Consider the following 72,089-nt stretch of genomic DNA (forward strand, 5'->3'; position numbering starts at 1 on the left):
AAGCGTTAAAGTAATTTTTTCAAAAAACCTTCAATAGTCCTAAAAATTTTCTTCTGCATAAGTGTTGAAATAATAGGGTGGATGGTAATTTTAAAGCCTTAGTAATGAGTTAACATTTTCTTTCTTGTATGATTAATTCATGAAGTGGATGGTAATTATAAAGTTTCTTGTATGCTTAATTCATGAAGTGGATGGTAATTATAAAGTTTTAATAATGAGACCCCATTTTCTTTCTTGTATACTTATTGAGTGTCCTAAGTCCATCAAATAGGGAGAAAAAATTTGTTTTGCAATGAAAAAGGGGGAGATGAGCCTGGTGCCTGGTGGAACAATTCTTGCAAATAATATCTCCGTGTGGTGAAATTAGACATTTTGAAAGACTAAAGATTCTAGTATCACCGTTACTAACTAGGGATTTGGTAATCTAATGTAGAATTAAGGGAAAATTGTGATAATGATATCCTGGTTTTAGCCCAAATACATGGGGCAGTTTGGAATCAATTAACCCTAATTGCAAGTTTAAACTGGTTTTAAACAAAAATGGCTCACTATATAACCACAATCATGATTTATAGCTTTTCAGGCTAAGAACTTTCATTCATGTTGGTTCATGGCTTCATTCAATAAGGCATCATTTGGATTGAATGAAAGGAAGGGAAATGAAAGAAAAGGACATTGAAAAAAAAAAAGGTAAAGTAGAGAACAGCAAGACAATTTCCATCCATCTTGTTGGATTAGATATACAAGGAGCAAAAAAGAAAAAACTGAAGTTTTATTTGAATTGAAGAAGGAAAAGAGCAAGTGTTAGTTAACTGAAAAAATTTATAAAAAATAATCTTTTAAAAAAAACTTAATTATAGCATTAAATTTAGTTCATTTTTCCTCCATTTCTACCCACTTTTAGAAAGAAACATAACTAAACAAACCTATTAGATCCTATCCCTTCCGTTCCCTCCCTATCCTTTCCTATGATCCCAAAAAAAAAAAAAAGAACAAAAATCCCTCCAACTCCTCTCCTTTTCTCCCTCTTGCAGCACCGCAATCCAAACGGTGAAAATCTTTACGTCATGTTTTTTAATGGTTTAGGCCCACAGACAGCGTCCGGCCCGTGCGTTTAAAGCGATGTGTTTGGCGTTCTTGTAGTCACCAATTTATGGGCTCCGACGCTGGATTCGAACGAGACAAACCGTAGATGGGTCTTTTCCTAGTACCAATTAGTAGCCCATCTTGATTTATTTCTGATTTTTTAAATTTACACTGCAGAAATATAAACTTCTATATAACTACTGAAAACCTGATTTACTGTCGATGTATCGTTTTTCTCAAAACAAGCGTTCATACTTTTCAATTTCAAAAGATCGTATGAAAGTTTGACTAATTAATCATGTGACACAGTTGCCGTACTTAGATATTTTTCCTGACTAACTTAGTCAAAATATTAGTATTCAGTTTAATATGTATAAATATTTAGGCAATCAATCATTTCATTTTCATGCCAGTCCAGTTGATGAAACTTCTTAAATTATATGTCTTTAGTACATTGCCATTGACATCATCGACGTTGTAAGTCAAACATAAAATAGTTTGTAATGATTTTTCTGTACTTGACAAAGTAGGAAAAAACATTATTAAAATATTTCTATGACAATAATATACTATTATGTAATGATTTTAGGATTTTGAGTCTGACATGACAGTTGAGGATGAAAAGAGTGAGAGGGTAAAAAAAATATATAATGATTTTAGGATTCATGAAAACGAAAATGTTCGCCTGATATAGTGAAAATGTTCAATCAAGATGTGAAGTTATGACTTGATATTAGGTTTATGAGTTGGCTTTGGGGAAGAAAGAATGTGTAATATCTAGATAAGGAGTGTTAACTTAAGTTTTCGGGCCATGAGTTGGATTCTGGTTTATTTGGAAAAAATGAAACATAAAAATAGAATTTAAAGCCCTTATAGTTTCTTTTAATGATAAATTTAGAATTTTTTCCAAACAAAGGAAGGATGGAACTTTCTTTTCTTTTTTTTTTTGTCAGTGAGAAGTCTTAAATTCAGTAACTTCTATTTACAATCCCTTCCACCTTACCATTCAATCCAACCCTCGTCATGATGGAACCTTAATGATATAACATTCGAAAAGTATACTTTAACTAATTGTAAAAACCACACAATTATCGGAGTAAAAAATGGGGGATTGACCTTGAAAATTAAGATGTTCAATGTGTCCTCCTGCAAATGCACTGGCAATGTATTCCAAAAGTACATAAATAATGGAATGTAGGTTTATGATTTTGTCCCAAGCAGAAGATGAAGGCCCACTCCAGTTGTAGTATATGTAACTCTTGACTCTACTGGATATATAGCTATCAAATTTAACAGAAATACAATGATTATGTTTTCTGCATGGGGGAATGGCGTGATATTTCCACTCATCATGTGATTGCATGTGTGTGTCTCTCCCTCTGTGTATGCCACTCCATTCACTTCCCGCTCATTTTTCCTGCTTGCTGCCCTTCACACAATCACATAGTTCACAGCCTGCAATTTTGTATGTGCACCTTTTAGCAATATCTGACCAAATTCAGCAGCACATTAATTAGGATATTTCGAAGTATACAATAGTTTCAAAATCTGTTGTACAAAAATTATGCAACAAACGGCCTTAAGGGTCTATTCTAAGCATCGTCTTTTGAGTTCACCGTTTGGATTGAAGGAAAGGGAGGGAAAGGAAGTGAAAGGACTTCCGAAGAAAATAAAGAAAATGAGAGTGCACAAAAACAAATTTCATCCGTTTTATTGGATTAGAAATGAAAGGAGAAGGGGAAAAAAAGACTTAGTTTATCATTTGGCTTGGAAAAGGAAAAGAAAGGAACGGAAAAGTTCATGTTAGTGAGTTTAAGTGGAGAGGGGAGATAAAGGATGTTCTTCCATGCCAAATCTCAATACTTTATTTTTTGTTTTTGTTTTCTTCTTCCACATTAAAAGATGCACTTTGCCAAAGTGTAAATTGTAAGATAGTAGTGTGACTTGAATTATATGTACATTATGTAAACTAATATGCACAATTGTCTAGAATGGCTTTAAACCTTCCTATCTTCCCAAATGAAATGACTTTGGAAAGTTGTAAAGTTGTTTTAGTACATAAATTTTACCCTCTAAAATTGTTGCCTATGTGGAGAGTTTTGGAGCGAGGTCTCCTAGGAATGGATGTGGATTACCTCCAAGTACATTAAGAAAAGCTAAATTTACATTCCTCTATTTTAAATTTACTTACACCTTTCTTGCATTATTATCTTGTTTTTGAAATATTAAAACTTTCTAATAACCTTTACATCTAAATAACAAATAACCAAGATTGACCTTATTCTAAAATGGGGTAGGGATTTTTTTTTTGTATTTTATAAATAAAAGGGTTCAAATTCGAGATTTCTCATTTACATTTCTTTTTCCAAATCATCCGTCCCATTGCTCTCCCAAGACGAGATAGGTTAAATGACGAGATGATTTCTCTCTTTGAATAGGCTTTCTCTAGTACCAATGCATGGAGTGAGAATCTACTTGCAATGTTAGGGAAAAGAAAGTAAGACACTACCACCAAGTAAAGATTCTAAAGAAAGTAAGAGTAGTAAAAGATGGAAACCAATTAAAGCTTCCAGAAATGAATAGATAAAGGCAAAACGTACGAGATGGGCAATCTCAGAACAAATGTAAAAAGAAACGCAAGGGAACGTTCTTCAAAGGCATTTCGAAGTTATGAAACACTTTTAAAAGCTGTTTGCCTTCTTCTCATTTCCCCATTCTTTTTTGTGTCTCTCGTCATGTCTCCAACCATATTTTACTCTTATTGGAGTAAAACTTGATTTCTACTGTTTAATTATTTATTTGTTTTTGCTAGTACAATTTGTGCCCAGAAAGTGATCTTATACTTAGTAATTATATACACTTAGAATCCCATAACATTATTGGAATCCGAAGAAAGACATTGACCTTAACTTGTCTGACCGCAGAATGTGAATTGCGTCAGATAATCATACAGAAATAATCGAAATAGTCATTTTCAATATGGTTGTTCCACTATAATGGTGGTTTATTCTGTCTGACACATTTTGCATCACTATTTAAGTCTTACTTTTCCAGCTGAGACTACAACTATCTATGTTACCTTTGTCTTTCCTAGCGACGGTCACCTAATAGCCTCAAATTCAATGGGAAAGGAAAATAATACTTGTATAGGTATAGAGTAAGTTTTATTTTTTTTATACATTATCAGTGTATAATATTTTACAATTTTATAAAAAAAAAAATGATATGCATCAGAATGAATTGTCACAATTTTGTGGGAAACAAATCATAATAACTCAACGTCTTATTGTTAATTGTAAGATCGCCTTTTCTTTGTTTGACAAATGATTTTCAAGGTATTAGGTGCATTCTTTGTGTTTAAGCGGTAAATATGAAATTATGCAATGGATTAGGTATGATTTATGCAATGTAATTCATTTGGTGTATATAATATACATGATATAATTCATTTGACTAGGTCAAGAACAAAAAGTCAATATTTGACTATGCAATCTTCGGTTGTCAAATAGGAGACTGTGCCTGTTCTAACAAGTAATCTATCTTTTCTTATTTTTTTTTCTTAATGGTGCTCTATAATTAAAGTAAGAAGTGATTTTTATGTTCCATATGTTCTCTTTTCGCCTTGTGAGAGCTTTTTGGAATGGCCATGCTCTTATTTTTCTCACTTCTTTGTAAAGAAAAGGTTTGAATGGATTCAATTCCGATCATCACTGAGGATTAGAACATATTTTTAAAATTGTAAGTTACTTGCAGAAAATCTTATAGGTCACTTACAAATATAATTCTCACATTGACAGCGACACTCAAACATTCGACATTTTTTTTTTTCGGTTAAAGAAGTGATCCAACCTGACCTTACCGACAAAACCAAATTATATTAGCGTAGCCATGTTCTTATGGATCTCATACAAAAGAACTCTAGGTCAAAGAGTTCCATGGATTGGTGAACTATTTCAAAAGGTAGGTTCGGAATTTTTGCCTTGTGGGGGCCTGAAAGCTGAAAAGAACTTAAATAATTAATGGCCAAGCATGAGACCCTTCTATTCACTAGAAGACTTGTTGCAGCAATGGTACTGTTCCAATTAGCTTTATACCTTCACTGATTGAGGGACCATGGTTAGGTTTCTTGTCCAAGCGTAGGCATTATGTACTAACCAAAAGCTTTTATGAGGATTCTATAAAAGGGTCTCTAATAAGTCCGTCCCTCAAAATTATAGCAGTACTTGAATCGCCTACCTATCTCAGTTCGAGGGACATCAACCATTGTTGCTTCACATCATCACATGGAATTCCAGCATGAATCATTTCATTTATACCTTTAGTTCTTGGAAGATAGGAAAATACCAAATTATTACTCGTATTTATTGGTTGCAACTCGTAATATTTACGAGCCTATCTTAAATACAAGTTCGACACATAATATAAGTTCTACAGTGCTTATAATGATTGCTTTTTGGTCCGTAACCATCCCTGAGTAATCATCAAGCTAGACTACTTTTGGTGAATATTTATATGTTATGGCATAATCAATAACAGTATGAATGAACTTTAATTTTGAGGCTAGAGTTAAAATTTTTCAATGTAAATAATGGATAAAACATGACAAATTTTATACATAATATATTAAGCTAAAAAGAAATCTAGCCGTAACAATTTAGGCAAGTATATAGCTTTGTCATGTGAAAATTAATTTATTTGACCATTTTAACATTAGGGTTTACATTAGATAAAAGATTAATGTCTACATATAGCATAGAAATCTAAATTCTGTTTTATTTTTATGGCAATATGTTCATTTGCATGTAGGATTAATTCTCCAAAGGACTTGGGTCAAACGAGGTCAATGAAGTAATAGAAACGAACTTGTTTATATTCCCTAGTTACTTCCATTCTTTCCCCAGTTTTCGATCCAAGTCTCTACTAGAGAAGAGGATTTTTACGTAAAGGGTCACAAGCAATAATTGTTTCTGAAGACAGATTCAGCATATCCTGTCAACTCTGAGACAATACGAAAGGGAAAGAAAACCTGCCCTTGAATGGTCCCAAATTTACGAAATAAATCAAAAATTGAAATTTCACCTATTAATAGGAATACTAGGCAATTTCTATCATGTACTGGTTAAATAGTTTTCGGTTGTTCTGGTCTTGTCCCAAAGTTTTACCATTGCAAATTCATAGCCAAACATTCGCTTGTTTGGATATCTCAATTATCCCAAATAATATTTCGCTTGCATCATAGACACATTTTTCAACCCACATTTTTATATTTCCAACCACCTTTTTATCTCACATACATCACATCACAAAAAGTGTTACAGTAATTATTCCAAATAATATTTCAAATAATACACTATCCAAACACTCAATTATATACTTACTGATCACATGGATTTGAGATATGCATTTAGGAGATTTTTTTTCATTTTTTTTTTATTCAAAGGGTGACTTTCAAGCCTTAATTACAAGAAGAAAGAAGGAAACGAAAGATTTGAGAGTTGAATTAGAGATCTCACGGTCACCTGATGAATATCTCTACTAACTGAATTGGGTCTTGAGGACACGTTTAGGAGATTTGATGACTAATAAAAGTACAAATTTCTTTAAGCACAAGATCCATATTTCATACAGAATTCGTATAACATGACAGTATGTGTTTTGCACGATTTGTGACTGCATATAAATAGCTTGAAAATAGAAAGAAAAAGAATGTCCCATTAAATATTTCCACCACTTGAAACTCCTAACATAAATATATGATGTTTTGAATTTACTTACAAAAAGCAATTCTAAAAACACAATATGACTTGTCGAAAAATAAAAACACAATATGACTAAACGATAAATGCAAATATAAGAACTTCCAAATATCAAGAGATGAGTCATCTTTTAACTTATACTTATGTATGCTGTATAATCAGTATGTGGTTCAGTGTATGATTTTCCTTATGTTTTTAGCTCTTGTAGTCTTGTTCCAGTAATCCATTGTCTGAAAGTCTGCCTTTATGGGAAAACCAATACTAGTACTAGTGAAGACAAATTTGGTTTATTTAAACCTAGAGCTTTGACTTATATCAAAAGCAAAGGGATCTTCCACATTGACTTTAGTTTCCTCTAAAACCCATAAAAAGAGTTTTAGTTAGCTGCACTTCAAACTAGAGTGACATAGCCGTATTGCTTGCATTGAAGTTCCAATTATGTTTGTCTTATTGATAATCTTCTTGTACTGAGTCAGAAAAGGCCATACATTTGAGGACACAAAGCCTAAGCTGTCAATCTGCCACGGAGTTGAAAACACACTATTGGTTTGTACTGAGATTTGGAGGTTAATATTTGTATGAATTTAGGGAGTGGATTTTCAACACTTCTTCCACTTGGAGTAGTTATTTGGTTTGATGCAAAGAGGCAAGATTTCAAAACTGTCTTAATTTGTCGTTCTCCATGTCTAGTGATGCATCAACCCGTGGGAGGAACGTAGGTATAGACCCACTTATTTTTGTCAATTTTTCCAGGACATAAGAAATCAATGCACCAATCATTCATTCATTTGTGCAAACTATTCTTTGTCATGGATGCAGTTATTTTGTTAGTATAAATTCTGCCCATAATATTCACAAGTTTATATGAATTTGGACTTGTTCTAGAGAGGGATGGCAACGGGCGGGATTGCCATGCTGCCCACTAATTCCCCCTGCCCCTGCCCCTGCCCCGTCCCCCGCCTCGCCTCGCTCCCACCTGCAGGACTAAAAAAAAATTGTCAGATAATTTTTTTTATAGTCAAATTTTAGCAAATAATCAAGTATTAAAATATCAACACATCACCAAGTTATTATCGATTGTAATTTCACAACTTATAAAAACAATCAAACAAAAGTTATTTGAATACAATCTAACATGATGAAAAAATATAACTAAAGTAATTAAGTTTTCACTTTTGACACAAATATAATTATTAAGTCATTATTGTTTTTTTAAGAAAAAAGTGTTATTGTGTTAAATGTAATTAGGAATTTAGTATAAATGTATTAGTTAATTTATTATAACTAATTAATAATTTCTATTAGTGGACATGTATAATTGATAATATCAATTATATTACATATATTAATATCCATTATATAATACATATAATTAATAATATCATTATTATAAATTTGTAACTAATTAAATTAAATATTATATATATAATTATATACATACATATATATATTATTTTTTTAAATGGGTTCCCCGGGCCCATTTCTAAATGGGGGGAAAAATTCCCCCCACCCCATTAGCCCCCCCCCTCCCCCGCGCAGGGCAGATACCCGCCTCAATTGTCATCTAGGATATATGTTATGTATTAATGCGGTTTACGTGGGATATATTCAAGTTTATTTTACATAATCAAATTTCATAATGCATGCTCAAAATCAAAGTGATACGTTTGTCTTATGAATGCGCATACTCATATTTATTGTCCTCTTATACCTTTATGTTTAGGCTTTTTTTAATTTTAATTTCACTTTTTAAACACACTAACACTATAAATTATACTTAATCAGTATTACCTATCCTATTGAATCATCCAAAATCGTTCTTGAAAGTAGTTCTTAAATTTTGCAATATTTGATGCAAATGGTAGAAAGCATTTTTTTTTTTTTTGTTTTTGTACTTCTTATTCATCTTAGGAGAAAACAAATCAGTCGTTGATCCAAATTTTAAAGCGCCAGCTAAGTTAAGAGCTATTCTATAGAAAGTAAATCACAATCCTTAAAATTGTAGAGATATGGACAAATTTGATGGTTGGTAAGTGAATTGTCAAGATCTCATATTTTGTTATTCACCTTTAATCTTTAACCACCATGGCACCATTACAAACTTCTGTTTTTTATAACTTCAAATGAACTAAACGTGCTAATTATTATAGTTGTCATCCATATTCCAAAAGATTATGTTCACATCATAAAACTGCTTTTATGTGCTTTACCACATAACATATTCTTTTTTTTCCTGCTGGTTATGTAAATTTTATCAATTAATTATTTCAAATCAGAATAAGCAAGCATGAAAGTCAAGACCCTAAAATTTCTTAACCAGGAGAGCTTGGAGTGACAATTTGAACAATCCTCAGCCTCGTACTACAAACTGCCAAATGTATAAAATGTTACCATTTTCAGCATTAATGCACTTAACCTTGCCTGTTGATATAGTAGTTACTATCAAAAGACCTGTTTTTTTTTATCCCTTTTTCTGTTTTAGGAAAAATACCTGTATTAATATTATTTTTAGAAAGTCAAAAGAAAAAATCCTTGCATTTAACATCAAAAATAAATTTGATATAGCCAAGAAAATAGATGCATATCTATATCCCTTTCTCCTTTGATATAATGAATTAAAAGTCCAAGATTTAAAATTCTTTTTCGCTCGCCACTTTTTAAATCTCATTCATTCCCTACTTAATATATATATACATACATACATACATATCAATATATGCCTGCATGTACACACTACATACATAACAAACATACATACATACATATATAGATATACATACACGTATACAGACATATACACATATATGTGTGTGTGGGTTGGGGGAGGGGTTTATATGCACACATATAAATTTAATGGAGAAAGCTTAATGCACCTAAACATATTTAATTTTTACAACTATTATATTCTCCACCACCACCTCCCTTCCCTATTTTCCTTCCCGATGATAAAAGAGTAAAATAACCAACAAAATAAAGGCACAAAGAAGTGAAATTGAAGTCTCTCCACGGCTTCTTTCTTTAAGAAGAGACAGCGAACTCTCAAGTCTCAGTGTCTCGCCTTTTCTTCTTCTTATCATTAACTCTCCTCTGTCTCTTCTCTCTTTCTCTCTTGCCTCTCTTCATTCAACAATGTTGTAGTTGCTGCAGTAGACAACTAGTACTAGTACCATTCTCTCTGCCCTTTTTTCATTCCATAAATAACAGTGAAAAAACCAGCAAGAAAAAAAAAGGTTCCTTCAAGCCATCGTCAATGGAATTCGAGTTCAATCTTGAAAACCCTTTACCAATTTCTCAAGAACTGCTCAAAGAAGACTCAACTGTGACTTCCCTATTTAACATTGAAGCTGATCACATGCCTTCAGAAACTTACAGTCAGAGTCTAAAACATTTAAGCCTTCAGTATAATGTTAGAGAGAAAATTGTCTCTTTAATCTTCAACTTTTCTCAGAACTTTGATCCGTTATTATCTTATCTTGCCATCAATTATCTTGATCGGTTCCTCTCTAGCCAACCATTATCGGTAACTGGATTCTTCACTCAAAATTGTTCATATTTTTCGCTTAAGTGAAATGTTTGTTTTAGTAGATGTTTTTTAATGCAGGAAGAGAAGCCATGGATCTTGGGACTTGTCGCAGTTTCTTGTGTTTCATTAGCTATGAAGATGAGAAAAACAGAGTCCTCTGTCTCCGATATTCAGGTAAGTATGCTATGTTTTACGTTGAATTATTTGGTAAAAACAAAATTTTGCTGAACTTTAAAGAAAATGGCTTTTCATTTTATCGTTGCAGCATGATGGTGGGTTTATATTTGATGCACAAACAATTGAAAGAATGGAGTTGTTCATTCTTGGAGCTCTTAAATGGCGAATGAGGTCCATCACACCATTCTGTTTCATCAACTGCTTCATCTCTTTGTTCAAATTCAAAGACCTTCCATCAACTCAAGCCCTCAAATCTAGAGCTACTAAAATCATCCTCAAAGCTCAAAATGGTAAATAATATCCACTTCATGTTTAAGGCTTTGAGCCCTCATATCCTTTGTGTTGCTTAACAACATTATCATTTGAAACAGAAGGGTTGATAAAGTTTTGTTTTGCATTTTCAGAAATCAAGTTGTGGGAATTCAAGCCATCAGTAATATCAGCCTCAGCACTTCTCTCTGCTTCTCATGAATTATTCCCTCTGCAGTTTCCCTGTTTTAGGAATGCAATCTCAAGCTGTTCATATGTAAATAAGGTAATACCCCCTGTCTTCCTTTTCTTCTCTTGTGCCTGCATTGCTTTTCCCACCCTTCCCATGTCTTCTTTTAGAACGAGGGTTTGATTCTCTCCAGGCGATTGTTTTACTGATAAAAACATTCTTGTTATGTGGGCAATCTTGATACAGGAAAATCTTTTAAACTGTTATAAAATGATGCAAGAAATGGCAATGGAAGATTATGAGTCAGTTTTGGACATGGTATCCAGCTCAAACACACCAGCCAATGTGCTGGATTTGCACTGCTCGAGCTCATCAAGCTCAGACATCGAGCAGACCAACCCTAGTGAGGCCACATTTAGGCTTGAGAAAGTCCCGAAACGTCGAAAGATTGGTGGGTTCAAAAGCCAAAATGAATATAATGAGAAGCTTTCCCAGAGGTAAAAGTGCTAGCAAGAATTAATATTTCAAGCTCTATTATCAGCTACTTCTACAATATAAGATTTGATGCGAGATTTGGAAGACTAAAAGCCCTATAAATTTATGACCCTGAAAACATAGCAGAAGGGCAGCACTGGTCCATTGGAGAGTGACTGTATCTTTTGCATCAAAGAACTAAACATGAAAAAAGTTGAGGCAGAGTCCACTTGAGCTAGCAAGCATTGACTACTACCGGTTTGATAGTGATGGAAATGAATTGGAATTCTTTTAAATGGATGAGGAGTTGAAAAATTGGTTAAGAGTGAGTAGACCGATGACTGATGAGATGATAAATCATTGTATTGATTTGGTCTTCTTGGTTGGTTTGGTTGGTGACTTTTACTGCTGCTGCTATCACTATTGGGGTGGGGTGGGGGGTTAAAAACAAAGGAAAGAAAAGATTAGGAGAGAGATAACAAAAAGAATTTTTATTCCTTTCTGTTTATGGAGATGAGGAACAAAGACAAAATGTGGCTTTGAGTGCATGTAGGGTTGAATCTTGCATGCCTTTGTCTTTTTCTTTCTCTTTGTTTGCTGCCTGTTGATGGTTCTATGTCTTTTTTATCATGTCTTGAAGGAAGAATAATAATCACATATAGGTACAATAAAGATCTTTATTCTGGCATGGAAGATAGGCTGTTTATATGAGTTCCTTAACCCTTTTAGATCTTATAGTATATGTAAAATTTGATTTTTTTTTTTATGACTTGTAATTTTGCAGTTCAGTTATGGAAGGATAACCCTTTTTATTTTTTTGGTGAAACTTGATCCCAACCTCTACAATTTTACGTTCTAATGCATATATTTGTCAATTCTTTCTTTTTAAATTAAGAGGATCCACAGTGATTACCTTTTAATAACTCAAACCAGCAAACTCTCGATTATAAGTCAAGTGTCTTACCAACAGAGGTGTGTATATTTGTCACCCTTCAGCAATTATAACTCCTTAGTATTCCCTTGTCTAACTCTTGTACACGATCTAGCACTTGATGTATTCTCGATTTTCCATTTTTTTAAAACTTTTCCAAAGTTACTTACCATAATCAACATTATCTAACAAAGCTGTTAGAGATATTGCACGAGCATTTAGTTTAAATAGGCACACAAATAAAGGAAAGTTTTCAAAATACTTTCAAGTTTTAAAAGACTTATATGAGGTTTTCATCCACTCTGGATTTGATCCATGTTGGGCCAAAAAGAGTCATCAAGGGAGACATCAAAAAAGTTGTCTGTTATGGTTTTTGGGCTACAATAGCCTACAATGTAGGATCCCATCAATCTAATCGAAGGCATATTAAGAGCTCGTTACTCATGAGACACCAATTGGAACTCCTGTTGATTTGATGCTAAACACCATAAACTTTCCATTAAATGGATTTGATGGTCCCCCGTAAATTACATCTGTGAGACCTCGCTATCTCAGAAATTTGACCCTACAATTGATATCCCCTGTAGGCAGTCGATGAAAGTCACCACACAATCACACAATCGAATTTGGACCACCTTGGTGGATATGACAGAATGTCTGGTGGCGTTTGTATAATATGAAGCTCTACATAGAGATGTTGATTTCAGAATCAATTGCATGTTTGTGTGAGTAAAACTATTTGACTGTTTTCCTTGTTGTAAGAGATGAAATGATACGAAAGGCTGGTTTGGGATTACGGTGCTTTTGGTAAAAAAGAAGAAGATACTTTTGAGTACTATAAGTGCTTTTGAGGCGTTCAATGAACACAATCCCATAAAATTACGAGTCAAGCTTTTAGTGTTAAAAGCATTTTTAACAAAAGTTCAAATTTGATACTTTTAAAATAACTTTTTATGTTTTAAAGAATAAAATATTAAATTCAATCATTTTATCCTCTATTATGAACTAAATAAAGATATGAATACATTTTAAAAAGTTCAAATTACACGTTATTCAAAACAAAAAGTACTTGTTGAACTATGTACCGAAACAATACCAATTTAAGAGTAAAATACTTTACAATACTAGTGGTGCCACTGCCAACTCAAGTTTCATCATTGTCATCGCAGAAGATTATTGCACAAGCAAAAGAAAAAAGGAAGAAACAGGTTTAAGCGTACAAAATATAAAAATCTAATAAAGATTTTCATGAAACCGAACTATGCAAATGCAGTTTTTCCTCTGGATGCCTTTCAAATGACAACTAAGAAAATGAACTTGAAATTGGGTACATACAAATACATTGACAGAACAAATTTTTTTGAGACGAGAAAAAAAAACTTTGGCATCTTAATAATATATTATTGATATATCAGCATACTTAAGGTGGATAATATAACTTATTTTGCTTCATGTTTCAAATCTTGGCATCATCCTGCAACAAAAGACATTGGAAAGATTATTTGAGTGGAACAAAGTTGATCAGTTGGATTAAGTAAGAAACGTACTTTCAAGCCGAGATATTCGGAAAAAACTCAATTTGACATTTTATTTTTTGAAGTGCTGCCACAACATCCTTCATATTAGTCCGATCTCGTGGGCATTCTGCACAGCAACTCAAAGCCAATTTGAAGATCACTGAAATACACTCCAATTTCTCATTGAAATGCTCATCTTGTCGCCCAAGTAAGTTTGCATCTATAACATGAGTTGTTGCATTAGGCAGAGATTCTTCAATCCAACTCTTCAGGCTCAAATCATCTTTGAACATTTCATCACTAGGCTTCATTCTTGAAAAGGTTTCCATCAAAACAATGCCAAAACTATACACATCAACCCTTGTTGACACCTGCCCTTCAAGTCCATACTCTATGATATGAAAGGCAATACATCACGCTTAAAGCAAAAAAAAATAGAAAACTTGGAAGATTGACATATAATTCACTTATAGCTGGAAATTGGGCGGGTTGGGCGGATTTTGGGCGTGTTAATATTGGATTTTCACTTAAATGGGTTATACCCAACCCATCCAACTTTAAATTGGGTTGATTTTGGATTGGGTTATATTGGGTTATTTCAAACCCAGGACTCAAACATGACCCAACATATTAATTAATACATTTTAATACATAAACTTTTTCACATACATTTTAACACACAACAAAGATTTTTTTCACACATATAAACACACTTTCACATACATAAATGTATTTTCACACACACATACATACACTCACTTCTTAAGTTCCTTGGAAACATATCATAAATAGAATAATATTTTATATTGCTTGTATTGTGAATTTTAGATAATAAATTGTACATTTAACGAAGAGCATAGCGCCCCCCTCCCCACACACACACACAAAACACCACCTTAATCTTTTCAATAATCTCTTCCATTGATCCACTATCAATTTTTCTGTCCCTTAAAAAACTTTGATTTGTGCCATGCATCTACTCTTAATAAATAAGACATGTTATATAGGGAATTTATATTTGGGATTGTGTGAGACCATGCCTACTTGTTTTGTATCATAATAAGCAACTTTTTGCTGGATGCCCGATTAATTATGAATATGATATTTCTAACGATGCTGTTAATAGGCTCATATTATATCATAATTTAACATGTGAATACGCACAATTACAATTATTCTACTCCTCCTTTGAAAAACCTTTCTTAAAGTAATTGTAATTCTCTGAAAAAATGTAACACCTAAAGATTCTCTTAATTATAGGAATATCTATTAATTCCATTAGCCAAACTGTTTGTTTGTTGTTAGAATTAGGGAGTAAAATGATGTGTGTCGTAAGTTTAGTTGAAATCCTGTTTACGAGAGGAGAATTCATGAACTATTCTGACATTTTTACCACATCGGGATCGCATTATTTTGAATTAGCAAAAAATTAGGCTGATACAAAGTAAGCTTTTATTTGTAAATTTGAAGAATCTGAAATTATATAATGTTGAAATGTTAAAAAAGAAATTTGTACAATATTATACGTACATGAAATATTAACAAACAAAAGCAATCACGAAATATTAAAAAGGAATGCAATTAGAACACATTTAAAACTCTATTTTATGTACACAAAATATTAACAAACAAAAGCAAGTAGCAACTTGAGAACAACCACAAAAAAAAAAAAGAAAAAAAAAAGGGAGGAAAACAACATACTCTTAAAAGGCATAATAAATTATTATAGAAGTTGAACAAGTTTAACTACTGTTATAAAAGTAAAATAAGCATGAGTTTTTATTTTAAATTTTTTTTCTTTTAAATAAAAATTAAAAAAATTGATTGAAAAAAAAAATATATATATATATATATATGAGAATTTTGAATACAAATTAATCAATGAATTATTAACACATGTCTAAATACAAATAGTTGGGCATATGTGTATTGAATATTATATTTATTATTTTGAGTTACTTTTAAACAAGTTGGGTATTGGGTACCCAAACAAAAATTCAACCCGCCCAATGAATAAGTTGGGTTGTTCTTACCCAACCCAACAAAACCCATAATCCAATTGACCCAACCCATCATTTAAAATTAATGGGCGGATTGAGCGAGTTGTTGGGTTTTGGACTTTTTTGCCAGCTCTAAATTCACTTAAAAAAGGGATAAAAAAGCAACTAAAAAGAAGTCAAATATGCCAAACCTGGTGCCAAGTATCCAAGCGTTGCAAGTGTCTTGGTATGTAGAACACTATCTTCTTCATCCAAAAACTTTGCCATACCAACATCACTGACATGAGCAACCATACTTTCATCTAGTAATATGTTGCTAGGTTTCAGATCGCAGTGAACCACTGGTGCTATATAACCAAAATGGAGATATTCCAATGCGGAAGCAACATCCATCATTGTGCTTATCCTTTGCAGCAGATCCAGGCAATGGTTGTGGGAGTATAACCATTTCTCAAGGCTCCCATTGGACTTATACTCAAGCACTAAGGCTTTAAAGTCCAAGTTAGAGCAGCTACCAATCACTTTGGTTAGGTTTCTATGGCGAAGGTTGCGTAGAACTTCACACTCTGTATCAAAACTCCTGGAATTGACATCTGCTAGTAAAGTGAAAACTTTTACGGCTACAACTGTCCCATCCGTTAAAATACCCTTATATACAGATCCGAAACTCCCTTTGCCAAGTAAATTCCTTTCGTCATAACCATTGGTTGCTTGCACGAGTTCAGAGTATGAAATCCTTTTTGGCAAACCCATGGGCAACAAATCAGTATTTCTTGAAACCCCATCATTCCTTGGGCGTCTTAAAAGTAAAATTGCAGCAGCTGTAACAGCAATTATTGTTGCTGCAATACCTGATAGAATGCCTAGCATGTGAAATACTTTCTTTTGACTCGATTTGTGAATCCGAGGAGAACGACATGGAGGAACATGAAATCTTTGAGCGCCACACAAGTCATCATTAAACATGAATGATTCATATGTGAACTTCTTGAAAGGACCACTAGAGGGAATTTCTCCTCTGAAGTGGTTGAAAGAAAGATTAATGTAATTGAGATATATAAGTGTCTCCAAGGACTTTGGTATTGGACCTGATAGATTATTATTGGATAGATCCAAAAATTCCAAGCTGAACATCTGATTGAGAGAGTCTGGAACAGGTCCCTGAAGTTTATTTTGTGCTAATGAAAGCTTTGCTAAACGTTGCAAGCCTCCCAAGGAACTTGGAATATTCCCATTAAGGTGATTTCCTGACAAATCTAATAGTGTTACTACCTTCAAATTTCCAGTTTCATAAGGTAGTGAGCCACTCAATGAATTATATGACAGGTTCAACTTCAAGAGATCGGTGAGGTTCCACAAGCTACCAGGTATGCTTGAGTTTAATAAGTTCCCGGCAAAGTCAATTTCTCCCAAGGAACTTATATTATTTAGGCATGATGGTATTGACCCACGAAAATTGTTTTGTCCCACATACATTTGGTACAATCCCTTTAACTTGCAAATGCAATCTGGAATTGAACCACTTAATTGATTATCACCCAAAAACAATGCTTGAAGATTTTGCAAGTATTCCATTGTGCTCGGAACGGGCCCACTGAGGTGATTTCCTTCTAGAGTCAAAATGATTAGGCTGCTCAAATTCCCAATTCCATCGGCAATGCTTCCCTTGATTCTGCAACCACTTGCATCGAATCTCTCCATAGAAGTTGAGAGATTTTTAACTGACATCGGAAGAAAACCGTGCAGCGGATTTCCAGCAAAAGCTAAACTTTTTAGATACTTGCAATTTGTTAAGTAACTGATAAAGCTCAATTCTCTCGATGAAGGTTCAGTTGTCAAATGATTACCAGTGAGTTCCAAATGTCTTAGAAGTCTTAGGTTTCCAAGAGAGTTTGGAACTGGACCGCAGAATCTATTTTGACCCAATTCTAACATAGTAAGCTTAGACGCATTTGAGATTGAAGCTGGTATTACTCCATCCAACTCATTCAAAAAGAGATCAAGCCATTCAAGGTTGATCAATCCATAACCCGTGGATGACGGAAGCCTTCCAGAAAGCTTATTGTTCGATAGCTCCAGTATTCGCAGTGTCGAGATGTTGAATATTTGGGCTGGTATGGATCCAGTTAGGCTATTGAAGCCCAAAACAAGTTCTTCAAGATGCTTTAGGTTGCCAAACTTTTGCGGAATACTACCTAGAGAGTTTTCACGTTTACAAATGCTAAAATATTTTAAAAAATTTACTTAAAACCTTCGTCTTTGTTACAAGGAATTGCTTTTTTTTTTTTTCAGATAAAATACTTTCACAACAACCAAGAGATATTTAAGTCAATAGGCTTTGAAGGCAATAGAAAGGCAAATTTGCATATATAATCAACATGGAATTGTTTTTTCTTTCAGATAAATGCATATATTTTTGCAGATTAATATGGTTAATAATTACAAACATGATAAAATCTAGAAAAAACCATATAAAAATATTCAAGCTTATATATATATATATATATATATATATAACTTCACACAAAATTTAAAATAAAAAAAAGGGAAGCCTAAGCTTTGGTAGTTTGCTGAGGTGATTGTGTCATTCATATTTTGATTATTACGTCTGGAAATGTTATACGGTCTTTTTTACTACCACATATGTTTAATAAGAAAATTCTTTGTATTCTTCTTTAGTTACCGAAAGTGTTACCAACTATTTTTTCAGGTTTGATAAGTAATTACCTTTATGTTATTCTATAATTTGTGTAACTCCGGATTTCCTTCATACAAGCCTTCAAATTACTAATCAATATATTATTTAATTGTTTGAGAATATATAAATAGCAATATGTAGCTCTTTTTTTTTTCTAATTTCAGCTAAAATGCAAAAAGAGTTGGGCTATTACCAGCAAAAGTAATAGTCTCCAATGACGAAATATTTAACACCCCCAATGGCAAAGGACAGGAAATCTGATTGTTAATTGTTGATGTTCACTATCTTCAATTTGTTTAGATTCCGAATCTCTATTAGAATTGTCCCTCGTAGAGAATTGATGTTTCTAGCTTTGGTGACATGAGATTTTATATTCAAGCACCGTGATTCATTAGCTTTGAAATATTTATTCTAAAATATAAAACAAAGTTACATTAGATTACGGACTTTGTGATGCATACCAAGGTCAAGGGATACTTATTAATACACGCAACTTATTATGTCAAGCCATGTGAGTCCTTGAAGACGGGGACATATGCTGGATGGAAGACTGCCAGATAAGCGATTATTTTGAAGGGCAATACCTTTTTTTTTTTTTTTTTTTTTTTGACACTGTGGATATCCGGAACCACCCGACTAATCCCACAGCGTCCAGGCAGAGCGGGCCCGATCGATGCCTAGGACATACACAATTGGATTGCGGACTGGAATCGAACCCAGGTGGACTTGGAGTAAAGACCCCGCCTCCACCATCCGAACAACCCAGCGCGGGCAGCGAGGAAATATTGAACAGCCCCAGTGGCAGAAACCCTGAAAGCTGATTATAGTCCAGGACAATTCGCTTCAACTTTTTTAATTTCCCAATCTCCATTGGAATTGTCCCTTGCAAAGATTTAAATGACAGTTTATATACTCTTAATGTCTCTAGCTTTGGTGACATGAGATTTTACATTCAAGCACCCAGTAATTAATAGTATATCAAATAGTTAGGAAGGTACCGTGTAAATTGTTCCCATCAAGATATAGTCGCTCGAGCGCCGTCAAGTTCCCAAATCCTTCCGGTATCACTCCAATCAAATTGTTCCAGCCAAGACTTAGTCCCTTGAGCGCCGTCAAGTTCCCAAATCCTTCCGGTATCACTCCACTAAAGTTGTTGTGAAACAACAACAGTACCTGAAGCTTCGAACACTCCGATAACGATGGTGGTATCACACCACTTAATTTGTTGCGGCCAAGGTCAAGCCATGTGAGTCCTTGAAGACGGGAACATATGCTGGATGGAAGACTGCCAGATAAGCTATTATTTTGAAGTGCAATAACTTGCAGTGAGGAAATATTGAACATCCCCAGTGGCAGAAAACCGAAAAGCTGATTATAGACCAGGACTATTTGCTTCAACTTGTTTAAATTCCCAATGTCGATTGGTAATGCTCCTTGTAGAGAATTAAACTGCAGACTTAATGTCTCTAGCTTGGACATGTTGGAGATAGAAGGTGGGATAAAGCCTGTAAAGCTATTGTTCTTTAGAGAAAAGTGTTGGAGTTGTTGGAAGGAACCAACCCAAGAGGGAATATTTCCTCTAAGCATGTTAACGCCTAAACTGAGGACTTGTAACCTGGACAGACGAATCAATTCATGGGGAAGTTCTCCGTAAAAGTTGTTCCTGCTCATATCGAGAGACATGAGAAATGAGAGATTGCCCAGTTGTGGAGGAATGATGCCGGTGAGGCCCAAGTTGGAGATATTCAAGGCAGTGACTCTGCGGTGGCGAGAGCCGCAAGTGACTCCTCTCCAGTCACAAACTGAGGAAGTAGCCGACCAGTTGCTTGCCAAGATTTCGTGAGGATTCCCAGTGATTTTGGCTTTCAATGAGAGAAAGGCTGATTGATCCGAGGTAATGTTGGGGGTGACCATGGCTAAGCAAGAGAAGAGAGAACATAGCAAGAAGAGTCCGAGGGGAAAATACAAGTGAGATAATTCCTTCATGATTATACTCTCAGTTTTGCTAGCATTTAAGACAACGGACACGGCTAATAATGCCTATTACATGTACTTATATATATATACCAGACACTTGGTACATCTAATGCACGTATGCGAGGACAAAGATGAGACAATAAAAGCATGAATTCTGACCGGATGAAATTTGGTTATGGAATTATCTTCTAGATTAAAACATACTACTGCATAGCAAGTCAACGCTGGTTCTTTTTGATTTTTTACTTTACATCAAATTTTAAAAACCTAAATACCCTCTATTTTCTCCCAGATCATTTATAGGGGATATTAGGTGTCAATCCTCTAGAAAAAATTGTCAATTACCAATAGTTTTCAATTTCTTTATTCTTTAGATAACCACAAATTAAAGCAAGTAAATCTAATCTACAATTATAAAATTAAATAAAGTGAAAATGACATTACAAAGCTCCTACGGTTATGAAATTCCTTCCTACTCTTACAAGTAAAATTACTGGTTAATTAAATGTTATTATCTTAACTAAACATGGTGTAATTTCTAATCTATGTAAAACATATTCTTGTAGTGAATCATCTATACTTGTTATCAAACTATAACTACTTTCGTAGTTATAAAATTAAATATAAATTCATTTCTTCGGTGAAATTACATGAAATAACACCACCAAAGTCAAAAAAAAGTTCACGTCTACTCTCATGAGTGCACTTGGTGTTAAATTTAATTCTCATTGCAAATCTAATACATTGAAATTATCATAGTTAATGGCCAGTAAACATGATTAGATAAATAAAATTGTTAAATAACTTGTTCAAAATTATAGTGTCAAATAACCAAGTAAACATCATAAACAAGATACAGGAAGTTCATCCGTAACTCTAGACATACGCTTTAACAACACATGATGAATATAAAACCCAAATTTGTATAATAATTAAACAATAGAATCCAATACAAAAGACAAAAGAATCCAACCATGAATCTTTTATTAATCGGGCTAATGTCTCTTCAAACTAAACTCGATCTTCTTTAAAATTAGAAACATGCTTGGAAAATTGATTTTTTTTTTTTTTTTTAAAAAATGAAAGTTGAAAGATGATTGAACTTGTTGGGCCAAAGTTTTTTTTAAAAAAAAAACTGAGATCAAAAAGTTATTTGTTTAAGCAAATAAACGATCAAATGAAAGTACAAAAAATGACAGTGCCTGAACCCAACAAACAACAAATGAAGTATCAAAGAATTAAATTACCAAAATTGGAAGAAAGTGTCTAAAAAACTTGGAAGAAAGTATTAAAAAAAAACCCTTTTACATAATCTTTTAAAGATTAAAACCGTAGAAAGATATAAAAAGATGCAGATTACACTTAAAAGAATATTTGGATAACTTTTTCATTCACATTTTGATCTTTAAGAAAACATATATGAGTCACAACATTAAGTGCTCGTGTCCTTCCATACAGGCATTTTTCGAAAAGAACTAATAGGTTGCATTTTGTCATTTAATTTATGATTGTTTTCCCCTTAATTTTGGCTAAGCATTGCATTAATTGGTAGATTCTATTTATTTTTGGTGATTGGTGTTGTTTGTAGAGATTCAGAGTGAAAAGAAGTTAAGAACGTGATTTTTAACTAGATTTCTATACACTTCGATGTGGTTGCATCATGGTCTAACTTTACATGTCCAGAAACTCGGGATTTGATATCAATCTTGAATTTTAGTTGGTTTGAAGCCATGGAAATCAAACTCTACAGCCCATGACTAGTCTCCTATTTCTATTAGAATACCAGTTTAGTTAGTTATCTTGACTTTTTGGAAACAATTTTTTTTATAAGAGATATAGGAGATGAAATCCGAAAAAATAGCACTGTAACTTTTTCTTTTCTCCTTTGTCATAAGACATGAACGGACGTCTTTTCTTTTCTTGTTCATCGCACATTTTGGAGAATGGCTGCAACACTAAACTCAAATATTTCGCGCGTGGCTTTTTCCATGATGATGAACTAAACACTTTATTTTAGTCAAAAATAATAGAGGATTTGGTTCATCTAAAATTGTGAGATCGAATTTATTATATTTAATTCTTTTATTACTGGTATTCGTATGTTCTCTAATTTAATTTCTTATTGCTATTATATTATTTGAATATCAAGGGCGTCTGATATTTAATTCAATCTAATAGCCTAAAATCAAGTCGAGTAGTTAAATCCGTAATTATTTAATTACTTTACAATAATCGTAACTAGCATGGTTGGATTTGTGTCAGGGGACATATGAGTTAATTTAAAATAACTCTTGTAACATGTTATTTGGTTAGAATAGGGCTTCTCTAATTCTTAAAGCAATTGAAAAATTAAACACTAAGGTCATACCTAGGGTTATTTCTTGATGAGGGTAGTAGTTAACCATCATGCCTTAATCATCAATATAGCAAGAAGAAGTTGATTGTCATCGCGTGTTTGGCAGTTATAACTTTGTTTATCTGTTAATAAGTTAAATTATTATTGTATCAGTGATCAATTTTAGTGAACCATTTTCGAAATTATTCCTTGGTTAGAATTTATTTATTAATGTTTCAATGTAATAACTTATCAATTAGGTCTTGTTATTTGAGTTATTTAATTATTCTCATTTTTATAAAAATCTCCCTTACTCTGTGCTCTAGAAGAAATGAATTATTCTCAGTCCCTGTGGATTCAATCCTTCTTACCATTATATATAAAATTTATATTTTATTTGAATGGATATTTATTATTGTACAAACTCAACACCTGTCAAAAATAACCGTTCATTATGCCAATTTTTGTGGCTGTATTGAGCACTCGCTCTTAACTCACTTTCGGTCGCACTCGCTCTCTCAACTTCTTCATCTGTTTTTTCTCCAAGACAATTTTACAAGTCTTCGGCGTGTATTCTGGGCTAACGGGCTAAGACAAACCAAGACGACCAAGAATTTGGGATATACAACGACACTACAATGCCATTTTTCCACATAATCGGAACATTATCTTCCTATTCAACACAGAACACAATTTTGTATTTTATACTCATCACACCAATCAAGCCGAAAATCTATGAAATTGTATTGCTTAAATTCATCATTCAATCGTCTTCCTCAGTTGTAGTCCTCATTACAGACAGTGCCATAGTCGTCAAGGTGGTGAGGTGACTACAAATACAAAAGGGTACTTTGCCGGTGTTAACATTCGCATTTAGTGATACAAATTTATCTCTTTTTTTTTTGTTCCCACTCTTTCAAATATAGTCCAAGGAGAAGCAAATTGAAGGTGTGAGTAAAAAATCTTTGCTTCCTATCTTTTAACTTCATTTGATGACATGTAGAAGTATGCTGAAGGGAAAAAATCTTTGAGTTTACACAAAATTAACAAAAGAAAACAAGAAAGAAGAAAATTCTTGTCATCACAAGATGACTTGAAATAAAGCCAAAGATGCAGACACTTACGTAAACTACAAATGAGTTGCTCTATGCTCTCTTATTTTGGAAAATAAGTCGATCTCGGATCTTAAATAGGAAGTATGGATTAAATGATCTTCATATATATCTTATAGATTTTCATGAAAAGAATTTCTGACCAGTTGTAATTTCAATTATTTGAGATAATTTGTACAAAAGGAAGATCAATTATTAATAGAGCTGCTATATTAAAATGCAATAATACTTTATCCAAGAGAATTCACAATTAAAGAGCATTGTCCAAAATGAGGAACGAAAGTTATAAAATGTGGACCAACTATAGCCAAACGCAAAATCTAAGAACATTGGACGAGTAAATTTTTAAAAGCTTTTCTTAAAGCAAAAGCTTGGGGAGGAGGCGAGGTGGAAGGCAATGGGCATGGGGCATTTTCCCAAAATTATAGGGCAGCGAGATAAGGACTTCAAAAAAGTATTTCTCAAAATTTATGGAGGATCAAAGTTCAAAACTACAACCCCAGCCACCCTGTCTCTTGGAATTTCTCATTTGCACTAATTCCACTCTGTATCCTTAATGTTTTTATCAATTCACTTTTTACCTTTCTATTCTTTCGGTGCAACTTCACATGCAATAGTATTATTATACTCTTACTTTGCAAATTATATTTGCACACGCGAGTCTTCATGACCAAACTCAATTTGGTGGCAACATTAATCAAGTTGTCTGAGATTCTTGGTTGAATTTTCAAATTCTCATTTTTTTTATCTTTTCTCCTTGTAAGGTCCAGAGTCTTTCTTGAATCAAAATAATAACAATAAAAATAAAATTAAATAACATAAGATTATATGCTAACTAATTCCTAATATAAAGTTACTGACGCATCCCAATCTTTCACACTATTAAGAGAGGTACGGAAACTTAGAATTGCGCACATTCCAACTGCTCCCCTTTATCATTAAAAAAATGAGGTGAGTCCTTACTAGGAAAAAAGTAAAGCTACTCTCCTTTGTCAATGAAGAAAAATATTATACATCCACATATTAATTCACCTATTTCTATCAAGAGTGCCAAGAAATGAGGTAATTTGGGACGTTTTGCCAACTCAAGGATACAAATTAAGTCTTTAACACGCAAAATGAAAATGGATGGTCATTACCTAGAATAAAGTAGTTCTTGATTAGATTATTCGTCGAAAGGAGATAAGAATATGAAGGATGCAAAGTCTGAGATAGTGATAGCATTCACCGAGCGTGCCACAAAGGGGCCAAATGGGGCTGGGAAAGAAGGGGACGGGCAGGGCATGGTATCCTTGCTCAAGAAAACATGAGTGATGGAGATTGAACTTCTAGAACAAAGATATTTGTACTAATTTTACCCCAAAAAAAGGAAGATATTATACAATAATATATATATATGCTAGCTTATTGAAAAGTCCGATTCCAAGTCCAAGTCTGCACAACGATTACACTTCATGTATTCAATAATTGGAGTCCCAAGTCTTCTTCGAAAATTGAATTGCGGACTTTATCTCAGCCACAATGTAGCAGATAAAGCAAATTAGCTTGATTTCTAGGGCAACTTTCTGGGACAACTCAGAGTGACTTGATTCTGGGGTAATGTCTCGATATGGAACAAAAGGCTAAGACTTGAGAGAAAGTTCTAATTCCACAAACTTGGACCCAAAAAAAAAAAAAACACACACACACACACACACAACAAAAAATGCTATCTGTGTAGATAAAACTCAATTTCTGTAGCTCAAATAAAAACCTCAAATTCTATCGAATATCTGTCGACATGTTTATTACGTTGAGAAAAATGTAGTTCTTATACGAATACTAGGGGAAAAAGCCCGCGCCACGAGCAGGAGTTTAGTACCTATAATTAAAGATAGTTAATAATTATTATTTGGTATTTTGTAGTACAAGAATTTAAGTATGACATTTTTATTATGCGATATTAAACAGAAAAATCATAAATTACATATTGAGTTAAAAAATATAATATGCAATGAAATATAATTATAAGATACTATCAACTATTTTGCGTTTAATCTAATAGAATAAAAGATCTACTTAAATCTGCTCATGCACTTTAGGGATATTAAAATTTATTATTTAGTTTGAATTTGATCTTGATATGAAGGCAATCCACCACATTATCTTGTCATATAAGTGAGATTTGAACAATTCGCATACTTGAAGAAATCATTGCTAGTGGAATTTCAATTCTTGCAAGCCAAATTCTTGAATTTATATTAATTTCAAGGACATATCATCATGAAACCTCCCACATTGACCAATTAATCAATTATAATTTATTGTATGATTTAGGACATATAGCAAAGCATCTCCTTATCGATAAGGGTTACAATCACAAAACATCAATTTTTGACCTAGTTGCAAAAATATACAATAACTAACACGCTAATCTAGATGAATAATTACCTCAAAAAACATCTTAATCCACTCAATTCAAGAAAACAATTAAAAGTAATGAAGTACATACTTTTAAGTAGATAGTTAAACATATTGGCAAATCAAATGAAGTGAAAAATTGCCTAAATGGAATCATCAATAAAGTAGCAAACAATTTGAAAATTACCGTAACTAATAGTTAAAACAACAAAAGAAGTAGATGCAATCTATAAATGAAAAAATTTATGATGATAAACTTATTTTAAACCAAAAATAACAATTAACAAATATGATATCCTCCCTATCAAGTGTATCTAACATGGACAATTGAATTAAAACACTAAAGAAAGTATTGCACATACAACTTGCAAGATCACATATTCCTTACAACCAAAAAAGTAGATTAGCTAAAGAAAACATACCTATTGAGAAAGATGTTGCAAAATGGGAAAGACAAGTAGCTAATATAGCAACATCCAAATTCAATAGACTACATGATTGTAATGGAACAACGTTATAAGTAAATGAAATGAATTTGAATAGATGGGGGTTACTATGGTAACGGCCAAGAAACCAAACTTCTATACTAATCGGCATTAATTGTGTCTTAACATCAATATATCATAAGTTTGCAAATAACTGGTGAGAAAGGCTTTAAGAAATTAAGAGACTTGGATGTTAATACAATTAAATAATTAAAAGGGTTTTTATGTAATTCAACTAAAACACAAGTTGAATTCAATTGTACCCAGTGTTCAATTAGATATCGAACACTGTCACATGTTAAAATTACCCCTAACTTTAAATGTCTAAGAGGACATTTAAGTGATTATAAAAAAACCAAATTAGTTATAATGATTCATATTCAATACTCCAATTACACTTTAAATACTCTCACATTCCCAATATAGTCCCACCTTTGCGGTTGAAATCTTTGCCCTAAACTCATTCTTATATAGTATAAGGAAACAATCGTAGCTGTAAACTAGCCCGAATCTTGTCGGGTTACCAAAGCCCAAAATGTGAGAGCTCATGAAGGTCAGATATAACATCGTCTACACATATTGTTGGCGTTAGGTGAAGGCCCAATTGCACGGCAATCGTGGTGTAGGAAATGTAGACTTTAACAAACCCTCTTTCACTCCTGACGGACAGGGTTACGTGGCATGGTTGTTAAATCCAACCCAAACATCAGCCCAGCAAGGCCACAAGTTCATTGGGTTAGCGGTTCAACCACTGTTTTATTGGTCATTGAATTTGTGGTTGAACGGCTAATTTTGTAAGTTTAATCGATCCAACCAATAAGTCGTTGTCTAGTGAACGAATTCCTTCCTTAACCGGTTCAACTTCTAACTTAGTCTAGTCACAAATTTGCCCGGCTGAAGTGCTGTCCGTATTGTGTTAAACTATACACATTTAATTACCATAAGCACTCTTCAGCAGTGGATATGATTGAATTAAAAAAAAAAAACCTACCTTTTACGAGGAAGGCCAGATACAGTGGCCCAAAGAGGGTACTAATGCAGGATTTAAGCACGAGAGATTTTGATGTGTTCGAGATTTGCTTACATACTTAATAAGAGAAAAATGTAAAGAACAAATATTGCAGAGTTTCTAGACTACTTTGACAAGAATTCGGGATGGTAATGGGGACAGGTGGAATGGGGTGGAAGTGAGGGGAATTTTTCTCCCTCCGCATTAAATGGGGCCCCTGCCAACAAGAGGGGCCAATGCTGTTGAGGTTCGGTTCAATTATTATATTTTTTTAATTATTTGATGTATAATTACATTACATTATTTTACTCAAGGTAAAAGTAGTATATATGAATAAAACATTTTACATAAATTTAGTACAATATTATGATGTATTTTTACATAAAAAGTTTAAACATGTACTAACGACTGGACGGAATTGCACAACATGCAATAGTATTGAGCCCTTCCCACCCCCATCGCACCCCCACCTAAATTTTAATATTGTGTGTATGTGTGTGTGCATAATAAATACCATGCTATTGTTATTATATAATTATATTGTATCAAATGTGTGATGTGTTATGTTAGTATGATGATAAAATGATGTAATTTTTGCCAAAACTTCAAAAGGATGATTAATAAAACTATTATTAGATCTATATAAATTGAAAAAGTTAAATTCAACAAATAATAATAATGATAGTGGGGTGGGGCAAGTGCACTCGCGGGGGTAGTGAGGCGGGGGCGGGGGCGGGGGCGGGGGTTGGGGAAGTGGGGGATGGGGTGGGGGAAACTTTCTAAAACAGGCGATCCCTAACAAGAATGCATGCACAAGAGCCTTGTTTTAGCAGTCTCCAGTTCATAAATCTAGCTTTTATTCATTGAACCCTAGGATAAAAGCAAAATGAGGCAAGTCTCTTCTGTACATAGACTTATTTACTTATTTGCCCATTTACGTGTATCAATGTCATTAAAACCAAAAAAAAAAAAAAAAAAAAGAAATGTCCGACCTAACTATTGGTTTTGTCTCAATGAGCAGATGCTTGTATTGAGAAATTAGATCATTCACCATCAGATCTATACGTCATTTTTGGATGGTTCAATAATCTTGAGCATCTTGATAAGAACAAAAATTGCTAAATCAAATAGTTGAACTTTAGTTTTCGAGCAATTTTGGCATGTCACTTAATTCAATCATTGATTTTATAACACACCACCTTATTAAACAGAACAATCCGCTATATATAAAAAACAAGCATTCCTATATATAATTTTGTTGCATGGAGACCTAATAAGGCCAACCAAGATAACTATGCATCCAAAATTTTTTGTTCCACCAATAGACTTTGTCCCATTTAACTATTTTACTCATAAAAAATTTTGCAGCTCCTTTAGAGTACTTTTTTTTTTTTGGGCAAAGGAATCTATAGCCGTCATTCGAGAGTGCGTACTGAATAAACAGTGCCCTGTGCAATAATCCTTTAGAGTATTTTATCATTGATTTGATATAGAGCCATCCATTATGCTTGTTTACTATATCTATCTGAAATCTTGTATCCAACAAATGTCATTCTACCCTAATGGGAACATGTGACAAGAATATCGAAGAAAAAGACACGAATGGGGGTTTGGAGATTGGTTAGAAGTTAGAACTGATGTTTTGTAGTAACATTTTTCTTATAGTGCTATCATTGAAGAAGAAGGCAGTTGGAAGAAGCATGGCTTTGATCCATATGCGTAAATGCAACGGGTGGGTCGTTGACAGCCATAGCCGCAATTGCACAAAAGAAGAGATGAAAGCGGTGAGATCATATCAAATTGTCCCTTGTTTTGCGCTCCCATCGGTCTAAACGCAGCCACTGGATGAAGCAAGCCATGACACCAGACAAAAGCTAGAAAAGAGAATTCTGACAAGTCAACATGTAGGTGGGTTTTTGGTAAGGTTGACCTGCGTAAAATGGACCAATTTCGCATGGGGAAACTTGGTCACTCGTGACATAGTCATCAAGATTGTTCTATATAGGGAGATTCTAGTTGCGGTGAGCTCTCTCTCTCTCTATAACATAGGTCTCGTTTGGCACGTGAATTTTTTGAATGTTTGTCTAAAATTTTACTGTAACTTACTGTAGAAATTTTTTTAAAAAAAATTTGAAGTATATGTTTTTTTTGAATATTTTGAAATATATAGTTTAAAAATTTTGAAAAATTTTTTAAATTACTGTAACTAAAGTTTTTAAAAAACTTGTAGCAGACAAACTTGGCAAAAAACTCAAGTGCCAAATAGGGTCATAGTTTGACTATTGAAGCATTGATACGAGTTATATGTTTGTTGTCCGAAACTGGGGTAACTTTCTTATTTGGACTATGGAAAATGTTCCTTTGGGCACCTTGTTAAAATTCTTATATATGCATGATGTGGTTACCTCGTGCCACCTTGGTTACTCAAGTCCAACTAAATTAATTAGGTATTTTCTATTTTGGTGCACCATAAGTATGTGAAATATAACTATATAAGGAGTAGATTCACTTCAAATTTTAAACATTATTATTTAGGAAATTTTAGTAAAGAGATATTAAACTTTTCCGAACAACTAGCATCTAGATTCACCTCTTATCATGCGCATTTAGGATACACAATTAATAGAAGAACCCAATTAATTAATAAGATTTGGATAATTGCACTCACTGTCAATTGATTTTGTGTATACGTGACTGAACTGGATCGTTGCCCGGATACACATAACTCGGACTCTACACCATCGGGCTTGGCTTCGTAGAGTTGAGAAGACCAACTAAATTAAATAATAAGATTTTTGGCTGCCAATTGTAATTATCTTGACCTTATAATTTTTATGTCATAAAAAAAAAAAGCATGGGATTACTAAAAGAATGGATAAGTTGTACATTCAAGCGTGTCTTTAAACCGTGAATAAATCATGATGCAAAAATATTTAGAAAGATACAAACGTTATGGCATTAAAACAAGAAATTATGGCATTAAAATAAGAAACGTCACAGAAAGCACTAAGAGGGAAGCCCCCAATTGCTTGACGAATTGGTCAGGAAAAGAACAAGAATTGCTTTGTCATTGCCTTCTTTAAGACTCGGAAGTCAAGAGCATCATGTTAGTGGATTTCAGTGTCCATTTGTGACAAAGAGGAACTTTAATTGTCGAAGCGGTGCAAAATTGATTACTGAATTCATGTATGTATATCTGCCCATAGAGAATAAGCTTCAAAAATGGTTCTTCATTCAATAGCATTCATGCATGCGTCCTAAATTTCACAAGCCATAAAATGCAGGCAAGCTCTTACGTAGCAAAAATATAATACAAAATCTTGTACGTTTGGAAGTTTAGATACTCCCTCCGTCCCACTTTGATAGTCCTGTTTCCCTTTTTCATCTGTTCCAAATTGTAGTCCAGTTTTCAATTGAAGAATGTAGTTGTATTTTAATTTTTCTAAAATACTCTTATTCAATATAAGTTGTTGTTACTATAAATCTATCCCATTTAATGAGAGTTAATTCTTTTTTTACCATCAATTCAAGTTCCCATAAAGTTGTACTCTAATTAATGTGAGGGTATTTTAGAAAAATAGCTACCTAAATTGATTGTTCCAACAAAATTAACTATTTTTTCTTAAACTGTGTAAACAAAAAAATATCAGGACTATCAAAGTGGGACGGAGGGAGTACCATTTGTGTCTGTGCTTACGCGCTTAAAACTTCAAACCAATTCTTGCACCATATGGTCAACTATACAAAAATAGATTGGTTAAGTTCCCATGCAATTGCTACAAACCTAAAGTTAGGAAAATTCTTGCTATTATTTACAATTTTTTCGTAGAAAAATCATGTTCCTACAACATATGCTGTTTATTTGTTAAAACATTTGGTTTCTGATGACTCAACATTATTGTTTTCGTACAAGAGTTAGTGTACATGAACAAAATAATATTCCATACACTTAGTACACAACAATATAGCATAACCGTAACTCATACCATATAATAAACACATCAATAGCAGACAAACGGGCTATCGGTAATTGTACTTGTCCAAATTCACGGTGAATTTAGTCTCATAATTTTCATGTAAATGTACGTTCATAGTGATGAGCCATTCTTTTATCATTGCGCGTAAGCTTATTTATGTAGGTTTTATGGTTCATTATTGTGTGGAATAACGTCTTCAATTCTACAAGTAATCGAATCATGACTACCCTTTTCTTATGTGACACATGTAAACAAAAAAAAAAAGTCCAAAACATAGTCAATCTAAAAGCTTCATCTTCCTTGCAGAAATGTAGAAAAGGCCAACTTTATTTATTATAGTCATAGGGCAAATACATGTAGCAGTAGTAGTAGTATTTATACTTTCAAGATTGCTTTTGACTTTACCTGAAAACTATAAAACCATCCAACATTTTTGTCGGATACTAGACAGCAAATTAACAATAGCAGCCTTATCAAACACTTCAAACAATGTTGTAATAACTCCGCTTGAGCAAAGCCTCCGCTGACTCTTTTATTAACTTCCAAGCGGCACACACGTGGCGTTCTTCTGTGAGTGTGGCTCCCACTGCAAATCTCAGCATGTACACTTCACCAGCTACAGAGTGAGTCATGTAGAGTCGACCCGTTGAGTTAACTGAGTCCAGGAGTTTCTTGTTGAGAAGTTTGACGTAAAACGGGTCGGATTCTTTGAACGGGTTCAACCTAAAACACACCAGTGAAAAGGTTCTTGGCACGACTATCTCGAACCATGGGTCCGACTTGACAAACCCTTCAAACATCTTGGCCATTCGGACATCTGATCGAATGTGACTCTGAAGATTTGCGACACCATAGCTCCGCATAATGAGCCACAATCGGAGTGCTTTGAATCGTTTGCCGGTTCCGATTTGCCAATCCTTATAATCCACCACCGAACCCAACTCGCTGCGTTTGTTTTTCAAATACTCCGGATTTGTGTTGAGCGCCTTAACTAGCAAGTCGGGTTTCTTGACCCACAAGCAACTACAGTCCAAGTAACTGAGTAGCCACTTATGCGGGCTTAGACTCAGTGAATCAACTCGCTCGACTCCATCTAAATAGTGTCGGAACTCGGGACAAATGCATGCGCTGCCTCCGTAGGCTGCATCCACGTGAATCCACACCTCGTGCTCATTTGCCACCTCAGCGAGCTGACTCACTGGGTCGACGGCTGTGGTTGAAGTGGTCCCCACAGAAGCACAAAGAAAAAGTGGGACCAAGCCTGATGCCACGTCAGCTTCGATCACTCCACGTAGGACAACAGGGGATAAGGCAAAGTTGCTATCAGCGGACGCGGGAATTATTCTAATGTTGCATGGAAAAATACCAGCCAACTTGCAAGCTTTAGAATACGTAGAATGAGTCTGATCGGAGCAATAAACTACAAGCTTGCTGATTCCGGTGGCGCCGAGGCTCTTGAGAGCCCGGTCACGGGCGGCAACAAGGGCACAGAGGATGGCTTCACTGGTGGTTCCTTGAATGACACCACCGCCAGAGCCGGAAAACATGAAAGACTTGGGAAGTTTAAGCAGCTGAGCCAACCAATCCATCACAACCATCTCAAGCTCGGTGGCGGCCGGGGAGGCGAGCCAGTTGAACCCGACAGCGTTGAAGCAAGTGCAAAGCATCTCCCCGACGAACGCAGCTGAGCTCACGGTTGCGGGGAAGAATGCAAAGAAGTTAGGGCTTAACCAATGAGTCATTCCAGGGATTATGTCGTTTTGAATATCCCTGAGAATGTTGTCGAATGGTTCAGGCTTATACGGCGGTGTTTCGGGGAGACGGTTTCGGAGATATCCTGGCTCAACTTGGCTAAGAACTGGGTAGTTTTCAATGTTTTTGTAGTAATCAGCTATGAAGTCGACCATTTGGTGGGCTTGTCTTCTGAATTCCTCAGGGTCAAGTGGTTTAAATTCACCAACTACTTTTGATGAGGAAAAATAGACATTGTTTTCATGAAGACTGCCCATTGTTAGTTTTACTATGAGCAATGAATGAGAGGAATGGAGAAATACACATGTAGCCAGTTGTCTTAAATAGTAATACTCCATGGGATGTGATGAAGTTGATCTGCTGCGTTTGTACTGAAAGGTGGTTGGGGAAACTTTAAATGAATTAATGAGTTAGAGAAGTGTGTGTGTGTGTGTGTGTTTTATTTCTTTTTCCCTGTATGTGAGACAGATGTAATGCAGTTTTTTTTCTTTGGCAGGTTTGAGAGAGTTCTTATGAGGTGGTGCGGAAGAGGTTTAATTCATAGTCAAATATGTAATTGGCTTTTCACACCACATATTTAAGCTAGTTTGATCTTGAAGATGACGAGAGTATTAGCTACCATAAATGAGGGTATCAACTACTAACAACATAAATTATTATACTTCCCCCTTTGCATTTTGTAACTAGGAGTAAGGCTCTTTCATCTCATATCTTACATGTAGGGTTTTGGAATAAGGGGCACAAGGGTGAGAGCGATAAATTGATCATTTATCTAATACTCGTTGTTTATTGGGAAAAGGTTTTACTTTGTATTGGAAAATCCAATCTGCTCTATTGCACAAACATGCACGGCAACAAATGGAGAAATCTCTTGAGTTATGGAAAAGACTCCAAAATTCGTTAAGAGATAATGAAATGACAAAGCTTGAGTGGAAAGAAGAAGCAAGGAATGGTCTTCAAGTAATTTTTTGTTTTTGGGGTAAAGGCCAAGTAAAACTTACTTGTTTGGAAGGGGACTGGGAAAGAAGAAAAAAATAGATAGGAGGGCAGGGTGCTTAAACTTACCTGTTAGCAATTTTAGGGAAAATTTTATGTCCCACTAAGATAAAAAAAATTACCTTATTTTGTTCTTAAAGGGTTATAATGCATATAGGTGTAGATTCATCTCCCAAGATATATCCTTCTAATTTTCGTCATGAAGCTTGAGTTTTACCTGATATGAAACACTTGAAGTAAGAATGAGTAAACGTCACATATGGACATGTGCTATTGTTGGAAATAATTGAGTTTGGGCTAGGATTGACTCAGCTGATAAGGTTTGTTCGTTCCAATTTAAGGGAAGCTCGATTTCAAAACCTGCTACCCTACTACCACCGTCTATAACTCTATTATAGAGATATCCTTTCTTTCCATATTAAGCATGGTTTTTAAGTTTAAATTGCGTTTAAATTTGGCAGTAAAAGTAATTCTTGAATTCACATCCATATTTTCTTGAGTAGATTTAACGTTGTAAAGGTAATCAATATGAAAATTTTTAATTACTCTAGGACCCAATATAGATAAGGAAACAGAATTTTATGAATTAGAGTGGTTCAATGAGGAGTAAGTTTAAAATTTTCTAAACTATCTAAGCTTAATATGTTTTTTTTTTCTTTTTGAAGATTGAACACCCTCTCAATTATACGTGGCTCTGACGCTGACAAGAACTACCCTAAAAAAAATGGTCTTGAACAACCCCTTAGCTTAAAAATGGCCTTGAATTTTTTATTTTTTTTAGCGTTACGTTATCTTTCATAATAAATGAAAGAATCAAACTCTTTTTAACTTCCAGTTATACCTGGCAATTGGGCGGGTTGGGCGGATTTTGGGCGGGTTAATGTTGGGTTTTCGTTTAAATGGGTTACACCCAACCCGCCCAACTTTAGAGTGGGTTAATTTTGGGTTGGGTCATATTGGGTCATCTCAAACCCATGACCCAAATATGACCCAATATATTAATTAATAGATTTTGATACATAAACTCTCTCAAATACATTTTTACATACAAAAAAAAAAAAATTTCACACACATAAACACATTTTCACATAGATACACATAATTTTACACACTAAAACACTCATAGACACAAAAATATACTCACTTCTTAAGCTATTTTGAAATATGTTATTTTTACACATACAAACACATTACAATACACACTAATATACTTTCACAAATACACACACATACTAACTATTTAAACTATTTGGATGAACTCACTATTTTTTATACAAGTAAGGATTTTCAAACTGGGTATAACTTTGGTCCAAACTAAGAGATATTTTAAAACTCAAATTCTTATTTATTATTGCATGGGACACATGTCAATCAACTAAATAATGTAACAAGTGTAACGGAAAAAATTATAACAAAGAATCTCTTGTCAAATAATTAGCTTTCAATAAACCATATCTTTATAATTTCAACATTTAGCATAAAAATCTTTAGTGAAAGGATTAACAAAAATTTGGCTATTACTTCAATATTTAATCGCTCCATAAACGAATTTTTACAACACTTGTCTCAGAAATGTTTATTGATATATATTTGCCATAGGGACGACTCTCGGTCAACTAGTCATAGGCTGATGATTCTTGCTCTACAATAGCAGAGGTCAAATTACGTTTAAATGATAATTGCTAACCCCTTTACTAAACCATCAAAAAGTCCAACCAAAATACAGGGAACTTACTCCAAAAATTAACACTTTTTTTTTTTGCCCCGGGGTTTTTTTTTGGGGGGGGGGGGTGGTGGTGGTAACACTTTTGTACACAAGAATGTCTTTTTCCATGTGTCAACAGGATGGGTTATACTTGCATAAAAAACATACAAAGAGGGAAAAGTTGGGTAATGGGTGCCCAACACAAATACCCAAACCGCCCAAAATATATATGGGTTTTTATTACCCAACCCAAAATTTACCCAATACCCAACCTCTTAAATTAGTGGGTGGGTTGGATGGGTTGTTGGGTTTTGGGTATAATTGCCAGCTCTACTTCCAGTCATTGGTTGATACATTTATTGGAAACTCACAAGTCATAGTTAGTGCTATTATAGCAAGAACTCAAATAGTATATAGATATCATGAATAATTATAATCCATTTATAAGTGGAGTAAGTTTTTTATACACTATCAGGGCACAATTTTTTTTTTTTTTACAATAATAGGTTTAGATTATGTCACATAATATAAATTCGAATTTGAAATTCGTAAAAAGTTAATCCTTATAAGCGAGCACAAAATCGAACTTTCCTAAATATTTTTACACTAGGGAGATCAACACAAATGAGACAGGATCTTGTAAATACAAATAGATTAGTAGTATTTCTTTTTCTAGTGCAAAGGGAGACTTCGAGGTCCAAACCTCGGAGGAAAATGGAAAGGTAGGGGTTAAGTTTTCATGAACGTGATTTATGAAACAAAAAAATGTTCATATGTTGATTGCAATTTGCAAATAAGATGTCAAAACTTTGGAAGCATAAATTGAGAGACCGTGGGTTATTATGAAATTGGGCTTGCACTTGTATTGGGCCAATTGAAATTAAATTCAAACGCCGACGGGTTATGAATTTACGATTGTAGTTTTTGAGACCCATTTAGGTTGTTATGAATACCCTATTTAAAAGTTTATCAAAATAATTCCTGGTTGTCCTTGTACATTAGGTCAAAATAAAATTTTCATTTAGTGATCAAGCTCACCATCCAAAGACTAATTTATCCAATTTTTATGAGTTTAATGTACTAAAAAAAATATATACATCACATTCTAAAAAATATTATAATATTATTTTTAAAAATTTCCAAATAATCTTCAATCCAAACAGACTCGCATGCATTTAAAAATAGGCACTTTCATTGATCCTTTAAAAATGACAGAACTAATGAATGATTTTTTTTTTTTTTTTTTTGTCTAAGCTTTCGATTCTTTTTGAGTTTTTTTTCCCCTTCCCCTCGAGGACAAGCCAAATCTGATCTACGTGATTTGTGCTTTTTTCTACAATCAAAGTGTGAGATTTGAATCTGGTGCCCTGTGGTTATTTAGTTCAATCTCCTTATTAAATCAATTGAAATTATTGTATTATGTCTACTTTCACTATCTAATACTCTAATATCACAAATTATCTATAAAGAAATAAAAATGGGAAAAAAAAAGTTTACATAGAGCACGTGTACGAATTAACAAGTAAACGCACGTGTTCTAATGGGTCAAAACCTTATCCAAGTGGAAATTTGGGATTGGAAAGGTCAATAGAGGGCTGTAGACTTTTCTGTTCCAGATAGAAATTCTTGTATGGGATTTCTAATGAACGCATATTAATAACCTTAAATTTCATCTAACCTACTTATCATATATATATATATATACTAAAAATTATTATCTTTTCTTACATTTATATATACTAGTCTAAACACCCGTGCTATGCACGATAGATCATATTTTTGGAAGAAATTATAATCGAGAGAGGAATTTAAATAGAGTATGAAATGTATGTAATTGTTCTTATAATTTAGGGCACATGAAAGTGTAGTTAAAAAGTGAGATTTTGTAGCAATAGTTCAATATATGATAAAAACATCCCAATTATTTATAAATTACCACATTAATGGAAGTTGGATCCTGAAAAAAAAAAGTAGAAATCTATAGCATAAATTGAGTGACATATGGGTTCAATTAAATATAACTGAATATTTAATTTGATAAGTAAATGAAATACTTACAAATATTTTGTATTCGATTTGATAATCTTCTATGAATGTGAAAACATTCTTCATACCAATCAACTCTAAGTATGAATGCCAGTATTGGGGGTTTAATTAATTCTGCTGAATTTTGTGGAATCCGTACTATAAATGAAAATGCACGATTTTTGCATGAATTAATGCGTTCGTCGAACAATGTACCTCAATTTTCCTAACAATTAAGAGCATATGGAATTCAAAATTATCATTTGTTTGAGAAAGTTTGTAAATATATTGTATAAAAATATATATGTATAAATAATTTATACTTTCCCTTTTAAATCTTTAAGATAAGAATCATCACACCGAAATATGAATCATGTGTGTTTGTCTTGAAGAACGGGGTATAGATTACCACTGGAATCTCTAACTTGTATGTTAACATTGTATCTGTTAAGAAGAAAGTGTGATATACAATAAAAAAATGTAATTAAAATTAAAGATATATGAAAATAATTACCTGACAATAGTGTCAACTACGTCATTACAATAAATACATACCATTTTTGAAAAATGAGATTGATACAATTGTCCACAATTTTTGCATAACTCATGAAACATATTGTCTAAGTTAACGCTTTGAATGTAAGAAAGTATCCTAAAATATTTAACCTAAAACCATTCGAAAAACGTATAGATTACAATCATTAATTCAAAATAATATGTAGATAATTGTTCATCATATATCATATATATATATATAATAAAATTGTATTCTCATTCTTATCCCTTCATATTTTCTCTTTCCTACGTGGCTTAACGAGACGGCAAGTAGTTTCCTACGTGGCTTGCTCATTTTTTCTTATTTGTATATCAATTCTTATTTCCTATAAGACGTTTTAAATTTCAAAAGAATTGTTATCACTACAAGAAGTAGAAAAGTAACTAATTTCAAAAGGAACCATTAATAACAGAAGTCAATATCTGATGTTGGAAATAGGATTCTTAATAGGATTCTCATTCTAAATGCATTAATTAATTTTATTTCATTTAAAATAAATATTGCTATAGACATTGAGATAAATACATTAAGTTGCTTAGACTTCCTTTTTGTGAAATATCCAATTTATTTTAGTGCTAAAAGATCGAAATGCATAGTATAATTGTGTTTAGATGCATTTCACAACTATTAAAAAAATAGATATTTATTATGTTACAATTATTAGGTGTGTTTAAGAATTAGATATGAATATTTTGATCATAAAATATATAACTTCATCTTAATACCGGCAAAAAATTGACTCCTAGAGGTATAAAAGTGTCACAAGGACTTACATTCGAGGGTGCAAGTGTAATTAATCCAAAAAGATAATGCTTATTACCATTGGCCAAGGTAAAAGGTCACTACATAAGATGCTAATATACTACTTTACTCAAGACATAGTGCATAGCATGAAATTTATGTAAAATCTGTCATGATAACGCACTTTTATTTCCTATAAGAATTCTTAATATTATAAGATTCTTATTTCCTACACAAAGTTACGTATTTCAAGATAAACCTACTTTTAATGTTCTTAGCAATATCTCTTTATATCCTTATCAATTCTTATTTCTTATGTCTACACTACATATAGCCTCTAATATATTGATTTCAAGCATCAAATTCATGGTTAGGTATTTCCAGTGCAAGCGGTTGGCACATTAAAGCATCGAGTTTGGGTTTTCCACTCTTCTTGATTATCAGATACATTTTCTTTCAATACATATTTTTTTTAAAAAGGCATGTTGATCTTTAATTGTAAAAGTTTAGTAACATATCTTGAATTTTGTTTTTATTTTCTATTTGTTTTGTATGAAGACATAGGATTAGTCACATGTCTTGAATTTTGTTTTTTTTTGTTTTTATTTTCTGTTTGTTTTGTATGAAGACATAGGATTTAAACAAGTACTTTCAGCATTATTTTTGTACGATTTTTGCTAACATGTTTGTTAATTGAATTTGGTGATCAAATGCGTATTAAGTAATTCAAACAATTAGAGTTATTTGAATGGATTTTAAATCCTTCATCAGATTCCTCAATCCAAGCATAAGAGTTGATATTGAAATGCTAGAAATTTAATCTTGGGCGGTCACCTTAGGCTTAGATAAACAGGTATACTCTAAATACCGGTGACGTACTTGCGTTTAGAATAATCACAAAGAATTCCAGCGCCAATCTCCTTAACCTGAATTCCACTGTTTCTTTTCCTTTTTGTTCCCTTGGACTGATTTACAGTTCGATAGCTTAATCTCTTTGCATAATTTACTGATTATATCCCACGATGTTGAGATGTTGAAACTCCGTATTAAGTGTGGGGATAATCTGGCTGCAAAGAAAGAATCTAATACGTTATTAAACAAAGCCCAGTCGGCAAACTTGACAGGTTTTCATGATAAATTTGTGTGATGTGATTAGATCAACAATGAAACCGGTTTTTGTAAGTATTCTCAAAAAACAAATAGTAATAATGCTACTAATCACGTAGTGAAGTTACCGGATGAACAGCTAATACGCTAATGTTCGAAATCATGAATTTTTTTTCCCAAAAGAAAAGCTAAATTTAGGCATTATTATTTCTGGAATACTAAGTAAAGTATGTCATTGGAGTACTCTTGCTTTGGTTCAAGTTCATTGTTGTGCAGCTAAATTGCCTTGAACTAAATAAAATAGCCATCGTATTTGTATAGAGAAAATGATTTGTAACCTTTGATTTGTACTCGTAGTGTATGATTGAAATTGCAATCTTTGGAAGCTACGAGTCTTGCTTCCAATTATATGGGATCGTGTATTGTTACACACGGTCGGCAATCTTGCCAGCTATACATATGCGTATGCTGTATTAGCTTTGGGTTATCTTGGCGTGTAGATTTCACCCAAGGAAATGAGATATTTACTAAACAAACTAGAATTCGAAGAAGTTTAATTCTATCTAAGTCAAATCGATTTACGTAATTTTTATTGCACTTGGGATTTGGCATAAATCTAGATAATTTTGGTATAAACCATCAAATTAAGCGTAAGAAATTTTTTTTTTTTTCGATTGGGGGGTATCCTGGTCAATTGACCAGACTAATACCCCCAGGCTGGAAGAGCTCGCCCCAAGGATTCCAGCGCTCTACGGGAGAGAGTCGAACACGGGACCTTACTTCTGAAGAGGAGGCTACTGGACCGGTCGCATTAACCCCCGGGGACTCGTAAGAATTGATAAATTCAAATTTATATCTAACTACACGAATTTATATCAAAAGTTGTAAAAATTATACGATACGAACCTATTTGAATCGGACAGAACAGAATCTAGGAGATCCCCGATCTTTTCTTTTCTTTTCCTTCTACAGTCAGAAAATTGAATGTATGGTGAATTCAGGTACATCTTCTTTCCACTGCGTCTGCATTCCTTCCAGTTTGTACAGGCAGGCTCTTCTAGAATTGGACATCTAAATTCATTCATATGCAAGACAGTTTTTTTATCCTGTCTTAATAATCAAAAGTACGTCATGCTTACTTTTTCCATCAAATAATTTATTATTATATGCTAAATTATTTTAATTATTTATTAATTTTTTTATTATATGCTAAATTATTTTACTTATACAAATTAGGACATGTACAATGAATATAACTTCTAAATTTAGATTCTTATTTTTGTTGATGTAATTATATGTTTACAAAAATTAAGTTTCTACCATATATTAAAATGCAATCAAATATCAAATATATGTATATATGTGTGTGCATGAATGTGTGCGCATCAAATTCATGGTTAGGTATTTCTAGTGTAAGCGGTTGGCATATTAAAGCATCGATTTTGGATTTTCACTCCTCTTAATTATCAGGTACATCTTCTTTCAATACATATTTTTTTTAAAAAGGCATATTGATCTTCAATTGTAAGAGGTTAGTAACATATCTGAAATTTTTTGTTTGTTTTGTATGAAGACATAGGAATTGATTTAACATGCACGTTTTCAATCCCAAAATGTAATTGATTAAATGTTATATATTTTAATTGGTTCAATGACCACTTTGGGTAAAATAAATTTTTTACTGTCCCAAGTAGATAACTCTAAATAATTGAGTGATAAAATTATGCCACCTGCTCTTTGTAAGCAGAACATAACAAAACAATCAAGTTCCATTGAAAATTTGTCAAATGAAATTTCCATCGAATTTCTTTAATTGGTCACAGGCATCGAATCAGAAATAAGTTTTAAGGGAATCACACATGCAGTCATGCATGCGTCAGTACATTGAAATGGGTGCACCCATTCTGTGGATAGCCTTGGAGTCTTTCTTTTGACTCATTAATGCATGATAATTTATTACGACTTTATTATACCGAACTAAAGTAATGATGTGCTATATACAGTTTTCAATAGTCTTACAAAACAAGGATTGACTACGTATATAGTCTATTTGCATTTCCCTACAACGAGTCAATCATATTTATCCTCCATAGTTTTGAAAATTTATTTTGGTTCCTTTTGCGAAATTTATGTATGTTGGTGTTCAAGGGTCAACGCAACAAGATTTTCATGGGCATAATATATAGTCAACTAACTCTACAAATACAATTTACTATAAAATTATTACCCACTTTAATACATCAAATATCATAAAAAGTGTGGCTAATTAAATGTACAATATTTTATTTTAGCTCAAATTAACATTATTGTATCATTGCACATTTATATTTACACTTAATTTATTTAATGGTATTTATGTAGGAATCATGAATCAATCACGGGTTTTTAAAATTTCATTCAAGACACTATTGAATGAAATATTGGATTCATACAATATACCATTACCAGAGTGGACCTACGAGAATAATGGCAACAAGGCATGGAAAGCACTGATATCTTTATTAAATATTTGTTTAATATTTTCATATATATTGTTTATAAGTAATTAAGATAAGATTGTTATTAGCATTGATAGCACTGCTCCTCAAATTATTAAGGTTTTACATCCTTCAAAAACGTGAGAAGCTATACAGCAACTAATGTTCAAGAATTGAAAATTATTATCAGAAATATATCAAATAATGGCCGGTGTTCAAACAGAAGTACAATTAAAGTTACAAGTTACAATTATAGCACATTAGTTTTCACAATTAAAAATATTTATTATTTAAATTGACTGCTTAGATCTTTTCATTTCTCTAGGGATTGGTTTACCCTTCCAAAGTGACAATTCCGAAGGTTGATTTCAATAGTTAACTGTACTACAAAGCATGTCCCAAATGTCAGAGAAAAGTGACATTTGAAGGATCTAATTTTGTGTGCAATGCTTGCAATCAAAATGTGGAGTATCCTAAATTGAGGTATGTCATATGTGTTAACCTTTTTATCATTTTAATTGTTACAATATCTACATAAACATAACTTTTAGAATATGTGTATTTATACATATATATGTTAAAAGTTTTGGCAAATGATGCAACCGGTAGTGCTTGGTTTATTATAGTTGATCAAGAAGCTGAAAGAATAATAGAACACAAACTTTCTTTTGTTCTTGAAGAATTTAACAAGGTAAACTTATATCTAATGTTTAAAAATATTTTTAATAATAGTAGACAATCCGACACTTATCTTAGCCGTTGAATATTCTAACAAAAAAAAATCTATTATGCATTCCATTTTCAGGAAGGATTTAGCAATGAAATCGTGTCATCAATTATAAATAAGATCACGTGGAAATCTTTTGTGTTCCAAATCAAGTTGAACAATTACAATTTGGAATAAGGTAGTAATAAATTTATAGTGACTAGATGGTTCCACTGTGATTTCGGGAGGGAAACGCATTTCATGCTTTCACAGGTAATGTGCAATAAATTTCTCTTATATTTCACATATTATATCTCACATAATATTTTTGCCTTCAATTTTGATAAATCATTATCAGATTGGTGGAACCGACAACCAATACCAACCTGAAGCATCTTCTTCCCAAATCCCAATTAGTATAACAGATGATTCTAATCAACAACATTTCAATACACTTCATATGAATCATTCATCAGAGGGTTCAACAAAAATCACAGAGAAAGAGAATCCTCATAAAAAGATTTGCATGAGAAGGTAGATTTAATATACTATTTTACTTTTTTAAATTATAATCTTTACGTATTGTTATACACAATCTTGAATGCGATAAGTCATTTTTTTCCAGTACTTAGTTATCCTGCTTTGCTATCATGCAGCGATAATGGAAAATCAATAAATGCTGATTTGCATGGACAGATCGAGGAAAATGTTCAAATAGAAGAAAAACAAAAAAAAGTTTCTGAAGAATAGAATATTATTTGATATTATTTACTGCACTTTTTATTTATTTTCAAGTTTTTGAATGTTATGGTATTGTTGAATGCCATTTTTTCTATTTTTGAATTATTATTCACTGAATTAGATGTTCAAATTTATATTATAAGAATACTTTATATTACAATACGCACATAGTAATATACTTAAGACAAGTTATAATAGATTATATATTAAATTTGTATTTTATACCGACATTTTTATAAAATTAACTAAATAGTTTATTATTTTTCGATGATTCCCGTTCAACGAACGAGTACAAAACTAGTTAATTAATTAATTAAGAGAATAGATGTGATTGTAAATTAAGTTGAGGGTTAAGATCGATATCAGAAAAAAGTTGAAAGAAATGGTAAATTGCGGTTTTTGGTGAAATTATTTTTTGTTATCTCTTATTACTAGGTTGGAGGAGTTTTAATCGAAGTGTAATTGCTAATTGGAGGAGTATTAATTGGAGTGGTAAGGTATGTGAAGAGAGAAGTGTTAGTTGGAGTAGAATTCTTGTTTGATGGAAACATGATTGTGTGTTTCAAACGTGAACATGATATATTTTATGAAATAAATTAAACATGAAATGCTAGAAAAATGGAATTGAGAGTGGAGGCTTATTGCTAGAAATCCTTTCTCAAATTTATATAGATATAGATTTTTAATTAATCTTACCTTTTCCAAAATCTAATATCTAAAGTAAATTTTAACGAGCGTTCATTGTGCACCCATTAATTAGACATACTGTACTAAAAAAGGAGAAGTAACAAAACCAAGCTAATCTCTCCTTATCGAATCGTACTAATTATGTGCTTAAATGAGCTTATTTTATACCATATTTTACGTCAATTCATGACAATTGTAACTATGTATTGTAGTCGGTACATAAGGAGCATTGGACTCACAAAATTTGATACTTCCACCTAACTAGAGTTTTTTGTGCCGAGTGATGTGATAACATGGGCATTTTTAATTAGCAATGGCCAGATCGACACCCGCTCATTGACGACCTGTCATATGATAAAAGAAAAAAATAAAAGAATTCAGTGATAACTTGTACACAATGTAGATTGGATGAACGAGTATATACCTAGTCTTTCTCTTTCAATTATCTGATAATTCAAGATTGGGTCTCCTAAGTTGAGTTCTGTCTAGTTTAAATTGGTTGATGTAACTTTTATAATTTTTCGTATAAACTCATATAATTTGAGTATAAATTTAAATTTGTCAATTCGTACAATTAAGTTGGTGTAAATTTCACAATTATACCAAACTATATGAATTTACGCCAAATGTGATAAGAATTATGAGACTCAATCGATTTGAATTGAACATAACTCAACTTATTCTCAAATCCATAATTTAGATGTTTCCAATTTATGACCCTAACATGAATAACATAATACGTCTTCACACCATGGCCATCAGTATCCTCCCAAAAACTGGAAACTAAGGAATCCTTAGACATGCACCACTTCTAGTTCTAGCCCAAGATTCCTCCAAGTATGACTTCTGTGGTTTCTTTCCATAGTATCAACGATTCCACACAAGAATCTCGCGGCTCATGTATATAAATGGTCCTGCGAGTCCTGCAATAGTCCAACACGTCTCTCCATTCATTCATATCACACAAGGTTTGCTCAATTTCCCCTCAATTTCTCCTCTCCCTTATTTCCCCTTCTGCGCCAAAGGGTACCGTCGGACTGATCTTTTAGTTTCTTTTACTCTCTCAATTTTGGGTTTTGAGTGTATATGATAACTCTTCTTGTTGAACGATGAGATAGCATGAAATTCTTGCGTCAAAGTTTTATTTTGGTTTGTTGCTTTTCTTATCCTAATTCCATGCTGGATTGAATAAAAACAGAATAAGGGTAGCTTTTTTCTTCACCATTTGCTCCAAAATAACTGAAGAGTTCAATTGTTTTTCCATCTTTTTGTCTGTATCAGAACATTCTAATGTCACTGTCATCACAGCATGAACTGCTTTTAGGGGTTTTGCAGAATTCATGTCGTTTTTTTGTTATGAATTGCTTCTTTAGGTTTACGTAGCACATAACTTTCAAGGAGCTTTCTGAGGGTGCTCAGCAGAAATGGATACAGATAATGGAAGTGGAGGTGGTCCAGTTAGGCTTGAGGTCTGTTGGTAATACTCGATTTTCAATGTCCTATTAATATTTTATTTCACATGTTAATTTCTTTTTCTCCCTTTGGCAGGGAAAATTTGCTGCAATGGCAGTCTGTTGGCTTCTTGGAAATGGCTGCTTGTTTTCTTGGAATAGTATGCTGACAATAGAGGATTATTATGTCTACTTATTTCCGGTAATCGCATATGTCATTGAAGAATCTGTTGGTTGTCAATGTTAATTTCTAACCCGACTTGAAGCTTTTCCTTAATTGATACTTATTTTTGTAGATGTTTCTATCTTTTAGAATTACATGTATAAAGGGCATTCTCCTGATCGCCATATTAGCTTCTTCCTCAATCGGAGTACCCTATAGCCAGATCATTCCTGGAAAAAAACATTGACATTTTGCCTACTTCATTATAGTGCAAAAGTTTTTGTTCTTTAAGGAAGGCTTTTCACTAATTGAATCCCTGAAATTGATCCAATCATATGTATCTTTGGATGTTTAATGGAATTACCTTGTCTTGGATTTTGCCATGTTCTGTTACAACAATAAACACCTCATGAAACTGCTAATTTTACTGCCTTGTCGGCTTAAAAGTTTGTCAATCATAATCCATGAGTTTTGCTTTAATTTCTCGGTGTTGTATGGTTAATTTTCATTCATTGTTTGACATAGTGACAGCACCAACTAAACTTCTTTACTCTTTCCAATCCTCGACTGAAAGTAAGATACTGGCTTTGTGTTCTACTCTGCTTTTCTTCAGTTATTAATCAGATATCTTTTGATTTTCCTCAAAAGCTAGTTCATGTCGTAATGTTTTTCAACCAGCATTTTAAGAGAAACATTTCATAAAGAAAGGTATCTCTATTAAGAATGCAGAAGTAGCATACCATGTGGACTAAACATTATGCAGACCTAAACTGTAATATCAGTTGTTAGCACAAACAAATGCAAGACAATATTACCTTGTGAATGATGGACAATACCTAAAGCAGCAAACCCCAACTTATTCACTCAAAGGTCTTCAGAGAAACAAGTTATTCCTAGTCTTTTAATGTTTTCATGCCATTCTTGGAATAATCCATATTAATAAGACAGCAATCAGATTCCAACTTCAATTAGGAAAATCAAACATGGGTCTCATAACCCCAGTTGTCAGATGGCACGGTTTGTGGTTGTACTCATTGGAGGCATGAGCATTTGTAGTTGACCAAGTGAATGTTTTCTTCTCTGCAGAGTTACCATCCCTCAAGGGTTCTTACTCTTGTATATCAGCCATTTGCACTAGGAACCCTGGCAGTGCTAGCATACAATGAGGCAAAGATCAATACAAGAAAGAGAAATCTTTTTGGATACAGTCTTTTCTTTGTTAGCACGCTTTTAGTACTCGTTGTAAGTATTATTCTCTTTCTATTCATTCTGTTGGATTTAATGTTAAGCTTTACATTATACGTGAAAGAATGTAATTTTTAGGCAAGTGCACTTACTTGTATCATATACATAATTTCACCATAGCTCTTGGAAAAAAAAATGTGTCTTTTAGTAGAAGACATTTACTGGTTTCAGTTATTTCCAGTTCCCCCATTATCCATTATACAGCATATCAACAGTATTTGAGATTAATTTGATTTTTACGTTCAATTGCTCCAATAGCTGGATTTAGCCACATCTGGAAGGGGTGGAATTGGAACATTTATTGGAATTTGTGTTGTCAGCGGTGCTTTTGGAATCGCTGATGCTCATGTTCAGGGTGGAATGGTTGGAGATCTCTCATTCATGCTACCAGAGTTCATTCAGGTTAGTTCTCTTTTCTCGTGTTCTGCTGTATCTGAATAGTTCTTTCTTCTGGAATCTTTGTATGACATTCTTTAATTTGATTGCTTTAGTCTTTTCTGGCAGGGTTAGCTGCATCAGGCGCACTAACATCCGCTTTGAGGTTGATTACCAAAGCGGCATTTGAAAATTCCAAGGATGGCCTGCGAAAGGGAGCCAGTAAGTTATGATTTCCCTTTTCTGTGGTTAGTCTTTTCTGATTGTGTTATTTTGTTCATATAATCAAGCCTACAGTTGACAAATAACTGCAGTTCTATTCTTTGCTGTTTCAACATTCTTTGAGCTTCTCTGTGTCCTTCTTTACGCATTTGTCTTCCCCAAGCTACCAATCGTGAAGTACTATCGTTCTAAGGCAGCCTCAGAGGGATCAAAAACTGTTTCTGCTGACCTTGCTGCAGGCGGAATTCATAGGCAGCCTGAACAAGTATAGCTCTTTTAATGTATTAGTGAATTCAAGATCTCGGTAGTGACTTTATCAATCTTCTTTATCACCATTTCAGGTTGGTCAAGATCCTAAACAGCCCGAAAGATTGAGCAACAAACAACTACTAGTTCAGAACATTGATTATGCATTAGATATGTTTCTGATATACGTTCTAACACTCTCTATATTCCCTGGATTTTTATCCGAGGATACTGGATCACACAGCTTGGGAAGCTGGTAAGTCTGCTTGACCACAGCTGCTTGGTTTTTTTTTTTTTTGGTGCTTTCTCACTCATGAACGTGGAACAGAGCTGTTGCAACTGTCTTGTATTTTTCGTCTGTGAACTTCTGTTGTTATCTAGACCAAACTGAGGACTTTGTGAAATATGTCATTCCAGGTATGCCCTTGTCTTGATTGCAATGTATAATGTCTGGGATCTCATAGGTAGATGTATACCACTTTGGAAACGCATAAAGCTGGAATCGCGTCGGGGACTTACAACAGCAATTCTCTCTAGATTCTTGCTCATTCCTGCCTTCTATTTCACAGCTAAGTATGGTGATCAGGGCTGGATGATAATGCTTACCTCTTTTCTGGGGTTAAGTAATGGCTACCTTACAGTGTGTGTCCTTACTTCTGCCCCAAAGGGATACAAGGTATGTTTGGATTTAACATATTTATTTTAACTAATCTTCCTAGCATCCGCACAGTATTCTTATAGAACTTTTGGCAATCTGATTTTTGCAGGGACCAGAACAGAATGCCTTGGGAAATATACTAGTATTGTTTCTCCTAGGAGGTATATTTGCAGGGGTTACTCTTGATTGGTTATGGCTCATAGGCAAAGGCTGGTGAGCATTGTCACTAATAGTTTTTCAGTTTTTCCTACAATCTGCTCCTCAAGTTAGGTATAATAGGGTGAGCCATTCCTAGTATTGTTTCTCCTTTGATGTTAGGTGAATTTTATTGCCATAGCAATCAATTTATACATAAGCTCCTTAGATAGTTGGGGAAAAATATGACTCCAAGAAATCTTAAGGCTTACAGAGCAGGGTCTTTTGCTTTCACACCCTGTTCGCACTTTTATGTTCTTGGTTGTTTTTTTGATCAGCTGTTCAGTCAAAACTTTGCATTAGCCAATTGATATCCTTGTGTTTCTCAAGAATGGCTGAAAGATATTTGAACTGCTTGCTGAAATTTTTGCTACTGATTCTATGTTGTATATCTTCCTGACCTGAATAATCATGGGATATAAATAACTTAATGTGACAACAGGAGTTACAATAATTAACCTCCTCAATTAAGTAGTCATATTCATGATATGTTTGCTTTAATGCAGGCCAAAGAGATCAAAAACTTCCACCGTCTCTTAATGAAGTTAACATCACTTTTTAGGCCAATTAGTGTAATGAATTTAAAGTAGACATACTTTGGCATATTTTGCTTCTGGTATGGAGGTTCTCCTGCAGACGGGATCCTTTGTCCAATATTTGTGTCCACTTTTCTGTCCAATACAAAACTACGCAGTTTCACTTATTATATCTGCTGAGTCATGACAACTGAAAATCTAAGTAGTTAGTTAAAAAAATAAAAATAAAAAAAAAAGATAAGCAAAAGAATAAATTGCCACATCTGGTTTTAGAGGCAGCTTATTAAGCTACATCAAGGCTGCACAATACACATATTTAGATACTTAATCACATTTAATTAAATACATGCACCGACAGTAATTATGTGTTATAGAAAATCCCAAAGTTTAAAAACTGGGTTTAGCTACCAAGTGTACATTTTATTTGTCTTAATGGAATTGACTAATTGTTAATATCCCAAGAAAGCTCTCCTCCCTCTGTCTCACCATTGTTTATGCTTCTTGCATCAAACTCATAAAGGAAATGTTAGGTTAAAAAAAAATGCCATTCTATACCCTAATATCTTTTTCCTTGCAAGGTGCAGTATTTTAATTATACTTATTGGATTTGCCTTTCTTTGATGGGAATAAAACTATAGGGATGGTATGTGCTTTTCTTGAATTTCTCAGAGACAGAATAACTGTTTTTTTTTTTTTTTGGTCTAAAAGGAGAAATACATCATGTCCAAAACCAAATAATAACAGGACATTTACAGTCTAACATCATTAGATTTTTGTAATTTGGGTTCCAAAATTGTTTCTGGTATGTGAAAGAAATACCAAATTTATGCAAAGAAATTTGTAATATAATACTCGAAGAACTTATTCATGAATGAAAGTGAAATGTTACCAACATTTGGGTCTTTAATTTAAGACTCCAAATTTTGCTGGTAAAGAGATGCAAAGTTTTTAGTCTTTTGATGGGAATTAATTTTGTAACGAAAATTGACAAAGAGCAATGTATTTTTGAAAATGGGCCATTGTATTTGCTTTTGGTCCGCAAAATTTGAAGCCCAATTTATCTTCACGCCATCTCCAATGCTTTTATATCTAGAAAACCAATCTAGAAAGAGTAAATCTTATATAAACTGATAATGTATATATTGTCACGGTTGGATGCATGACACATGAACAAAATTTGGATTTCAAATTTAAATTCAGATAAATTATCATGCATCTAATAGATAATCTAGAAAACCAACGTAGATAATCAATCAAGTAGAAAGATGCTTAAGTGCATTTGAATTAGTTTTAAGCGCTTCCCTTTTTTTTTTATCTGGATAATTAGTAAATTTTTTAAATGATTTAATCACCAAACTAACTGTTTATAGACCAAATGGTACATTTCTTTCTTTTTGAAATGATTCAATCACCAAACTTTGGTTTTGTAGACCAAACGGATCTTATTTGATCTATTATTCTGATTTTCATTTTACTATGTAAATAAAACAACTCAGATATCACCTTTTAAATCCCAAAAATAGCCTTCAATATAAAGTTTATGACAGTTGCATTTAGAGATAAACACAGTTGAATTTGTTTTTTTGGAGGTTTTGTTTAGTTTAATTAACTCCCAATAATCCTCATCTTTTTTTAAGTACATCAATATAATGGTTGGGTCAGCCACTAGTTTCAATTACAGTAGATGGATTTGCCACAAAAACTAAAACTAATTTGAACAAAAACGACCAAAGCAAAAGAAAACACAAGATGCTAAACATGCAATATGGCGACAAACATCCAACCGAGATTCTCTCCCCAAATTACGTGTGAAGGATTACTATTTTATAGAGAAAAAATTATTTAATTATTTGATCCAATTTTAAAGGTTTAAGATCTGAATTATATATTGTTGTTTTCAAATAAACAATAATATGTTAAGTTCGATGCTTTTATGTGTCCAATATGATCACCTACAAAAAACTATACGACCAACATACTCAGTCCTGGGGAATTACCCTTCTTCGAGTTTCGAGTGTACCCAAAAAGTTGAAAAGCTTTTTGTTTTCTTATCGATGTTTGAAAATCCGCGTTGTTAATTGTTACTACGACAATCTGCCCCATTCAAAAACCAAGCGGCAAATGTACCGTATAATTTTACTTGTAGCATTGTTATACTGAGCTAGCTCGGACAAGTTTAACTCGAATTCGACCTTGAACTCAAAAATATTCAGTTTGTTAACTCGCGAATCGACTTGATTATATATATATATATATATATATATATATATATATATATATATATATATTACTTTTTGTTTTAATAATAAAATTATATATATATATCTAATATTTTATTATTTATTAAAAAAATATTATTTTATTCATTTTTTAAAATTTTATTTTTTTAAACTCAAACTCGAGTTCGAAATCGAGCTTGATTTTTATATTTTGAATTCATCGAACTCGAGTTCAAGTTTAAGTTTCATAAAACTAAGTTGAGGCTCGGATTGATTAGGTTAAAATTCAACTCATTTTGACTCATTTGCACCCTCATACTGAGCGAAACATCAACTTCAAATTTCAAAAAACGAATAGTATGTGCCTTAAGATTAACTTCATCCGCGCATCTTTCTCTTTGTCTTTATCGCTTAATTCACTTGATCATAACTATATTTTATATCTTTTTCCTCCTACTTGTTATGATTAAATGTTTAACGTTACTCACCAAGACACAAATCAATTTCTTGTTTTAGTATCCAAATGTTCCACAATACCCCCAAAAAAAAAAAAAAACTACAAAGGCTTTGCATCTCCACCAATGGGCTTTGGTCCGGAGAGATGTCATTAGACACCCAATTTGGATTATGGTGACATTTTCTCATTAAGACAAACAAATAGAGTGAGGGTTCGGTATTTACCTTCTCGATTTAGTGATAAAACAATTAAGGTTGAATTCTCAAGAATTAGATATGTTGAATTCAAGTTTTACTATATGCGTGAGTTTCATCTGACTATATGCTAGTGTGCGTCCTACCCACCATTTCTAGATTTAATTGTAATATTATTGAGCTATATTCTTGTTAGTAAATTAGTTGTAATCTTGTTAAAAAAATAGGGTTTGTTCATTTTACTACTTACCAGATTAAGAAAGAATTATTACTAATCGCCGTTCCAATATACAATTACAATTTGATTTTGCAGACTCACGAGGCGGCCTCATCTTAGTGTAAAATTCTTGAAATGGTTGCCATTATACTTCGACATCTTATGCTCTTTATCTTGGTCAAATTAGGGATATTATGAATAACTGCATTTTCAAAATTATTTTGACAATATATATCGGTAGTTTGACCTTTAAAAGGACAAAAAAAGGGAGGTAGTTCAGCAATAATAAAAGCATCAAAATTACAACTTCTTTCTACCCAGTAAAATGTGTCCAAAATAATCAAGAAAAATATAAAATTGTAAATAGGAGTAATTCAATAAATTAAAAAAGCTACCATAAAATGACCTAATAAACATCAAAACCTAGACTAAATGTAAGGTCACTCTCCGCAGTAAAAGTAAGATCTTGTCCTCGTACTGCATGTCAAAAAGTACAAATCTGTGAAAGTGACCTAAAAAATTTACAGTGGTACAAAAAGACAAGAATGCCCCCTCCATCCCACACAATTTGTCAACTAGCTTCACGTGAATGATGAATCCACCCGACAACCCGTCACAGGCTAAAAAACAAACGCAGCCGGTTTTTTTTCGGCCCTTTCCAAAAAGTTCCTGTTTTTTCACACGAATAGAGATCCAATAATGATTAAGGGTAAAATCGGAAACAGAAGAATATTGATTGACCAAGAAGTAGTGGAAATGGACGGCGAAGATGAGGCCTCTGATTGCTCAAACTGCAGCGAATCGACGGCTAAGGGCATGTTTTCTTGGTCGGGGCTGCATTTAGCATCATGAGGAGGATGAGCACTGTACATAACTGCCCGCAATACTGCCGAAACGGTGGGTATGTATGCCGTTTTGTTTCGAGCTAGTAGCCACGTCAGCCCCATGAGCTGGCAATCCCTGCTTAACATTTTGCTTGCTCGGTCCCCGTCTTCCACGTCCATCTTTTGAGTTCCGTTTTTAACCTCACCGTTTAACTACAAATAAGCAATATATTCAAGGGCCATTTAGAGATTTCGTTTATAAAGCTTGTCAAATAACAAGCTTTTTGTTTTGTTTTTTGGTTTTGAAGCATTGTCAAATAACAAGCTTAAAGTAACAAAGATTAAAATCAATGGATAGATATGCTTCAAACAATAATAACAATAATAAATCGATAGATGCTTTGAATAAATTTTTGGAAGTCAAAAGTGATGCTTGAATAGGGATTATATCTTTCTCCCTCCCCTAAGGGAGAGAAAAATATGTGTTTATTTAGCATCAAAAAAATGACAATTGATTGAAAATGATTTAATCAAATAATGATGAAAAAAGAAGAATGTGGAAAATGCTCTCACTAAAAATAGATGAGCGCATTATAGACAAAATATATCTGTTTGGATCCATCAGTTTTCCAAAAATTAAATTTTCAAATACTAATTTCTAAAAAATAATCTAAAAAGTTGTCTAAATTTTTTTTAATATTTAAAAAATATCTCAAAATATATTCTAAAAACTCTACTATTCTTAAATATCTCAAAAACTCTACTCTAATTCAAACGGAACGTTAAGTCCTTGAAATTGAGTAAATTTTTAGGGATGGAAAGCAATTTTTCTTTTGTTTTTTCCCCAAATATGAAATGAGTAGTCAAAGTAATGATGATTATGCAGCCATTATATCATTAACTTCAAAAGGAGACCAAAGGAAGAATAAGAAACAATTATTATAAGTGAAAGTACAATATAGGACAATTGTCTCACCATTATACTCTAATGAGAGAACTAATAAATAATAATAATGGCCAAAGACTCTTTTTCAATACAATAAGATAGGATAAGAACAAAATGAACGATTAGCGAGTGAAATTACGAAACTAACCTTTTGGAGCGCACCAAGACACTTGGTACAACCAGCATAAGAAGAGTTGTGACAATTCTTCTCCAAATTCTTGACCGCGGCCGTCGGCGTCGCATTCCGGGAGCCCGTCAGATTAAACGCGGCTGGACAACTCAAGGAAGTGATCTGATGAAGGCGAATCCCACAAAAGCACAAAACGGGGTCGCAAGAGCCATTAGGCTGAGGAATATGGATGTTGCGGCTGAGCAAGGAGCTCTGCAGCGAGTTCACACACTTCTGCGAGTCGTCCGGCATCATGGGCAGGTCGGAGCTGGTCGGAGGAGCAGCTGAGCTGACCTGCAAAGCCGAGCGAGCATGAGCAGCGAACAGCCACGCTGCCAGTACTGGGCAGCATCGGCTTCTGTCTAGGTCACGCCCACATGCTGCACTGACTCCGCCGAAAAGCTCGTCTGAGAGGTCAAGCCGGCAAGTTTGGGCCTGCGTTTGAACGGGAAATGCGGGGACTGTGTTCGAAGATGAATAGTCTCCCGGCTTTAATGGCTGAGCCGGCTGGGAGAGCAAGCCAGCAGAACAAACATCAAAGGTGGAAAATAGTAGAGGGAAGATAACCAAGAAAGATAACGAAAAGGTAAAACGTCGACGTTTCTTTGTGCACTGGACCTTCATAATACTAGTAATAATGCAAGTGAGATGGAATTTTTTTTCCTTGCTTCTAATGCTTTTTGGTTTTGGGCAAAAGTGAAGGGGTTGAGGAGAAAGCTAAAAGGGGTGCTGAGAGCTAAGAAGGTTTTACTAGTTGAACGAGAAGAGGGAAATGAAAGGAGAGGGCTAAAAGCAGGTTTGTTTTGTCGCTTTGTTTTTCTTTGTGGTTTGTTGAGTACTGTAAAGAAATGTGGCTAGGGGTTGAGGAGGGCTCTGTCTAATATTCACAGGTTGAAGGAGCTAAAGGTTCACGCAAATTATTTCATCATACAAGCAGATCCTGTTTTTTTTTTCATATATAAAGAGATTTATTATGTAAAAAAGAAGAAAAGATTGGCTTATGCAGTATGCTCCTTCAAAAAAAAAAAAAGATTGGCTTATGCATGTAACATGTACATTTCCATCAAAGCTCTCAAGCTGTGTACCATATAAAAATGGATTTAGGACAGGCAAAGTTGAGGTTTTGGATGGGATTGCGCCCTTGTTGCATATTTTACATGAATTACGTGTATTAATTATATGCACATATTTTACTAATTCAATATATAAATACATTATCATGTTTATGAACGTACGTTGAGTTTTTTAAAAAGAATATAATAATCATACCAATTACATCAAATCCAACAGTATCCACCCCATTCCTTTTTGAATAATGTGTGTGTATTGTTAGTTGTGTGAACTGGATGTCTTACTGTATTAAGTCTCAGTTAAAAAAGTGTAAATTGCTTCTAGTGCAATAGTTTCAGCGAGTTTTCTTAGTTAAGTAACTCGGAGTAGAAATACTAGTATATGATGTGACATCACTGGGTTTGTTTGGATGGCAAATTATCTCTAATAATATTTCACTTGTATCATAAACATATTTTTTAACTTATCTTTTTATCTCACATACATCACATCACAAAAAATACTCTATAATAAGTATTCAAAATAATATTTCAAATAATACTCTATCCAAATCAACCTATATTGATTAAGTAGTGATTAGTCAAGGAATAAATGGTTTAAAAGTATGAGGTCTATAAGATTTTACTGTCATTTTTTTTGGGAAGTGAGAATTTCTTTATTATTCTCATTGCTTAAAAAGAAAATATATTATCATTAAAAATAACTTCTTCAAGTCGCATGTATAGTATAAGCTAAATTAGTTAAGGGTAGAAGTCTTATGGATTGGTCAATATACCCAAAAGTTGCCAATCGAATTATTCATGCCTCTTAATTTAAAACAAAAGCAAATAAAATTTTCATAGGAGTTGACTTTTTTCAATATTAGATTACTTGGAATTTCGTTATATTTCTGTTTGGATTGTGGTTGTTAAAAAAAAAATTCTTGTCATGCGTTTTGTAATGCGATATATATTAAATAAAAAGATGATATAGAAATATATTTAATAAAGATTTTAAAATTTATATTGTACCATTTTTTATTGTATGATTAATTTAGAATAAAAATAATTAAAAACATATTTAACCAAATGATTCCGAAAATGTTTCCGTCTAAAGTTCCTTAATACTAGGGCTTAGTTTGGGAGTTTAGGATAGAAATGAAAAAAAAGGAAAACTCAAGTTAGAAGAGAAGAAAAGGGAAGACACTGTTATGTTGTTGAGAGTTTTAAAAATTAATTGAATGATTTTGAATATAGAAGTCATTAAATATTTGTTGAAGATCTTTTTAAGGATAAAATAGGTATTTTAAAACAATTTGACAAGCTTCCTTAAAGTTTCCTTCCATTTCCATTCAATTTGGGAGGAAAAGTTTTGGTTACCGAAGTATTACATTTCATTCCTCTAAATCCTCCCATTTTCTTTTTTTTCTTTCTTACTACAAACTACAAACGAAGGAAAACCACTTCCTTCCCTTTCTTTTCTGTCCAAAACCCCAACTTCCAAACGAAGCTACAGTTAAAGAGTTGGACAAGGTTAAGGGTTGGAGTACTGGAGCAGCTGGGTTCTGTGACTAGACAGGAAAAAGGAAAAGGAAAAGGTTGGTGAGGGGCCCGAAGAGAAAGGATTATAGGAGAGTTGGGAGTACCACGCCGACAAAAGACGAAAGAGTGAAAGGGAAAGGCTGTCTGAGAATTTGGCTGCTTCTGATGTCTCCTTCCTTCTCATTCCTGCTCCATTCTGGAGGTCGTGAAAGGGAAAGGCTCTCTATTCTTTTGTTTTCTTTTATTTCTTGGTGGCCTTAGTTGAAGTGAGATTAAAGTGATTGGGATTTGTGAAAACAAATTAAACAAACCAAATTTGGCTTGTCCAAACAAACTCAGTGTCTGTTGGTTTTATTTAATAAGGTAAGAATACAATATATCCCAACATGGAGATTTCAGTCTTTCTTTCCTTTTGGTGTCTTTTTTCATTAAGTTATTAAGTTGTTTTTGATAATTTTAGTGTCTATGATAATTGTTCGAGGAATAAAGGAATGGATTTTTATAATGCATGTCGCAGCAAACGTCCATTACTACACCTAAATTACAGTTAACTTATTATGTGTATGCACACACTTACATCTAATGCATTCTCCGAAATTAATTTTAGTTTTACTATAAAACTAGTCCTGGGACACCAGTTAACCAAATCCTGAATAAAAATAAAGTATGATTTTTTAGGAAATTTTTTAGTTTGGAGATTGATGAAGAGCAATAGACAAAATGAAGGCTCTTCAGCGACATAATTGGGTATCCATGAGTAAGTGGTCAAAGCTTTCGAGAAAAAGGCCAATGATGATTGCTGTAATGAACTGAACTAAGTGACACATTTTTGTAATCTAATAAGAAAGTGGGAGCATGGCCCTTGATGGAAACTTCCATTATCACAGGGAAATTCTCAAGTGCTGGATGCATGGAAAATTTTTGTGCTCTTGAAAGTGTTTATACCAATGTGTAGTTTTCTTGAGTACCCATCTAAGCGAAGTTTAGAATTCAGCTAATTTGGTTGGGTATTATATTACATGTGTATTTTCTTTGTTCTACATTGAAATTAGAAAGCAATTTTTTAATTTTTTTTGCAAAGTAGGGATAGAATTTTAGAAGCAAGAATGAAATATGAGAATTTGAGCCCAAAATATCTAATTTCTAGACTGTTAATTTTAATCTGTAGATCAAAACCCCCTCTACAATCAAGAAGCAAGTTTGGTATTTATTTGAAAAGTTGTTGTCTAAAGATAAAATCAAGTAATGCAATTTGCTTCTGAAATTAAATTTTGTTTGTTTAAAGAGGTCTTGAGGTTTCTAATAGTTCAATAATAATTTCTTGGTTAAGTTATGTGAGATCAATTATTTGGACTTTGATTACTGGTTCTGAAAGACTAAAACTAACTAAACAACTTCATTCTAATAAATTTTTTTTCAATAGAATAAAGATTAAGGATGCAAGTAGATTAAGAGTTTCAACGAAAAATTTGTAATCCTTTCAGATTCTTTTAACTTTTATTGATGATTTAGGGAAATTTTAATTGTGATTTACTAATTATATTAGTGTTTAAATATATATTAAATAATTTGTGAATTACAAAGTTAAAAAAAATCTCCTTTTTAATCCAAAAAACTTAGAGAGATTTGAAAATATTTCAAATTGTTCATCGAATCCTCAATTCAAATGCAGCCGGGAATTTGTCAACTTAAATAGCTTCATCCCAAGTGAATTCTATTTGATCCATTTCAAATAGAATGAAATTTTTTACGTGAAATTATTAACTTATACTCGAAGTCAATCAAATAAATACTATCACATAATCAACTATAAACCAACCCCTAACTCTACTCATTTCTGTTTGGATTGATCATTTTTTAAAAAATAAGTTTTTCATGTACAATGTTACAGTAATACACAAACAAAAATAACCTAAAAAACACAAAAAACACTAAGAACAATCTCATCTACATTAAAAGTTTTTCACCTACACTACTATAGTAAAATATTTTAAAAATATCTCCAAAAATAGCTAATCCAAACGAAGCCATTTCCTTCATTCTTTTAAACAAAAATCTGTTTTTCTTTGTGAATCTCTTTTCCATGCACACCGGCAAAATCAAAAGGAGAATTTGCAATTACGAGAAATGATATGGTGGCATTGCTAAATGCCAAGAACACATGTACTATATTATACATTGGGAAAAAAGGAGGGCATCTTTGGGATTCAACATTACTCTGACAGACTCTTGTGATCGGCAGTATATGCATGACGCAGTGCTTGTGGTTAGGTATCTTCTTGGCATTTGTTACCAACTCCAACAAGACAAAACAATCCTCGTTGCATGACAACCAATGTTCCAGTTGTTCTTGGAGACTTGAAAAGTCTTCAAGATAAATTAAACAAACAAAATCATCTTGAAGTATTTGGAAATTAAAAATTACCTTAATCTGCAAAAGGGTTCTTATAATAGTGATGTTTTAAATCTGTTCTAAAATCTTTAGCACACATTTGAAGTATAAAGTTCATAATCTTGTACCTGCATCTAATTTTTCTTAGTACTAAATGACAAATATTGCTACAACGTAACACTTTTTTGATATGATATATATGAGATAAAAAAAAATTGAAAAATGTGTTTATAATATAAACAAATAAATTTGTGTAAATAAATAACTATCCATACAAACCCCCTAGTGTTTATTAATCACCAAGCATTATGTTTCTGTTTTAATAAGATAAGTAAGAAAGTGTAGTAGCATATGTTTCTGTAATCTAAAACATAGGCCTAAGAATCTACAGCTTAAATTTATATGAAGTTGTAAAGACTAAAGAATAAAACCACATGGTTCTGGTTAAGGTCGAATTTGCACCACATTCCTAGGGTTTTATTCTATTGTTGTTTCTGGTGATAAAATCATACACATCCAAGATTACAACATTCTACATGTACTTAATCCAACTGTTAATGGAATCTAAAGCATTTTTAATTTGTCCTATCTGCTCTACTTCTCGTGGGCTGCAGATGATTTGATTTTTGTTTATGTGATTTTCTTCTGTTGCAGAATCGAAATGCATATCGGGGCAATGAAAAACAAAAGTTAAATGAATAGAATTTATACATTTTTGTCATTATCATACCTTTTTCAATTTTAGAGAGTGGCTTTTCAGAGTAATGTTTAGAACAACATCATGGAATTTTAAAAGAACATCAATGCAGCAAGATGGCTGTGAAAATCGTTTGAACCTTTTGTTCTGAAAGTTTGCTAGATAAAGGCTATGAAAATTGTTGTTTTGGTTTACAGTGAAAACGTGACATTCAAAAATGGGAGGAAGAAAGTTAGGTGCAAAAGCACAACACGAATTTGACTTTAGGCAAAGACAAAAAAAAAAAAGAAAAAAATGATCTATCAAAAATGACTAATAACGTACGAGGCCATGATAAATAAAGCTTCTAAAGTTTTTTTAAATCTACTTTCGACAAAAAGGTTCTTTGGGAAAATTAAAAAAGTTACCTGACCCATCCCAACTCCAAGATGATTACTTTTCTGCTTCAAATAAAGAAAAAAAGACTATTACTTTTCGAATCATAACGTCTCTTTATTTCTATCAGTAATGTGGTAGTACATATTTTTTCACTTTTTCTTTGCATCTTTTATTGGAACTTGGGCTTCCAATAGCGGATCCCTACCTTTTTCAATTAAAGAAATTCACTAATGATGTATTTTTTATTAATATATTGTATTAATGTGAATAATCTCAAGTTAGACTAGACAAAACAGGAGTGAAGACTTTGGTATTTGTGCAAAAAAGTGAAGAGAAAAAGTTGTAATCATATCATAGAGTTGGAAATCAGGGATTGACCCACATCCAGCTGCTGAAGAGACACACTCACCTTTCAGATTGATTGTACAATTGGCCAGACTTTTTTTTTGTTTGGTTTTTACCAACTCTTACGTTACCCCTCTCCCCATACAAAACTTGGAAACTGTTAAATTGAAGTTGAACACGTTTCATTAGTCGTGGCTTTCTTCTTCTTCTTCTTCTTTGAAATCTTTTTAGTGAATTGATTCATGGCAATGACTGCCTTGATCAAGAAAATGGAAGTTGCTATCGCAGTGGAATGAAAGACAAGAACTCCAGATTGTATTATTACTTTTTAGAGCTTTGATCAAGAGTATATTATAACAATTTGATGTATATCGAATAAAATAATAATTAAAAATTATATTCGTATAAAAAACATAAATTTTTTTTTTAGAAAATATCAATCCAAATGACGGGTATGTCTTGCATTGAATGCACCAGAAGAAAGCACATTATCAAAATGTTTAAATTAGGCAAATACTTGTGAGCATAATAAGCTTAAACCAAGTCATACAAAAATTAAGACAGCATGTTGAAGTGCAAATCTCTGTTTACTTCCCAAAAAAAAGGTGCAAATCTCTGTGTAATATACTTCCACAGTTTCTCTCATCTACTTGTCATTAAACCCTTTCGACCCCAGCTAACAGTTTTTGAAGTTTAGTTCTACTGAGCTCCTTGTGTTTCAAAACTAATGGATGTTCGGTTATTGCACGAGGGTTCTTCATATCCATCTCATCTTTAACCTGGTAACTTTTTGTCTTCCATTATTTGATTACTTTGAGTTCAAATGTAACAAATGGAGATCCTCTTTTGCACTATTGCTATAGAACTTCCTCAGAGAAGAATTATTTGACAATCATGACAGGATAGTAGATAAAAAGTTTGCATCTTTGTCAACTTTTGAAAAGAGGCCACCATCGCTGAATGCAGCTTTCTCAATGTGATAATTGATATCAACCACTTCAATATGCTGGCAAAACAGAAGACTCCACTTGAGAAAAACATAATCGAGTGGGGGCCGAATGTTTCAATTATGAGGGAGGCACTGTCGTCTAACGAAATTCTCACTCTCTAGACCACATGTTCTTACTCCCTTCCCTTTTGCTCCCTTTTGCTTAGTAAGGTCTGATAAGGTTTTTGTGCTTGCTAGCCCTTGAAACAAAAGCTCTTTAGACTCCCCTTCCCCTGTAGCGTAGGATAGATATGTTATATAATAGTTGTCGTTTTCGAAAAAAAAAAAATCACGTGTTTTTGTGGATGAAAGTTCAAAGGTTCAAATCTTACTCCCCATCAAAAGTTATCACTTAACGTGATTATTCTTAAATTCATATGTGTGTCTTTTCACCCGTATAATCTGATCAGTTTCCGTCGATTCCCTGTGATTCTATTAGATCACCCCCTTAATATAAGTTAAAGTAGAAGTAGGTGTACATGATGACAATAGACAAAAAAAAAAAAAAGACTTTTCATCTGGTGATTATATACGAAGTCTTCAATATATACGTATAGTCATGAATCTCATGATTAAACTTTTCTTCTCAATTAGAGCATGTAACAAGAACTTTTCAACTATTCTTTGCTTAAATATTCACTGAATTAAGAAGAACACTGGTTAGACTACTTAGGAGTACGCGATCCAACAAACGATTCTTTATGTTGTTGCACCAATCGGTATCAAGTAGAAGCTATACAGATGATGTGCAAGAATTTTAGTTCTAGTAATGTTAAGACTGCAATTTGTTTCCCTTTTGTTTGTTGGGCAGATAAGTCCTATCATGTCTAAGTATGTTGAACAAATGAGAAGATAAGCTTCATGGTTTCTCTCTGTTACAATCAAGTTTAACATGTACAAAATTAGCACAAAAAATGAGCAGCCAGCTAATAAATTTGCACATTGGAACCTTTCTGCATCCTGCTTAAAATTTTTTTTTAAGTGACAATAGTTATAATCTATTTTATCCTACTTTAAAGGGAGAGGGAGCATAATTGTGCTATATAATGGGTTAGAGAGGAAAGACTCATCAAAACCAGAGATATACATTATTATACCTTCGCTGAATTTTTCTAATTGCAAATAGGGAATTCGAACACTCGACCTCCGACCCGTGGGAAATTTAGATGGCTAACTTATCAAAGCAGGTTAGTCTTTTCTCCATCTTACTGATGGACGATGGACTAAAAATGAGAAAAAGAAATCACTGCATTGCACAAAAAAGTAGTATTTGCTCGTCTTCTAATCTGCCACTTCGAAAACATTTGTTTCATTAGCCAATGACTTGCAGTAATGACATTACAAATAGATGTTAGAATAGTCCCAAGAATTCTCAATTGCACAATCACCAAAACTGATAATATTCATTTTTGTTAAAAGAAAAATGTTTCTCATCTAATGGCGGAGCCAAGAATATATATATATATATATATATATATATATATATATATATATATATATATATATATATATAAGGGGCAGCTCGTGAATGTTGTATATAAATATCTTGTAAGTTTTAAACAGAATTTTTTGCTGTATTATTGATTTGGTTCAATGCCCTTTGTGCAAACTTAAGAGGATCCAAAGATTCTCAGCAAATACATGATAACATTGGTCCAGAGAATTGCAAATTTTCATACGTCTCGAAATGCATTAATTCTCCTTCGTCTGTCACTTCCCAACTCTTTTTTTTTTTTTTTTTCTGTTTCTTAATTGGATATGTTAATCTGACTCAAACATGAGGGACGTAATAATGATATTTCAGGGGAGATAAGTGCAATTTAAACCTACTAATTTTTTTTATCATCTATTTTGTTATTTTATCGATAGAAGGAGCCATCTGACAGATCATGGAAGATGGCTTGCATTGGGCCTGGAATCTCGAAAGTTACGTTTTCTTCTGCCTTGTCTGAAATTTTTGGCCCAACCTTCTTCAGTCTGGACCAGTGCACTTTTAACCAATGGCAAGGAGCCTTATTGATGCAACGATATCAGACTATTTTTTTCTGATAACATGGCCTACATGAAGAAATCCCATTTGTTTTGGGCGCATGAATAAATAAATTGATAGGACATTAAAAAGTTTCAGTAATTTTAATTTATTTTTGAAGCCATATAGAGTGTGTTTGGATATGAGATTATCTGGAAAAAAATTATTTGAGATGATACTGTAGCATTTTTTGTGATGTGATGTGATGTATGTGAGATAAAACGGTAGTTAAAAGATGTGTTTATGATGCAAGCAAATAATATTTGCAAATTTTTTTAGTTCTTGAGATATTTTTACTTAACTGTTTGCCAACCTCAAACTTGTATCGAAACCACAACTCTCTCGTGCATGGCTTGCTATAAGATATAACCGAAATCAATGGTGGTACACTTGGCAAAAATTAGTGCTATGATTTTATGGGTGCAAAGAATTTTGGGCATGCCTAAATATGAATTAGAAGGAATACTATCAAATTCCCAGCTAGGGGAAGGAAATAATCAAGTGTCAATGAAGAGTAAATCTTCAATCTTTGGAATGATATTCTCCTTATCATTTCCGTCGGTGTATTTTTCTTGTTCACTTGTGCGAACTCCTTTAATTTCCCCAGCCGACATGATTGATCTAACGTGAAATAGGTGGCTAACGTGCAGTCCCTTAGTACACAGATGATTGAAAAGGTTGATGGTCCCTTAGGTGGCTAATGTGTGGATGAACTGAGTTTGAGTGGGTAAACTGCTGTCTGGGACTGGCATTGTCATGTAACAAAATTCCAACTCGAAAGACTTTTCTCTAGTGGCATTGTCATCGTGTCACGTCACTTTTCTCTAGTTTTTCTTTTTACTAGTCCACTACTTTGGAGTTTGGGCTATACAATCCATCAATTATCGTTCAAATTATTGTGGCTCTAAGTCTCAATTATCGGTCATTATCAAGTTTTTGATCTTTCTAAGCCGTTACTTTTGACTATACAATCCATCAATTATCGTCCAAAGCTACACATTTGATGTGCTAGATTTTTTTTTTTTTTTAATTTTGAAAAAATGTGCTAGATTTTCACTTCCACAATTGAGACCGCATAGTTTTTTTCACTTGTAAGCATGAGACTGGATATTTCAATCTTTTGAAAAGTCCACGTTTATTCTATTTCATTTCCAAGTTCCAACGGTTCTATATAGTTTTATTCATGTCTTTCACAAAAAAAAAAAAATTATTTTAAAAGGAACGGAATTGATTTCTTACAATTTTTACTTGTCAGTGGAAACAAATACCTCGTTAGATCTAGGGAAATCAGAAAAAGATGGACATATTCCAATATAACACGACAAGATTATACGACATTTGTTATATTATTGTCAACACAGTACCTGTTGTTGCCACGCATGATAGAAGAGGCTTCCCGTCCATGTTTTTCCTAGATACCACATTGCTTATTTTTTTTTTTTTTTTTTCTGACGGAGTGGGTGTCCGGATCAAGTCCTTAAAGGCGGCCTGACTAATCCCACTTCGGCCCGGCCTAGCGCCCCAACCAGACCTAGCACGTTAGATGCACGGAGAAGCCGATGTTGCTGCGGAGATTCGACCCGGGACATGAGGATCCGAGGAAGAGGCGCCAACCACCAGCCCATTCACGTGGGGGCTCGTATTGAATACAACAAATTTTCATTCATAAGTCTTATTCTAGACCGATTTACCCTTCCTAGGCATAATTGCTCTTTGCAGATCCTAAGATCTTCTATAATTCAAGAAATCAAGTGTATAAGATAATCTCATTGTATTATCATAATTGGTAGTACTAACAAATAAAGTTGTTACCAGTACGTAGCAACCAAAAACTAGAAACGACATACAAGCGTCCCAAAATTAACTTTTACCGTAGAATTTTACAGAGAATTAAGCCGGTCGTTAAAAATAACCGTAAAAGCATCCATTCTTGGCTTGGAAAGGGATAAGCCAACCTCAATATCTCCATCTGATTCTCTACTCCCACTAAGAGAAATGGCCCCTGAAGTATCAATCGAAATGAACTCGAACTTTTTAGGCTTTCCCCATCCAAAATCCAGATTGTAATAGTTATACCTTGGTGAGCCAGCCACGGAAACAAGCCTGTCCAAATTTATACCTGCAGGCTCCAGCAACCACGTGTCAGCATCATCGAAGAGTGAATCATTGTTCTTCAATCTCTGATGAATGCCCTCCCCGATTAACTCAACTGCAACTGGAAATCCTTCTTCTCCAATTAACTTTCCATTTTTTTCATTTTTCCTAATAAGTGTTTGGCAATTGCCAAAATAGTTGGAAGGTAAAGGTGGATCCATACGTCCTCTACAATCAGCCAGGCAATAAAAGTGTTCCGCCTCTTCATCATCCACAGGTTCTCCACTTGGACCACGACATTTTACCAAGCAAGTCCAAACATGGGCACAAATTACCGTAAATGATGATAAATGAACTAATTGTGGCCGTTTTTGCAGGGCTAACCTCTTGAGTTTTTCAATATTGTTTCTGCTAATAACAAAAGATCTGCGAACTTTGTCTGTTTTGGTCATAGGTTTTGCTGTAATATCAGTAGAACTCTCATTTTGAAAAAGCTTTATGAAGACGACCCCTTGGTCCCAAAAAATTGAGCTAAGTCCCTTTGGGTCTTTGATCATAGTCCTATCGTAACATGGTGGAGAATCACTTACTAGAGTTGCTGCAACATCATCTCTGTCGATATTATCTTCGAGACATTTGGAGCATAAAGCAGCCCACGTCTTCATAAATCTGAAAACGCTGCCGGCATCTCCGACAGTGTGGTGGTTTGAGATTCCAACAGACATTCCACAGTCTGGAAATAATGTAACTTGAAGAGCAAGAACCGGGGTAGTCCAGGCTGTGGATCCGGAATCATCCCGATTAGATGGTTTCAATTCAGGAATCAAAGGATGAAAATCACAACAATTCCGTGCATGGTTTGCTGTAAGATAATTGAAATCAGTCGTGGTACACTCGGCAATGATTAGTGCTAGTGAACTTCCACTTTTGTAACGAATTTCGGGCGTGCCGGAATTTGAATTGGAAGGAACTATCAAATTCCCGGCTAGGGGAAGAAAATGTTGGAGTGTCAAGGAGAGCGAATGTTCAAGCTTAGGAATGATGTGCTCGATGAAATGTGCTCTAGAGAGCTGAGGTACTTCATAAAGGACGAGGCGTTCAATAGGGGGAAAGTGCAACCAGTGCATATCAAGGAATGTTAAAGGAAGAGACATTGCAGTGACCGCCGCAGACGACGGCGGTGACACTAAAGAGTACTTAAGCACGGTGACTGCATCGGGTGTAGCCATTTTACCTTCGTTGGTGCTATATTGCGTGTTTGATCGAAAGATGTTCTTTTATTAAGAAAACAAGGAAAGATGTTTTCTTTCCTCTTCTCTACTTTATTTGGTGTAGTTAGCGAATGGATATATGAGCTCGTCTGTGTGGTCAAGAGTGCAGAATGGATATATATCACACATCTGAATAGTCGCCAGCGGCCTTCGGCCACGTAGCAAAGGGGCCCACCTATCCTCCCACTCGCCTGTCGACAGACATAAGATGTTGGATCCTTTCGGCACGTGTGTGTAAATATATATATATATCTTACATATATATAAAAACCTAAGAAGGTTTCTTCTCCCACGTTGATCCACGTTGCAAAACATGGAGAAGAGCAGCTACTGTATTTTTTGTTTTTCAGCAATAACCTCATAAAGTGTATTCTGGTCTAAACAGTGTGCGACTATTGTAGGGCATTTTTATCCTTTTACTTAAAATTACGTGTTTGTCCTTCTAGACATAACAGGCTTTCAGAATAGTAGCTCACTATTTGGGCTGAATTTTGGTTTTTCACCTGCACCTCTCCTACCTGTTCTCCCGCGTCTTTCCCTTCTTCCTCTACGGTATCACTTTCCGCTTCTTTTGACTTTTAGCCTACCATTTTTCTGCTTCATTCCTATTTCTTTACCGTCTATTTCTTTTTCCTCTCAACAAACGAAAGGAAGGAGCTGGAGTGTACTGTAGCAGCTGTCTTTTGCCAACAATGCCCTCCAAAATTTAATTTCTGGACTAAGCAGTTAACTACTGTTAAGGGGCTTGTATGTCTTTTACCATTTCATGACAATTTTGCCTTACCAGATATAACATCTTCTCAAAACAGTAGGTAACTATTAAGGGTTATTTTTTGCATGTTGGGTCAAATAATCCTCCTTTCTTTTTCATTGCTCCCCCTTTCTTGGACTATTTAGTCTTGGTTTTGATTGTCAAAATTCATTTTTTTCCTATTTTATTAGTTTCAGTGTAGCTGAATGTGTTCTTCTAAACTTTTAATACAAATTTAGCCCCATTTTTAAATATGATTACGCACTTAATATTTTCCACATCTTGCAAGTGAATGTATTTGGCATGCTATGTTTACAACCTGATGACCAATGAAGCAAGCAATCCACAAAAGTTTTTCAATTATACCACAAAATCACTGAACTTAATAAAATTTTCTACAAGAATCTCTAATATCGGATTTCTTTTCAACTAAAACTTTAATCCTCTAGCCTAAAAATGCTTTTAAAAAATTTTTAAACTTAAAAAGAAAAAAGAACAGCAAATAATAACAGTATTTAGGTTGGTATTTCAATTAATAAAAATAAAAAATAATGTTCATAGCTAATATTGTTAGGATCAACATTTCTTCAATTTTAATAGGTGGGCGTGAGTTATGGTAAACACCTTATTACATTATATACATCTACATAAGAATTCTCACTACTTACAATTTAGGTGCTCTGAATTATATTTTCTACACAATAAGTTGGGAATTGGTTGTGCTATTGCATTTAGAGGAATGATTATTTAGTCTGATGAGAATTTTGAACCTTTTCAAATGGGTAATTTATTTCTAATTTAGAATAAGAATTAGATACAATTGTGCCCAAGTTTAAAAATAAATAGTGACAAGGAATTTTTCAATATTTGTTACACAATAGATTGGGCAATGGCTGTGCCTTGCACAGCCAGAACCATTCTAGTATATATATATATGTTATCAACATCACATTTTTCTATTTTTAGGAAGGGGACAGACTCAATTAGATCATTAGGAACCAAAGAAAACTAGACGGGTGCCCGTTGTCACTTGTTGAATTTGGAGAAGTCTCGTGAAGTAATAATTAATGGGAGGTAAGATTCGAAATATTAACCTTTCAATCCACAAAGACTTTAAGTGCCTTTGTAATATTAATTGCTTAGGGATCGTTGGATGGATGAAAAAATAATTAGAAATGCTTTAGTTGAGTTTCATCTAATTTTATATTGTTGGTAAATTTTTTTGCATAATTTTATGTGTAATTCTATACTTTCTAAGTTTTAATGTACGTGTGACTCTCATGATATCTACTTAATACATGATAATAAATAATTATTTAGATGTATATTAAATCTTGTTAAAATTACATTGACAGACATAACTAGACCAAATTCCAAAGTTGGCCCTATACATACGCCATTTTTTCCTATTACCACATTGCGACTCTTTTTTTTTTTTTTATTACATGTTGATCAAGCCACTCCGCAAACATCCTTTCTGCGATGGGTCCCTAAACATCTCCCCAATTTAGCTAAGCGATCCGCACAACTGTTCCCTTCTCGCCATATATGTTCCAATCTACTCAACATGTCTCTTATCTCTGCTACCATGTTCCAATGTTGGCTCTCATTTGAAGCTGACTCAAGCAATGAAACAGCGACCTTGGAATCTGACTCAATGACTACTCTTCTATATCCTGAATTCCAAGCAATTCGTAGTCCCAGAAGAATAGCCCAAAGCTCTGCAGCCACATTACTTGCATTACCCAGGTTAGCGCTAAATCCTTCAATCCAGTGACCATATTCATTTCTGATCAACCCTCCAGCACTAGCTTTCCCTGGATTGTGGTTAGAAGCTCCATCAACATTTAGTTTAACCCATCCTTGTTTGGGTTTTTTCCATTTAATGTATTGCAGCTGCTTTCTTCCAGTCCCGTGGAAGTTTGAATTTAGTTCCTGAACATCAATCACTTGCTTCACAAGCTGTTCCGAACGGACTCTCATTTTCCTATCCAGGCCCTGATGTATCCATTCATTCCTAGCTGTCCATGCCCAATGAACCACCCGCTGAAACAATAGAGGCCAGAAAATCTCCCTGTTGCTACCTATTTCGCCTTCCTTAATGTTCCAATCTACCCATTGATTTAGAGATTTTGACTTGAACTCCCTCCAATATTTCTGCTGAAATAACTTGCTCCAGATACCACTTGTCCATTCACAATCACGTAGCGCATGAATATTAGTTTCACTTTTTGCCCCACAAATCTCACACTGTCCAATAGGATGCAGGTGTCTGTTGTGCTTCTCTGAGTTGGTGAGCAGCCTTCCATGTCTTACAATCCACAACAAAAACTGCCTTCTCCCCGGGCCCTTGAGTTTCCGTCGCCTTTCCCATGCCATGCCATGTTTCATTATGGTTGCTTGCTGCCCATCTAAATCATAAGCCGAAGAGCTTGCTGATTGCGACTCTTTGCAGTTCCTGCAGAGCAACTTTAATCAACAGGTCTACCATGCTTCTAATATACTATCTATTGAAATAATGCAACATTGCCTGTAGCCAAAAGTTGCCATTCTTGCATTTATGAGTTAGATAAAAGTCATCCACGTGGATAGAAGAAATCCTGCAATTATGAGGCTAATTCCTTAGATTATTCTCTTTCATTTAGCAATTGTGTTTAGACATCATTGAACATGTGCAGTTAATTGTTCATGTCTGATCTGCTACAAGATAAGTTAATGGCCAAGTCAGAGGAGTCGGTCTTAAATTTAGTTCTTGTATCTCTTGCCATTGATATTTCTTGAGACAAATTGGAGCACTATATTGAGAAAATTGAGTTGTGACTACATCTAATACCCTTGCTTCAAGGGATTCTCTCCAAGTTTGGAAAATTCTTTATGCCGCCTCAGTTACATCTGATGTTGCATCTCCCACATAGAGATGAAACAATTGAATGCACAAACAATGATTATGGATGCAATCCTATTTAGATGTATTCCTCTGGTTTCTATGGACAAGTTTTGGTTAGTTTCCGAACTGGTATCTTTTGCAGTAGCCTTCCTTTTATTTG

General features: G+C 33.6%; 6 protein-coding genes and 1 long non-coding RNA gene across 8 annotated transcripts; 3 read left to right on the plus strand and 4 right to left on the minus strand.

Moving 5' to 3' along the window:
* Positions 1 to 9,874: 9,874 nt before the first annotated feature.
* LOC140006607 (putative cyclin-D6-1) lies at positions 9,875 to 13,210 on the plus strand. Its single transcript, XM_072048779.1, has 6 exons — positions 9,875 to 10,362; positions 10,444 to 10,539; positions 10,631 to 10,832; positions 10,947 to 11,077; positions 11,228 to 11,478; positions 12,974 to 13,210. The coding sequence occupies exons 1-6, from the start codon at positions 10,093 to 10,095 to the stop codon at positions 13,059 to 13,061; spliced, it is 1,038 nt and encodes a 345-aa protein (XP_071904880.1). The 5' UTR covers positions 9,875 to 10,092; the 3' UTR covers positions 13,062 to 13,210.
* A 385-nt stretch (positions 13,211 to 13,595) lies between these two features.
* Positions 13,596 to 20,643, minus strand: LOC113743418 (uncharacterized). Of its 2 annotated transcripts, XM_072048780.1 has the most exons (4): positions 19,600 to 20,643; positions 16,095 to 18,098; positions 13,934 to 14,294; positions 13,596 to 13,860 (listed from the first exon to the last, which is right to left on the minus strand). In XM_072048780.1, exons 1-3 carry the CDS (start codon positions 20,585 to 20,587, stop codon positions 13,936 to 13,938), a joined length of 3,351 nt encoding a protein of 1,116 aa, XP_071904881.1. In that variant the 5' UTR covers positions 20,588 to 20,643; the 3' UTR covers positions 13,596 to 13,860; positions 13,934 to 13,935. The 2 variants fall into 2 exon arrangements, with proteins under 2 accessions (XP_071904881.1, XP_027127214.2); XM_027271413.2 differs by having other exon boundaries at positions 13,596 to 14,294.
* Positions 20,644 to 32,205: 11,562 nt separating this feature from the next.
* LOC140006608 (tryptophan decarboxylase TDC2-like) lies at positions 32,206 to 34,052 on the minus strand. The gene has a single exon (XM_072048781.1). The coding sequence runs from the start codon at positions 33,984 to 33,986 to the stop codon at positions 32,379 to 32,381; it is 1,608 nt and encodes a 535-aa protein (XP_071904882.1). The 5' UTR covers positions 33,987 to 34,052; the 3' UTR covers positions 32,206 to 32,378.
* Positions 34,053 to 46,065: 12,013 nt separating this feature from the next.
* LOC113687725 (equilibrative nucleotide transporter 3) lies at positions 46,066 to 50,321 on the plus strand. Its single transcript, XM_027205265.2, has 10 exons — positions 46,066 to 46,357; positions 46,763 to 46,858; positions 46,938 to 47,042; positions 48,090 to 48,245; positions 48,507 to 48,650; positions 48,740 to 48,845; positions 48,938 to 49,110; positions 49,187 to 49,347; positions 49,509 to 49,767; positions 49,859 to 50,321. The coding sequence occupies exons 2-10, from the start codon at positions 46,814 to 46,816 to the stop codon at positions 49,964 to 49,966; spliced, it is 1,257 nt and encodes a 418-aa protein (XP_027061066.1). The 5' UTR covers positions 46,066 to 46,357; positions 46,763 to 46,813; the 3' UTR covers positions 49,967 to 50,321.
* Positions 50,322 to 53,919: 3,598 nt separating this feature from the next.
* On the minus strand, positions 53,920 to 56,209 carry LOC113688159 (uncharacterized GPI-anchored protein At4g28100-like). The gene is made up of 2 exons (XM_027205846.2): positions 55,486 to 56,209; positions 53,920 to 54,604 (listed from the first exon to the last, which is right to left on the minus strand). Exons 1-2 carry the CDS (start codon positions 56,128 to 56,130, stop codon positions 54,245 to 54,247), a joined length of 1,005 nt encoding a protein of 334 aa, XP_027061647.2. The 5' UTR covers positions 56,131 to 56,209; the 3' UTR covers positions 53,920 to 54,244.
* LOC113688160 (uncharacterized) lies at positions 55,952 to 58,482 on the plus strand. The gene is made up of 2 exons (XR_003447881.2): positions 55,952 to 56,092; positions 56,204 to 58,482. It is a non-coding gene; the product is annotated as an uncharacterized lncRNA (long non-coding RNA).
* An 8,196-nt stretch (positions 58,483 to 66,678) lies between these two features.
* LOC113687536 (phenolic glucoside malonyltransferase 1-like) lies at positions 66,679 to 68,367 on the minus strand. Its single transcript, XM_027205125.2, has one exon. The coding sequence runs from the start codon at positions 68,247 to 68,249 to the stop codon at positions 66,807 to 66,809; it is 1,443 nt and encodes a 480-aa protein (XP_027060926.1). The 5' UTR covers positions 68,250 to 68,367; the 3' UTR covers positions 66,679 to 66,806.
* Between the last annotated feature and the right edge of the window lie 3,722 nt (positions 68,368 to 72,089).

This window comes from Coffea arabica, chromosome 5e, assembly GCF_036785885.1.
Source record: "Coffea arabica cultivar ET-39 chromosome 5e, Coffea Arabica ET-39 HiFi, whole genome shotgun sequence".
Classification (NCBI taxonomy): Eukaryota; Viridiplantae; Streptophyta; class Magnoliopsida; order Gentianales; family Rubiaceae; genus Coffea; species Coffea arabica.

What these genes read in the sequence shown, in the direction of transcription:
- LOC140006608 (XM_072048781.1), bottom strand. Translation starts at nt 33,986, where the DNA reads ATGGAGTATTACTATTTAAGACAACTGGCTACATGTGTATTTCTCCAT.
- LOC113687536 (XM_027205125.2), bottom strand. Translation starts at nt 68,249, where the DNA reads ATGGCTACACCCGATGCAGTCACCGTGCTTAAGTACTCTTTAGTGTCA.
- LOC113688159 (XM_027205846.2), bottom strand. Translation starts at nt 56,130, where the DNA reads ATGAAGGTCCAGTGCACAAAGAAACGTCGACGTTTTACCTTTTCGTTA. An exon ending in GTCTTGGTGCGCTCCAAAAG is followed by an intron (nt 54,605 to 55,485) that starts GTTAGTTTCGTA and finishes GCTTATTTGTAG; the next exon opens with TTAAACGGTGAGGTTAAAAA.
- LOC140006607 (XM_072048779.1), top strand. Translation starts at nt 10,093, where the DNA reads ATGGAATTCGAGTTCAATCTTGAAAACCCTTTACCAATTTCTCAAGAA. An exon ending in CCTCTGTCTCCGATATTCAG is followed by an intron (nt 10,540 to 10,630) that starts GTAAGTATGCTA and finishes TTATCGTTGCAG; the next exon opens with CATGATGGTGGGTTTATATT. An exon ending in CATCCTCAAAGCTCAAAATG is followed by an intron (nt 10,833 to 10,946) that starts GTAAATAATATC and finishes TTGCATTTTCAG; the next exon opens with AAATCAAGTTGTGGGAATTC.
- LOC113743418 (XM_072048780.1), bottom strand. Translation starts at nt 20,587, where the DNA reads ATGAAGGAATTATCTCACTTGTATTTTCCCCTCGGACTCTTCTTGCTA. An exon ending in TGATGGGAACAATTTACACG is followed by an intron (nt 18,099 to 19,599) that starts GTACCTTCCTAA and finishes AAAACTCTCTAG; the next exon opens with GTAGTATTCCGCAAAAGTTT. An exon ending in GCTTGGATACTTGGCACCAG is followed by an intron (nt 14,295 to 16,094) that starts GTTTGGCATATT and finishes TTCATATCATAG; the next exon opens with AGTATGGACTTGAAGGGCAG.
- LOC113687725 (XM_027205265.2), top strand. Translation starts at nt 46,814, where the DNA reads ATGGATACAGATAATGGAAGTGGAGGTGGTCCAGTTAGGCTTGAG. An exon ending in TGCTACCAGAGTTCATTCAG is followed by an intron (nt 48,651 to 48,739) that starts GTTAGTTCTCTT and finishes TGATTGCTTTAG; the next exon opens with TCTTTTCTGGCAGGGTTAGC. An exon ending in TTCATAGGCAGCCTGAACAA is followed by an intron (nt 49,111 to 49,186) that starts GTATAGCTCTTT and finishes TCACCATTTCAG; the next exon opens with GTTGGTCAAGATCCTAAACA.